Below are 61,617 nucleotides of genomic sequence, written 5' to 3'. Positions count from 1 at the left end.
TTTTATCTCAACCCCACTGTAAAAAGAAAAGAAAAAAATACTTTGTTTTAGACTTTACACAATCCTTCACTAACTTGTGTCTTAAATGTTTTAGATAAAGCACATAAATTGGTAGCTTGGATAAAAAAAATTAGTACGAGGAAGACTGCAAGGATACTAGTCCAGAAAACAAGCCCAAGAGGATTAATTAGCATTCTGTTTCCTGGACCTGCATTTCCAGGGGAGGTCATTTCATTTGAGAAGGTATGTCCCTCTGAAGGTTAGAGGGACATACCTCTAACCTTCTATAGAATAGAGTAGAGGAGATTAGATTATGAGATAAGGAGACAGAGCAGCTTCTCCCAGGACAGGGCTCTGGCTCATTCATTGTTGGCCCCAGGGACAAGGAGGACAAGCATAACAGTATCTCCCTTAGGCAGCTCTTTCAATATGTACTTCCTCCAGATTCCTGCTGCTTTCATATTTGCTCCCAGACCCTTTCAATAGTATATGAACATCTGAGCATGTAGACCCAAGAACTCAATCTGGCAACTGTTTCAGAGTTAGATGGGCTCTTTACCTGGGACAGAAGCAGTTTCTCCTAGTTCTCCACAGGTGAGAGAACAGGAAAGCCACCTTCTTGCTCCATGGATACTCCCCAAGGACTATATCAGCTTTCTATCTGTGTCTACTGCATCACAAGAGACCTGTAGAGGAATAGAAGGCACAGGAGGGCCCTGATACCTATCTTGCTCAGACTCCTCAGACACTTAACCCAGCTTAGCAAAAATTAAACCAATTGGATATTGCTAGAAAATTGTTATCTTCCTTCACCTTTTCTACAGGAACATTGCTGACCTTAAACCAATCCCAGGGAAGTCTGCATGGTCAGCCAGCTGGGCCTCTTGCTCGGCACCTGAGGTAAGAGCATTGATTCTTTCAGGGAAATGTGCAGCCTCCAGGAAGGCTGAGTTAAAAAACAAAGCCCAAGAACTAAGCTACTCCATCTTCCATCTTCTGTAGTGCTTTGGGCTCTATAGCACTTCCCCATCCTCTTCTATTCTTGTTTTTTTCTAAACATGAAGAGGAATCAATGAGGATGATGAATATATGCTACATGCCAGCCTTGGTTATCTATTTCCTGACAAAGCATCAGTACATGCCTTTAGACCCCATAGGCTTTGCTGGCCTCTGATAAGGCATTTTTGCACATATTGGATAAAACACATCTCCAAAGGTCCACCTAAGGGCAGCTGATATACTTGTCACATGCTCTTAATACCTTTACTATTAAATTCCTGTGGAATCAAAACCTTTCACCATTTTTTCAAACATAAACACTCTAATCCTCCTGGGAAGGACCTAATCTGTTATATTTCTGAGTCCTCCCAGGTCACATTTTGTCATAATCTGTTTTTGAAAAGCACCTATATCTGCATTGATCCTAAATTTTAACTCTAAAAGCAATAACAACTGAAATTCACCATCTCCTAGTCTCAGACAGTGAATTCTCTCTCAGACATGTGGAGAATGGGAGCTAGTCAAGAAAGGTGACTAAAGTGGACACATGTTAGCCCTGTCTGGGTGGCCCAGTTGATTGGAGCATCATTCACATGTATACCAAAAAGCTGCAAGATCAATTCCAGGTTAAGATGCATACCCAGTTTACTGGTTTGAACTCTAGTCAGGGTACATATGGGAGGCAACTGATCAATGTCTCTCTCTCTCACATCAATGTTTCTCCTCTGTCCCTCTCTCTCTCCCCTTTCCTCTCTCTAAATCCAATAAAAAACACATTCTCAGGTGAAGAATTGAAAATAAATAAATAAATAAATAAATAAATAAATAAATAAATAAATAGTGGGCACACATTAGCTCTTCCAGTGAGGCTTGAATCTACAGTCTTGAATGATGAAAACAAATGGACACAAATTGTAATGGAAAAATAAGTGGAAGTGCTTTATTGAAACCTATTTCTGTACCTGTTAGAATTTAATATTCATAGCAGGTCTAGGCATAACAGCAACTGGGTTTTTAAATCATTAGTCTAACATTATAAGATCAGTCTGAGAATAGACAAAGGCATAATTGCCAGAATATTGTTTCCTATTGAAAGAAAGATGATTTAATCTTTCTGGAAAGATACATGTTCACATTTGATGACTGAAAAATATTTTTATGTGGTGATCTCTTAATGTGTGACAATTGCTGTGACACCTGTTCTTTATTTATGTGGTGCTTTATCATGGTACAATTAAAGAGTCAGAAACTGAGATATCAAGAAGTAAAGTCAGTTACCAGTGGCAAAGGTATCATCTTGTTGCACTCATGTTGGATATTACAAAACTAAGGGACCATTTCAGCAAAATTTTACCAAGAATCTGTTTAGTCCTAGTCAATTGAAGAAACAGCACAGAATGGAGCACTGGAACTCCACCCTGGGAGGTGGCTTCATATTGATGGGGATTCTGAAGGACAGCGGGTCCCCTGAGCTGCTCTGGGCCACACTCGCAGTTCTCTACATGTTGGCTCTGACAAACAATGGCCTGCTGCTCCTGCTCATCACAGTGGATGCCCGGCTCCATGTGCCCATGTACCTCCTGCTTGGGCAGCTCTCACTCATGGACCTGCTCTTCACATCTGTTGTCACTCCCAAGGCCCTTGTGGATTTTTTTCACAGGGAAAACAGCATCTCCTTTGGAGGCTGTGCCCTTCAGATGTTTCTGGCACTGATGCTGGGTGGTGCAGAGGACCTCCTACTGGCCTTCATGGCCTATGACAGGTATGTGGCCATTTGTCATCCTCTGAACTACATGGTTCTCATGAGTACGAGGGTCTGCTGGCTCATGGTGGCCACATCCTGGATCCTGGCAGCCCTGAGTGCTCTAGGACATACCTTGTATACCATGCACTTCCCCTTCTGCATGTCCCGGAAAATAAGTCACCTGCTTTGTGAGATCCCACCTATGCTGAAGTTGGCCTGTGCAGATACCTCCAGATATGAGCTCATGGTGTATGTGATGGGTGTGACCTTCCTGATGCCCTCTCTTATTGCTATCCTTGCCTCCTATGCACTAATCCTATTTACTGTGCTCCACATGCCTTCAAATGAGGGGAGGCAGAAAGCCCTAGTCACCTGTTCTTCCCACCTGACTGTGGTTGGGATGTTCTATGGAGCTGCCACATTCATGTATGTCTTGCCTAGTACCCTCCACAGCCCCAAGCAAGACAACATCATCTCTGTTTTCTACACAATTGTCACTCCAGCCCTAAACCCTCTCATCTACAGTCTGAGGAATAAGGAGGTCACGGGGGCCTTGAGGAGAGTCCTGGGAAAATACATTCTATGGACACATTCTACCTTCTAGGGAGGGATCATGACTTAATTCCAAAATTTATTCCTTCTCAAACAGAAGATTTCTGCTGGAGCCAAATACTCATAATAGAAATGCAATATTGCAGAGTATATATGTTTTAATAGAAAAATGAAGAATGTAACTTGACTCATCAAATGCTCTTTTATATCTTCCTTCCATGAGCTAAATTATGAGGTACAAGTCACACTCTATTTAAAATTTATTCTGTTTTCCCAGTTAGCTACTGAGTTAGAAATAGCTAGGGGCTTCTGAAAACTTGGGATGTGACATCTAACCTTGGGAGTCCAAATAGACCAACATTATAGCGAAAGAAAAGAAAGTTCCAAGTGGAGGTAAGCAAGTCCCATATATCAGGTGAGGACACCTTGAGATTTGCACAAATTTTAGATCAAATGACCTTGTTAAAGATCATGAAGGCAGCCTAGTTTACTACCCAAATTAGTAGTAGTTTGCATATACTTGCTTTATTTTCACTCCTCCTTTTTCCAAACATCAGCCACTATGGAAACTTCCACACCTGGGCACTCCAACAGATATTTTTTTTTGTTTTTTTTTTTGTTCATTTTAGACATGGGGGATTCTTTATACTGCTTTAAATACAAATATTGCAGAAATGAATAAAATAGAAAGTTAAGGTAGCTCATCAGCAAGGTCCATGGTAAACAACTATGCTTATTCTTTGTCAATAAACAAATGCAAAACTGGCTTTCTGTTATCATACAGTGGTCTTGAAATTTCCCCACAATTGCCAAGGATTCATATGCTTGATATGTGTGGATGTGTGAGTCTGTGTATTTGTGCTAAAAGAGGAGGTTAAATATATTTCCTAGTAGCTTAAATACGTTGTGCAACTACCATTTGTTTATAAATCTGGAAATACTTAGACAAAAACTGTGAGTTGTTTTGAAGCTTCAAAATAACGTGGTTCATCTGAGTGACACTATTTTTGAGAATATTGCATGCTTTGTGAATTTGCTAACACTTCCTTTTTTTTTTTTTTCAAAAATAAAACGGTGTCCAGAGGGGAGAGTGGAGGAAATTTCAGGGGAATTTCAGGGAAAAAGGGGAAGGGCTTACAGGAACAAGTATAAAGGACACATGGACAAAAACTAGGGGGGGTGGAAATGGGGGGGATGTGGCGGGGGCTGGGTGGATGGGCTGGGCTGGGAGTAAAAGACAGAAAACTGTACTTGAACAACAATTAAAATAAAATTTTAAAAAATCATCGTATTATCTTTAACACTAAAAGAAGTTCTTTTTAAAAATTAATAACATTAAGAGTACTAAAATTAGGCAAAACCTGCTAAATCTTCTTACCTGTAGATAATCTCTACACATATTCAGATACACTTCCTTCCATTTTTAAGACAGGTGTGCCTTTTACTCAGTTGATTTTTGCATGTAGAATAGAGATTTTTTCATTTATTAATATATCGTGATTTCCCCCTACATTATATGGCAGCAATATAGAGCAATGACAAAGAACCTGCGGGTCAGTTGTCAGAGTACCAAAGTTTGAATTTAATACACCCCCTACCTACTTATACAGCAGACCCCACACCACCTATCTGCAGTTTTGCTTTCCATGGTTTTGGTTACCTGGTGTTAACTTGGCCTGAAAATATTAAACAAAAAAGTACAGGAATAATTCCAAAGTTTGAAATTGCACACTATTCTGAGGTACATGATGAAATCTCGCATTTACCCTACTCAGGACATGAACCATGCCTTTGCCCAGCATCTCCATGCTGTAGACACTCCCATCAGTAATTCACAGTAATTCACATAGAAGTCACCAGAAGTCATCAGTTATCAGATCAACTGTCTTGATGGCGGAGTGCTTGTGTTCAACTCACCCTTACTTTACTTCATAATAGCCCCAAGGCACAAGAGCAGTGATGCTGGCAATTTGGGTATGCCAAAGATAAGGTATAAAGTGCTTTCTTTAAGTGAAAAGGTAAAAGTTCTCAACAAGGTATTTTATTAATCTCACATCATCACAAGAAGAAGGGTGAGTACAGTACAATTAGATATTTTGAGACAGAGAGCCACATTCACATAACTCATATTACAATATATTATTCTATTTTATATTAGTTATTGTTGTTAATCTCTTACTGTGCCTAATTTACAAGGATTGGTATGATCCACAGTTTCAGACATGCACTGGGGGGGGGGGGGGGGTTGGTCATATTTCCCAAGAATAAGGGAGAACTACTGTATACAGTTTTAAGCAAGTTACTTAACTTCTCTATCTTAGTCTGCACCTTTATAAACTATAAATTGGCAGTAATAGTAAGACCTAGTTCATAGCCGTTGTGAGAACTAAGGTAGTAAATATAAATGCAGAACATTTAGAACAGCTCCTGGCATATAATGAGTATTTAATGAGTTAAATCTTAACTCCTACATAAACAGCCTTAAAAATATTTTTATGTGGTAACATAACATTATATCATATGGCCCCTTTGTAATAGAATTAGCTATTTCACCACTATTATAAATTTAATGGTAGTGATGGTGTGTGTGTATGTGTGTGTAAAAACAATAATGTTGATCTCTTAGGTGTGTGACTTTTTTCCCTTAGAATAAATTTTTATGAGTGCAATTACTAAAGCCAAGGCCAAAAATCTATTTTATATTTATTCTTCATGTAAAAAGATGGACTTTTTTTAAATGTTAAATATTTTGTATTTTTACCAGCAATATGCAAGTGTGCTTAACCAACCATATCTTTTCCATGTTAAATGTAACAATCTTTAATATTTTATTAGATTTAACATTTAAATCAATTAATTTTCATAATTAATTTATGTATATCTTTCTTATTCAGTTGTTAGAGTTCTTTACAGATTAGGGATACAAATACTTTGATTGTTATGTTTATGCTAATAACTTTTTTCCAAATCTGTTATTTGTTATTTGACTTTTTTGTATCTCTATGATAAGGATTTTTAGACAGAGAAGCATTAAAAATATTTGTGTTGTGAAATCTATCCCTCTTATCTTCCTTGTTTTCTTTCAGTAATTTTACTGTTAGGATGTAATTTTCTACCCAATCTTTTGATAACAATTTATATATTTTATTTTTCTTAATCATTTTACAACTTGCATTTAACTTTCATAATAAGTTTCTAATTTATATTGACATAGTGAGGTTTTAATTTTGTTTTCAAAGTTGCCACTTTCCTATTGATACTTTAAAATAAATCTTCCCTTTTCTGTTAATTTCCTCTATTTCTTTCCTCATGTATTATGTTCTCATAGAGTATTAAGCTTTATTTCTTGGCTCTTCAGTTCTAGCTTCTTTGTACTCTTTCTGAAGATATTTGACTCTATTATCTACTTCATTAAAGCTCACTGGTAATTTGATTGTAAATATCTTCAACTAATAATTTGTAATTTGGTCATTTTTTGCAATACTCAGCCATGCCTTCCAGAACACATTACTGCACTTCCTGAACCCAGTCTTGTTTCCTTTCTTAAAATGACTGCTTCATACCTTGAGTCTCAGCTGACAACCTTACTCCATACTTGGAAGAGAAAGTAAGCTATATGGGATGGGAAAGGGAAGCAAGGGAAGTAAGGAAGGGCAGCCCCTTACCTTGCCCTCTTCAAACCTCCCACTCCTCTCTATATATCTGCACTTCTATGTCTTGCTTTCTCCATTTACAACTGTCAATCAAAGTCTGACCACCTTCACTAGTACTCTGAATCCCAGGCTCACTCACCTACCAAAGAATTGCTCCCACACAATCCCTTTAATCTGAAACCATTTTCTTTGTTTCTTCTGGATAATTAACGTAAGGATACAAATATGCTCTTATTATCCCATCATAAAGAAACATTTCCATGATCCCACATCCCCTTTGGTTACTGACCCATTTTTTTGGCTTCTCTTCAAAAGAAAAAAATTCTCAAAAGCATTTCTATGCCTGCTTTCTCCTCTGCTGATTTTCTACTCACATATTAACCCACTCCCAATCAAACTCTGATCTTTTTCCATAGATCTGTTCTTTGTCAGTCATCACTGATGCTCCAAATGAAGTGGCCATTCCTATATTCTTTTCCTTTAAATTTTTAGCAATACTGACATGGTTGACACTTCCTTTCTCTTGAAACTTTTGTTCTTTTGGCTTCCAGACTCCACACACTTCTGGTTTTCCCTGTTACCTATCTTAACTCTCTTTGCTTTATTGGATCTCCTTTTCTTACAGAATTTGGAAGTTCCCGTAGTGCTAATAGGGACCTCTCTTTCTCCTCACTCAGTAATCACTTTCTGAGTAATTTCACCTAGTTGCATAGGTTTAAATACCATCTACATACTTTTAACTCTCAAAGACCTGCTTACTTCCACAAACCACAGACTCTTATATCAATGGCCTTCTTGTTATGTCTAGTTGGATTTTTAATTTAATCCAAAACATAATTCTTGATTCATTCTCCTGCTAATCTGTTCTTCTCTCATTTTTTCCAGCTAAATCAAAAATATCACTATCCACACGACTGATCAAACTAAAAATAAATATAAACATTGCTTTTTCTTTATGCCTTACTGCCCCAACAAGTAAATTTTGTTGGCTTCATCTACACAGTACATTTCAAATATGCACACTTCTCTTGATTTCCCCTTTAAGTATTAGCCCAAGTCACCATAATCTGTTGCCCATTGCTCTACAATAGCATCCTAGTAGGTCTTTCTCTTTTCACTCTTTCCCACTATAACATGTTTTCTCCCTAGTATACAGATTGACTTTTATAAATATAAATCAGATCATGTCATTTTTCAGCAAGTATGCACATAATCTTTCCCCTACCTACCTTTCAGTTTGTACTTGAGACTGTGGTCTTTCACATTCACTCTAATCTAACCCTATTGACCATCTTGCTGCCCATCACACAGTCCAAAATTGTTCCCACTAGCCCATGATGTTCTTCTGTCAAATCTGCTTGGCTTACTACTTCTCATCATTCAGATTCCAACTTAAAAATCTTTTCAAAGAGGACATACAGATGGCCAATAGACATATGATAAGATGCTCAATATCACTAATCATCAGAGAAATGCAAATAAAACCACAATGAGATATCATCTCACATCTGTCAGAATGGCTATCATCAATAAACAAACAAACAGCAAGTGCTGGCGAGGATATGGAAAAAAGGAAATCATTTTGCACTGTAGGAGGGAATGCAAATTTGTACAGCCATTGTGGAAAGCAGTTTGGAGATACCTCAAAAAATTAAAAATGGATCTGCCTTTTGACCCAGCAATCCCACTTCTGGCAGTATATCCAAAGGAACCCAAAACACTAATTCTTATGAACATAAGCACCCCTATGTTCATTGTAATGTTATTTACAATTGCCAAGATATGGAAGTAGCCCAAGTGTCCATCAGTAGATAAGTGAATAAATCAACTATGGGACATTTACACAATAGAATACTACTTGACTGTAAAAAAGATTAAAATTTTACCATTTGCAGCAGTATGGATGGACCTGTAGAACATTATGCTAAGTGAAATAAGCCAGTCAGAGAAAGACAAATATGATTTCACTCATATATGGAACCTAATGAACAAACCTAACTAACAAGGAAAATGGAGACAGACCTGTAGATGGAGAGTGGGGATGACTGTTGGGAGTGGGAAAGTTGGAGGGTGGAGGAACTAAGCAAAAAGGAAAAAGGACTCAAGGACATGGATAGCAGTGTGGTGATTGTTGTAGGGAGGGAGGTATAATGGGACTAAAAGGTAATAGAAAACATACAATAAAGATTAAATTTAAAAAATGTTTAACTTTTTATAGAGGTTACTGATTTAAGTGGCATGCATCCAAAACAAAAGGCATTGTCACACGTTGTGTTTTATTTTCTTCACTGCATTTACCATAGTGTGAAACTTTCTTACTTATGCCTTAATTTACTTGCTTCATCTCTGTTTCCACCTTCCAAAGTGAAAACTCCACGAGAGGATGGACTATGCTATGTATAAATATACCACAATCTCTACAATAACAAGGTGAAAAGTTATACACATGTTAATGCATGTGTATAACACTGAAGAAATAGAGAAATATGCTATGTTTCTAAATGAAAATATTTAATATTTGTATTTAAATACATTAATTTTTGTAAAATAACCTGTACTTTCAAAGTAATAACCATCAAAATTATAGTGGCATTTTAAAAAGTGAACTTGACAAGCTGAGAAGTAGATAGGACATGAACTATCAAGCAAATTATGAAATAGGGGGAAAATAAAAGTTATTTTCTACCAGCTAAAGCTACAGTCATCAAAATACAGCAGAACAAGTGTTATAATTAACAAATATTCCAATATGCATGTTGAAATTTAGTGTATATTAGAGAAACATTTGAAATTAATGGGGAAAAATGACTAACCATGATACTGGAAGACATAGCTAGATTCCCAGTTCCAGCCAGGCTGCTCTTTTCCTGCTGCCACCATGTTCAACTTCTTCACAATTTTCTCAAAGGGCAAGCTTGTGCTCTAGTGCTTCCAGGGTATGAGTGACTCCTGGACTGGGCCCATTAATGCATTGATTTGTTCTGTGCTGCTGCAGGAAAGGGGAGGCCACAACTCCTTCACTCATGATGCACTCACACTCAAGTATAAACTGGACAACCTGTTTGAGCTGGTGTTTGTGGTTGGTTTCAGAAGATCCTAACACTGACATGTATAGACAAATGGATAGAGGATGTGCACTGGCTGTTTCAGGACAGGTACTACACAGAGATTTAACAGCAAAGTGACTCTGTTGAGTGGCAATTTTGATTTCCAAAATGATTTTCTGTGGCTCCTTCATGAATGAAACAGAGGAGAGCAGTAAGGTTCAGGTTCTGACTACCATAAAGAAATAGGAAGATTCTGAAAAGGCCAAGAAACCTATAAGATCCATGATTGAGACATGGGGTAAAAAGCCCAAGGAAAAGGCAAAGAATAAAAATAAAAAATGAAAAAAAGTCAAGGAAACAAGAAGGAAAGTTTTGATGTCCTTTTGGATACCAGCAAAACAGTCCCTAAGGAGAAGTCAGTGGGAGCTAAGAATGGGGTAGAACTTTCCAAAGTTGAGCTGATATGGAGGAAGTGAGAGGAGTTCTTTCAGAAACATGGGAAAGGTATAGACAAGTCTGGCAAGTCCATGAAGTTGGATGCTCCAAAGGGAAGGGTAAAAAAGCATCTCGGGTATGAGCACTGGGTGGCTGTGCTAAAAAGGAAGACCCAGATTATAGCTCTCCTACCACCAATGGAGCCCCAGATGTTGCCCTACCTGAGGACATCAACTTGATTCTAGGAACTGGGCCTGAGGGCATCTTCAGGGTCTTGACTGCAGCAGCTCAGATGGTGAAGGGGCCACTTAAAACCCTATGAAACCTAATGCTACCAAGGGGACTCTGGGTGCCATGTTTGGGATGCTGAAGGGCCTTGTGGGCTCTAAGAGCTTGCATTGGAAGACATGGAATCTGTGTTGGACAAGCTGCATGATCACCTCATTGCTAAGAATGTAGCAGCAGACATTGCTATCCAACTCTGTGAATCCATGGCCAGCAAGTTGGAAGGGAAGGTGATGGGGACATTCAGCATGGTGATTTCCACAGTAAAACAGGCTCTACAAGAGTCTCTGGTACAGATTCTGCAGCCACAACATTGTATAGACATGACCCAGGATATCATGGATGCCCAGCATCATCTCAGTGCCCTTATGTTGTCACTTTCTGTGGGGTTAATGGAGTGGGGAAGTCTACTAACCTTGCCAAGATTTCTTTCTGGCTTTTATAGAATGGCTTCAGTGGCTTCATTGCCACCTCTGACCACCTGCGACACCTGTGACACATTTCATGCTGGGGCTGTGGAACATCTGCAGCTGTGGAGCAGCTGCACACACACTCCCAATGTTTGAGTGCCCTATATCACAACCCCCTCACCACCAAGAATCACAGTGATTGGACCAAGGTTTGAGAAGGGCTATGGCAAAGATGTTGCTATTGCCTTTGCATGTAATCAAGGCTTTGATGCAGTGCTGATGGACACATGGTCCATGCAACACAATACCTTTCTGATGACTGCCCTGGCCAAGCTCTTACAGCCAATACACCCAACTTGGTGCAGTTTGTGGGGGAGGCCTTAATAGGCAATGAGGTCGTTGATCAGCTGGTCAAGTTCAACAAAGCTTTTGCTGACCATTCTATGCTCAGCTCATTGATGACTCAATGGCATTGTCCTTACCAAATCTGATACCATTGATGGTGGTGGTGACAATGGTATGATGGTGGTGACAATGGTGGGAGCTACTATTTCTATGACCTACATTACAATAGGTTTGTGGGCACTAGCCAGACCTATGTTACCTATGTAGTCTCAAAGTCAAGGCTGTGGTAGCTGCCTGACTGCCCCATGAAGGCTTAACATGCTCTTGCCCAATACTGCTTCCCCCAAAGTCCCTGTTCCATTAAAAATGTGCAAGCAAATTGTTTTCAGCATAGTACAAAGGCAGAGTTAGGGGAGCTCCTGGGGCATGCAGCTCATCCTAACCCCACTCCTGTTCAGCCTCTACAAAGAAGGCCTAATTATGTTACAATCACTGTTCATGTACCCCCAACCGTGGTCCTACCCTTCCTACTCAGGTCCTACCCTCCTTTCTACTCAGGTCCTACCCTTCCTACTCAGGCATCCCTGTCAATCTGCCTCCAGATTACAGCTTTGACCAATACAACTTTGCTAGCACTTCACTAGTGTGGTAATAGGGATACCTAAGCATAGTATAGTAAGCACACTGTCTTATTAAAGATTTTATTTATTTACTTAAAAGAGAGGGGGGAAGGGAGGGAGAAAAAGGGAAAGAAACAACAGTGCATGGTTGCCTCTCACATATCCTACTGGGGACCTGTCCCACAATCCAGGCACATGCCCTAACTGGGAATCAAACTGGTGACCCTTTGCTTTGTAGCCCAGTGCTCAGTCCACTGAGCCACACCAACCAGAGCAATTGCTGTTAATTCTGATGATGACCTCATCCTCATTGTTTCCACAAAGCATCAGCTAGGCCAGAAGAATTTGTTAAAAATGAGAGAAAAATTAGTCCCCTCTTCCCTCAGAGAGAAGAGGAGCTGAGCTGAGGTGCTGGATTGGGCTTCTCAGCCCTCCTGTCCTTCCCCATACCCAGAACCCAGATATAAGCTTTGTATGTTTCCCTTCCTGGGAGAAAACCATCTATCAGAGGGGTATTAAGTTATCCCCTTCCAATTCTTCAACCTGAGGGACACTGATTTTTTCTGCCTCCTCCCTAAAATGCTTGATAGACAAGTACTCCATTGAAGAATATGTCTCTTGTTTGCATACAAACATCTATAGCTTGGTGTTACAGAGGTGCTATTAGTGCAATAACAGGAAGGTTGTCTGCCCAGAGGAAAGCATAATTTATTATAAGAAAATAAACTTCATAAATAAAAACAAAGAAATGGCTAAATATTTAGGGAGGAAAAGTATCATACTAACTCACATATATAAATTCTCCTAAAATAAATTTCAGATATTTTTAATTACCTTTTATTGATTATGCTATTATAGCTGTCCTGACTTTTCCCCCTTTGCCCCCTTCCACCGAGCACCCCCCCATTCTCTCAGGCAATCCCCCACCATTTGTTCATGTCCATGGGTCATGTGTGTAAGTTCTTTGGCTGCTCTATTTCATAGACTGTATTTTATACCCCATGTCTATTCTGTAACTACCTTTTTGTACTTCTTAATCGCCTCACCTCTACACCCATTCTCCCCCTCCCCCTCCTACCTGGCAACCTTCCAGGAACTAACTTTTTTTTCCTTTTAAGTATATTTTATTGATTATGCTATTACAGTTTTCCCCCCTTATCCCCCTACACCCCTCAACCCTCCAGCATCCCCCCCCACTTACTTCATGTCCATGGGTTGTACATGTAAGCTCTTTGTTCTCTGCTTCCTATACAATTCTTTACCTCTACCCATCTATTTTATGCCTACCAATTATGCTTCTTGTTCCTTGTGCCTTTCCCCCCAATTCTTCCCATCCCCCTCCCCACTGAAAACCCTTCATGTAATGTCCATTTCTCTGATTCTAGCTGTTTGCTTAGTTTTTGTTTTCATTTTTTTAGGTTCAGTTATTGATAGTTGTGAGTTTATTGTCGTTTTACTGTTCATAGTTTTTGATCTTCTATTTCTTAGGTAAGTCTCTTTATCATTTCATATAATAAGGGCTTGGTAATGATGAACTCCTTTAACTTGACCTTATCTGGGAAGCACTTTATCTGCCTTTCCATTCTAAAAGATAGCTTTGCTGGATAGGGGAATCTTGGATGTAGGTCCTTGCCTTTAATGACTTCAAATACTTCTTTCCAGCACCTTCTTGCCTGTAAGGTTTTTGAGAAATCAGATGATAGTCTTATGGGCACTCCTTTGTAGGTAACTCTCTCCTTTGCTTTTGCTGCTTTTAAGATTCTCTCTTTATCTTTAATCTTGGGTAACTTAATGATGATGTGTCTTGGCGTGTTCCTCTTTGGGTCCAATTTCTTTGGGACTCTCCAGGCTTTCTGGACTTCCTGGAAGTCTATTTCCTTCACCAGATTGGGAAAGTTTTCCTTCATTATTCATTCAAATAAGTTTTTGCCTGCTTGCTCTGGTTCTCCTTCTGGCACCCCTATAATTCTGATGTTGGAGTGTTTAAAGTTGTCCCAGAGTTTCCTAAGCCTCTCATTGTTTTGAATTCTTATTTCTTCATTCTGTTCAGGTTGGGTGTTTATTTCTTCTTTTTGCTCCAAATCATTGATTTGAGTCCCAGTTTCCTTCCCTTCACTGTTGGTTCCTGTATATTTTGCTTTACTTCTCTTTGGGTAGCCTTAAGTTGTTTCTTTTTGCAACCAAGCTCAATTAGTTCTGTGAGCATCCTGATTACCAGTGCTTTGAACTTTGCATCAGATAGGTTGGCTATCTCCTCATTGCTTAGCTCTTTTTCTGGAGTTTTGATTTGTTCTTTCATTTAGGCCATATTTTTTTTCTGGGTGCACCTATTATATAGTAATGGGCAGAGCCTTAGGTATTCACCAGGGTGGGGCAAACCACATTACTGTGTAGTGGCACTCTATGTGGGGGAGGGGTCAGAGAGGGAACAATGCAGCTCTCTTGCTCCACTCTAGCCCCACTTTCCAATGAACTCTCTCATCTGAGACTGGGAGTTTCCGCTGCAGTAGTTTACAGCTATCTTTGAGTCTTTAGTTTCCTGTTCAACCAGCCTAGCTTTGCCCCCACAGTCCGCCACCTTGTGTCAAGTCCTCTCAGCCAGCCCCTCCTTGCCCGTGTGGTCCACTGCATTGCTGGTCATCCTCTCCATTTGGCTGCCAGTCTCAGTCCCACCTACTAGTGTGAGTGAGTGTTTCTTTAACTCCTTAGTTGTCAGAATTCCATGCAATTTGATTTTCTGGCACTTCCAGTTATTTATTATTTTTAGATTGGTTGTTATCCTTCTTTTGGTTGTTCCAGAAAGTGAAGCATTCCTACCTACACCTCCATCTTGGCCGGAACTCAGTAACTAACCTCTTTTCCCTTGCTTTTAAGAGTCTCTCTTTATCTTTAACCTTTGGCCTTTTAATTATGATGTGTCTTGGAGTGGGCCTCTTTGCTTCCATCATGATTGGCACTCTCTGTGCTTCCTGGACTTGCATATCTACTTCCTTCACTAAATTAGGGAAGTTTTCTTTCACTATTTTTTATGATAGATTCCTAGTTTCTTGCTCTGTCTCTTTCCTTCTGACACCCCTATGATGCATATGTATATCTCCTGAAGTTGTCCCAGAGGCTGTTCATTCTATCCTTTCTTTGGATTTTTTTGTCTTCTTGTTCTGTGTCATTGTGTTTTGCTTTCTTATGTTGTAAATCATTGATTTGACTCTTGGCTTCATCCATTCTACTGCTATTTTCTGGAAAATTGTTCTTTATTTCAATTAGTGTATACTTCATTTCTGACTGGATTTTTTTTATGCTGCTGAGGTCCTCAGTAAGTTCTTTGAGCATACTTATAACCAGTGTTTTGAACTCTGCATCTGATAGATAGTTTATTTCTATTTCATTTAGCTCTTTATCTAGAGTTTTGATCTGTTCTTTAATTTGGGCCATGTTTCTTTGTCTCTTCTTTTTGGCAACCTCCCTGTGTTTGTTTCTATGTATTAGGTAGAGCTGTTTTGACTCCATGTCTTGGGAGTATGGCCTAATGTAGTAGGTGTCCTGTAGGGTCCAGTGGCACAGCTTCCCATATCACCCAAGCTGGGTACCTGAGGTGCACCCTTTGTGTTGGCTGAGTACACCCTCCTCTTGTAGTTGAGGCTTGATTGCTGTTGGCAGATCAATGGGAAGGATTTACTCAGGCCAGTCACCTGAAAGGACTGGCTGTGACCAGTGACCACCAACCTCCACTTTCCATGGAGGATCAGGTATGCAGGGTTAGAGTGGTGGTTCTTTGATATAGTCTATAGCTGTCCACTGGGTGTGTTGGCCCTGGGGTTTCCCAGATGGTGCAGGCCAAGGACAGGCCCCAACTGTTTTTTGTCCGGGGCATCCTGTCTGAGCTGTAAAGCAATCTGAGATAGCTACTACCTATGCTAAGCTGGGAGATTCCCAGGTGAAGCCCAGCTATGACTCAAATACATCTACCACTTTTGCTCACTAAAGCCAGCTATTGTTTGAAAGGATTAAGAGCCAAGACCAGCCATTCTTATGGAAAAGCAGCTTTGGTGGGCCCAAAAATTGGGGTGTGATATAGCATCTGTGGATCTCCAAGGTGGGCCACACAGTGTTAGCCAGGTTGATGGAGTCTTAGGCTGATGGCACCAGCCTATGGGCCCTGTGGGGGGAGGCTCAGCTAAGGGACAATGGCTTGTGCTTACCCTGATGCCAGACTCTTCAGTCTCTCACTGTATATCACTGGTACCCTTCAAGCTACCACCCTAGTGCTGGAGCTCAGAGGAAGGGAGTCTGAGTAGGTGAGTTCCCCAAGTGGAAATGCTTGGGACTCCAAAAGTTTCTTCCACTGACTCAATCCCCAGTCACTTTCCCAGCCAGAAGTTATGGGGACTTATCTTCCTGGCACTGAAATCCTGGGCTTGGGGACCTGGTATGGGGCTGGTACTCCTTACTTCTGAGATATCCCTCCTGAGGTTTTATCCACATGGATGTGGGACCAGCATGTTCTGCATCTGTCTAGATGAATGTGGTTTCTTCAATTCTGTTCTTGCCAGACTTCCATTCAACTTCATTTCTGACATTCCTGAGTGATGAGTGTTCTATATTTGTGTTGTAATTTTGAGGTAGTTGTGCAAAGAGGTGAGCCATGTCTGCCTACATCACCATTTTGACCAGAAGCCTAGTATTCCAGATATTTTAAAGATCTAATGGTTAAAAACAAAGTCCTAATGTCAGGCTGCCAACTCCAGATTCATGTCCCTCTTATTTCCCAGCATTTGAGGTAGGGGTGCAGGGCATAGGACTTAATTTCAATAAATAGAATGTGATCAGATATGATATGTGCTTTTCCTAAACCACAACCTTTTTATCTTCATCTTTCTGGATATTGGCATGCAGGATGACCCTGAAAGCTTTAAATAGCAGAGCTATTTGGATCCACAAACCTGCCACTCCATCTCTCAACTAGAATTTATGTAAGTGAAACATAAACTTCTATCTGTTAAGCCATTAGATTTGATATTTATCTGCTAGGGCAGGAGTTGGCAAACATGTCCCTGGGGCCATGGTGTTTTGTTTTGTTTTTTTTGACAAATGTGGTTTTATTGGAATACATTTATTTGTATTGTCTATCACTATTTTCCCACTACCAGGCCAGAGTTAAGTAGTTGTGATTGGGGATAGTATGGCCACAAAGCTTAAACTATTTATTATCTGGCCCTTTAAAAGAAGAAGTTTGCTGAGCGCCTGTTACAGCAATTAATATTACCTTATATAAAGGAAAACTAGAACTAGATCTAGAAGATAACATAGGAGAATATTTATTACATTAGGGATGTGGAAAACCTCCCTTAGAAAAAAGAAAACTCTATGTATCCCTTTCTGCTTATTCTCTGGCTTCCCATCTATTACCACCCCACACACCTTTGCTCAATTAGGTCTATCATCTTTTGATTTTCACCTTATAAGTCACCTCTGAATGCATTATGTGTGCTTCCTAAAAGTCTATAACTGCGATTCTGTTAATTCTGCTGTAATAATCTTTGCAAAGGTCAATAATGACTGAATTGACACCTTTAATTGCCTTTTTATCACTATGTAAAATTTTGAAACTTTTGAGAAATCTTTCCTGGAAGCCTTTTCCTTTCATCACTTCTGACACACCTTTATTCAATTCTCCTCTATTTCTCTGATTCTTGCTCCTCCAGGCTTGATTAGCTACTCTTCATCCACCATGGAAATATTGGTAACTCTGTTTCCGTCTTGGATTCCTTCCCACTGTCTTTCTCCAAAATCATGTCTTATCCAGTAATGCACTTCAGAATTAGCTTTGGATATTTTTACAAAACATATATATTGCCTCCCTCTTTGCCACACTTATGGTCTGAAATAGGACCAAGCACTTGCATTTTAGTAGAACTTCTTCAAGATTGTAATGCATGCACTTGCTTGCCTGGTTAAAAATTTTGGCACACATCCTTTGGTGTGTCAAAATTCACTTGCATTCATTTGTAGTAAACTTCTAAATCTATTTCTCCAGTCAATATCTCTCTCTAAACTCTAGTTTTATTCATTTATTGAAAATACTATTTCTTCTGGATTGGGAGTAAAAGGGAGAAAACTGTACTTGAACAATGTTTAAAATAAAATTTTAAAAAAGTGAAAAAAAAGAAAATACTATTTCTTGAGCTCCAACAGTGGCTGGCATTTTACTATGAGTGGTAATGCAGATACCAACAACACAGTCACAATCTTTACTGCCATAGAATTACAGTTTAAGGGAGGAGTCAGACATTAAACAACAAATTACATAATTTGTTTATACAAAAGCCATTTCATTGCCCAAAAAACAGTATAAAATTTTGTGCTTGAGAATCACCTGGGACTTATTACGAATGCAGGTTTCTAAGATCAACTGACCTATTTCATCTTTTATTGAGAAATATTTTCAACAAAGCAATCCAGGAATCATTTCAAGTCATGATGTGCAAAACTGTGGTCTACATCAAAAATGTTTTAGTACAGGATAAAAGTGTCCCACCCCTCCTTTTCTTAATTTTTTCCTCATTTTCCATCACTGTCCCATAAATTCCTCAATCTTCAGCACTTTCAGAATTACGTGCTGGGAAAATTCATTAGAACTGAATTCAAAGCATTTCTCAATCTAGACTCTTTAACATAATTTTCAAGGTTTTTAAAATTTTTTAATAATTTTTTACTTTTCAATTACAGTTGATGTACATTATACATTAAGACGTATAATCCAGTGATTAGCATTTATATGCCTTACAAACTGATCATCCCAATAAACCTAGTACCTATCTGACACCATATATAGTAATTACAATATTATTAACTATATTCCCTATGCCATACTTTACATGCCCATGACTATTGTGAAACTACCAATTTGTACTTCTTAATCCCTTCACCTTTTCCACCCATCTCTTTTACCCCCATTTGCATTTAGTAATTGTTAAAATGTCCTCTGCATTTTTCTGTTCTACTGGTTTATTTTTTAAATTCTATACATAAGTAAAATCATACAGTATTTGTCTTTATCTATCTGACTTATTTCATTCAGCACAATACTGTCTAGGTTTATCCATATGGTTGCAGATTTCAGGATTTCATTCTTTTTTATGGCTGAGTCACATTCCATTGTATATATGTACCACCTCTTCTTTATACATTCATATTGATGGGCACTTAGGTTGCTTCCATATTTTGGTCATAAATAATGCTGCAATGAACATATGGATGCATATGTGTTTTCAATTTAGCATTTTTGGTTTCTTCAGATAAATACCCAAAAGTGGAATCACTGGGTCCTTTTTTGGTCTTTGTTATATAACCTTTGTTTTAAAGTCTATTTTTTCTGGTTGTTTGTTTCCATTTGCATGAAATATCTTTTTCTGTTCCTTTACTTTCAGTCTGTGTGTCTCCTTCAAGCTGAATTGAGTCTCTTATAGACAGCATATATAAAGATCTTGTTTTGTTATCCATTCAGCCACTGTATGTCTTTTGATTGGAGCATTTAATCCATTTGCACTTAAACTAATTGTTAATAAATATGTATTTGTTACCATTTATTTGTATCTTTTTATTCTAATAATTAAAGAAAATCCTTTAAAATTTCTTATAATACTGCTTTGATGGTCATGAACTCCTTTAGCTTTTTCTTCTTTGGGAAGCTGTTTATCTATCCTTTTATTCTAAATAACTGTGTTAAGTAATCTTGTCTGCAGGTCCTTGCTCTTCATTACTTTGAATATTTTGTGCCAATCCTTTCTTACCTACAAAGTTTCTGTGAGAAATCACCTGTAAGTCTGATGGGAGCTTTGTTGTAACTAACCGTTTTTCTCTTGCTGCTTTTAAGATTCTCTCTTTGTCTTTAACCTTTGGCATTCTAAGTAATGATGTGCCTTGGTGTGGGACTCTTCAGTTCATCTTGTGTCTCTGCACTTCCCAGACTTGTATGTCTATTTCCTTCACCAGGTTAAGAAAGTTTTCCATCATTATTTTTTCAAATAGGTTTTCAATTCATTGCTCTCTCTTCCCCTTCTGGCACCCCTGTGATGTGAATTTTGTCTTAGAGGTCTCTTAAACTATCCTCATTTTTTGGATTGCTTTTTTTTTTCTTTCCTGATTGGGTGTTTTCTGCCTCCTTATCTTCCAAATAGCTGATTTGCTTAATCTACTCAATTGTCAATTCCCTGTAATGTAATCATTGCAGTTATTGTAGTCTTCGTTCCTTTCTTTTTTAATTTCTTTTTTAATTTGTTTGTTTGTTTCTTTTTTTTATAGTTTTCATTTCTGACTGGCTCTTTTCTTATGTTTTTCCATCTCCATTTTTATGTTTTCTAGCTCTCTGTTGAAGTTCTCACTAAGCTCATTTACTCTTCCACTAAGTTCACTGACTGTCCTTATAACCAGTGATTTGAACGCTGCCTTTAGTAGATTGTTTGTCTTCATTTTGTTTAGTTCTTCTTTCTGGGGTTTTGTACTGTTCTCTCATTTGGGACATATTTCTTTGTCTCCTTATTTTGGCAGCCTCCCTGTGTTTGTTTCTATGTATTGGGTAGAGCTGCTATGTCTCCCAGGCTTGGTAGAGTGGCTTAATGTAGTAGGTGTCTTGCAGGGCCCAATGGCACAACCTCCCCAGTCACTCAAGCTAGACACTCCAGGCACACCCCACCCTATGGGGCTATGTGCATCCTCCTAAGTAGTTGAATCTTGATTGTTGTTGACTCATCAATGGCAGGGATTTACCCTCAGGTTAATCAGCTGAGAGGACTGGCCAAGACCACTGTGAAGGATCTGCTGTGCAAGGGCTGACCCCACAGAACAGGATTCACTTTAGCATGGTTCTGATACACAGCATGCCCACCCCTGGAGTGTGTTGCTTATGGAAGCACTTTGATACTGTCTGAAGCTGTCCATTGGGTGCACTAGCTTTGGTCCCTTCTGGGAGGTGCAGGCCAAGGTCAGCTGCCACCTGCACTCCTCCCAAGGCCACCTGAGCATGAGGTACAGAGGAGCTGCTACCAATGCTGGGCTTAGAGGTGCCTGGAACAAGCCAAATTGTGACCCAAGGCCAGCTGCCACTAGTGCCAATCCTGGGGCCACTTAGCAAAAGGTACAGTGCATACCAAGGCCAGATGCTATTTATCTGAGGGATTTTAGGAAATTCTGAAGCATGCCCCTAGACAGACCATTTTTATGGAAAGCCACTGGAAACATCTTAAGTGGGCTCACAAACTGGATAGGTCAGAGTCTCAGTCACCAGGGCAAGGCAAATAGTGTTATCCAAGTTTATGAAGACTCAGAAATGGCACCCACCTGTGTCTGCAGGGGTGATCTCAGCAAAGGGACAATGGCTTCTGCCACCACTTCTGTCTGGGAGAAATCTACCCCTCCAGCCCTCATCCTGATGCCAGACAATTCAGTTCCTCCACGTATGTTCCCAGAATCTTTCAAGCTGCTGCTCCAGCTCTGAAACTTACAGAGAATGAGTCTGAGTAAGTCTGTGTGTGAGCTTTTGGAGGAATACCTGGTTCTTCAGTAGCTCTCTGTCTCAGCCGCAGTCTCTGCTGGTTTTCACTGCCAGAAGTTATGAAGACTTATTTTTCAGGTGCTGGAAGCCTTGGCTAGCGGACCTGGTGTGGGGCTAGGACCCCTTGTTCCTCAGGGGTTATCTCAATCACTGATGTATCCCTCCCAATATTTAACCACCACACATGGGTGTTTGACCAGCCTGGTCCGCAGCACCACCTCTCCTACCAGTCTCCATGTGGCTTCTTCTTTTTTCTTTAATTACAAGACTTCTGTTCAGCTAGATTTCAGACAGTTCTCAATGATATATATATATATATATATATATATATATATATATATATATATATATATATATATATATATATATATATATAGCTGTATGTCTACTCATTTTAATTCCCTTATTACCTTACATGGGCTTGGAGAGTAGCAACTTTTTACTTACCTGCCTTTCATTTCTTTCCTTCCTGCCTTTCTTCCTTCCTTCCTTCCTTCCTTCCTCCCTCCCTCCATTGCTTCCTTCTTTTTACACCTTTTCTTTGTTTTCTATATTTCTTTCCTGTGTCTATCAAGGTGCCTTTCTATGAACAAGCAATTTTCTGAACTTATCTGAGAAGAGCAATGGGATAATGGGGAAAGGGAGAAAAAAGTGGAGAGATAAGATGAACATGGGGAAAGTTGCAAGAAAATCACTTCTGTCCACATTCCTAAAATTGTTATTATAATCAGAGATCCCCACCTTCAAAAAGACTGTTTTGTAGTCATTCTCCTGAGAGCCCCTTTGACATCCTTGTTCCTCAGACTATAAATGATGGGATTCAGCATGGGTGTCACCGTTGAGTAGAACACGGAGATCATTTTATCTCTTTCATTCATTATCTTGGAGTTTGGCCTCATGTAGGCAAATATTGCTGAGCCATAAAAGAGGACAACGACAATGAGGTGGGAGCCACAGGTAGAAAAGGCCTTGAGTCGACCCTCCTCAGACTGCATCTGGATCACAGTGGAGATAATATTACAGTAGGAGACAAGGATCAAGGAGACCGGAGCTAAGAGGATGACCACACCCATGGCAAAGATGGCCATTTCAGTGCTATAGGTATCTGCTGAAGCCAGCTTCAGGAGTGCAGGAGGTTCACAAAAAAAATGGTTAATGATATTGTTCCCTTGGTAGGGCAGATGCAATGTGAATATGGTATCCACCAGAGACACAAATGCTCCACTAGCCCAGGACCCTGTAGCCAGCTGGACACATACCCAATGTGTCATGATGGTGGAATAGTGCAGGGGCTTGCAGACAGCCACATATCGGTCATAGGACATCACCGCCAGTAGTGCACACTCTGTACAGCCAACCAGAAGTAAAACAACTATCTGTGTTGAGCATCCAGCAAAGGAAATGGTTTTTTTCTTTACCAGGAAGTGGACTAGCATCTGAGGGACTGTAGTAGTAGAAAAACAGAGATCAGCAAAAGACAAGTTTCTAAGGAAAAAGTACATGGGTGTATGGAGTCTGGAGTCTATGTGAATGAGAATAATGATAAGCAGATTTCCCAGCACGGTCAGCAAGTAGATAATCAGAAAAAGGAAGAAGAGCAGGACTTCTGTCTGTGGATCCTGTGAAAGGCCCAGGAAGATAAATTCAGTCACACAGGTTTGGTTTTCTTCTCCCATGAATATTTATATTACTGTTCATAGGCAGCACCAAGAAAAGAAATATATGTCAGTCAGTTACTTTTAAAAATCTGAGTAACCTGGACATTTTATTAAACAGTATCCAAAACAGCTATTGATTTTCAATTTTAACAGCTTCCATATGTCAGAAAACAGTGTCTTCTTTTTGCTCAGTAGGTCTGGCAATTGAAACACATTTCTGATTTTCTCTCTTCTTGAATCTTTGATTAGCACCAGATAGGCATAAATCATCCTGAATATGCTACATGACCAAGCCTTGGTGAACCCCAGATAGTCCTCAGAAGACTATAGTGTTGCTCACAGGGCATCTTCTCTTTTATGCAGGTTTGAGCCAGTTAGATTTTTATGCTGTAAACTGCCTGATAACATTTATGAAGCCTGATTTTTTACCATATTTACAAATAATCCTAAAGAAACACTCTGAGCAAGGAATGGGAATTTAAAGGAAGATGTAGTAGTCTGTGATCTTGGTCCTTAAGCAAATTCCTCTGATATTTGTTTTCAGTGGGAAGTGGGTACTAAGAAATGTCAATAAAAATAGCTGCTTCATCAGATTTTGCATTTAGTAGCATCTTTTAAATATGCCCTCATCTATTTTTTCACACTTTTATCTCTTTGCACAAAGTCTTGGCAATGAAAGTACTCATTATCATGTGTTGGGCATTCTCATGGAGCCCATCATTATTAATAGTATTTTTTATATATTTTACTTTTTATTTTAAATCCTCTCTATGTTCATGAGGAAGTTATTATTATCCCCAGTCTACACATAGTGAAAGGAACACTCAAAGAAGTTTTCAAATGGGTTCCTCTAAGGCTTCCTCACTTGTTCTGTCTCCTGCAATTCTTTTTCTTTCTTAGTCAAAAACTGGTTGGAGATGAGGTTAAACTTTCACCCACTTCTCTCTGCCTATTCCCCACACACACTCCTTGAAGACAAGCCCACATCCACACACATTCTCTATTTTCATGATTTTAAAGCTAATCTACTCTAGCAGAGCTCTCTGTAGGCACAAAAATAACAGCCAGGCATATTTTAACAGATATTTTAAAACATTTTAGGGGTTCTCACCCACATGACAAGAGAAGGAATTAAAGGAACAAATACTAAGAAAAGTGATAAAGATTATTTGAAGATAATTTGATTATATATCTTTTGGAAATTAAAGAGCCAAGTCAACCCTATGATAACTGGTAAGAAAAGTAGTCTAGTACAAGATGAAGTAATTGAACATTCTTTTTTTTTGTCTAGAATTAGTTAAGCTTATTATTAATCAAAGACATTTTTCATGCATTCAGGTATTCCACAAGTGATTACAGACCTAACCTATGGTGGATTTTCAGCTCCATTTATCAGGAACTATAGCTAATTAGTTGTTATACATAACCCTATATGTGGTGACCAGTCTGTAATTACTCACTTTACATTAAGTTACATAAACTTTAACATCCTGTTTTATAATTCTTTATCAATGCTTCCTATAGTTGCTCCTGATAGTGCATCCATTGACAGTAAACATGGTCAGTCACATTATTCAACATTCCTTAGAAAGGTTAGATTACATTCAGCTTCCCACAGACTCTTTTAATGTATTATAGTCCACCACATTTATTTAATACTACTGACTTGATTATAGAACATTCTTGTATTACATTTACACACTAAAAATAACTAAGTAGAAATTTTAGTAAAAAAAATGTTTTGCAGAGATTAAGGTATATACTTAAAGCAGCATTTAAGATCTATTTGAAGAAAATGATGAAATATGGTGTCTGAATAAATGACTAGACAAACTGACTTTATGACTAGAACAACACAGTTTTATAAATATATTCATCTCATATGAATCAGTCCATAAGTTCACTGAAATCCCCAGTTCATAGAAGATTTTTTGAAGGGAATTTAATAAGCTTATTCTAAATTTCCCTAGAAGAGCAATTTTATGATAGAAAGTGATGAGGGAGTAAAGGAAATATATTTTAATTGATATAAAATATATAGTAAATTGCCCCTCCCTTGTTGTTATAATGTATACTGAGCAGGCATAAAACAGTTGGCCAATAACATATTACAGAACTGAAACAGATGCTAGTATGAATGAAACTTTAATATATGACAATGATGGCATCTTAAATAAGTATATTACTTTACAAAAAGTATGGGACAATTACACATTTTAAAACACGTATATCTATATATAATTATACATATAGTTATATTACATTTATATTTAAGAATACTTACATATACAGATAATATAAGATTAAGCAATAATTAATTCCAAATGAATTAATGATGTAATTTTTAAAAACATTTAAGTTTTCTGTGAAATTAGATAATCTATCTATCCATATATCTTTATCAACCTATCTATCCAATCTTTGGGTGATAAAAATTTTCTTAAACATACACATAAAAAATCATAAAGTAAAATGCTGACAAACTTGACAAATAAAAAAATCCAACTTCTATGTAGTGGATATCACTATAAACAAAATTTAAAAATAAAATAAATCTGAAGAAATATTTGCAAAAATCTTAACAGAAAAATTTTCATTATTCCTAAAATACAAAGAGCTCTTTAAATCAATAATAAAAGACATATAATCCATTCCAAAAACTGGGCCAAGGATTTAGATGTCAAATGCACAAGAAACATTAAGTAAAATGGAACAATAAACATGAAACAAAACATGCACATTAAAATAACAAATGAGATATACAGGGTCTAGCACAAATAATGCCCCCTTTTTATTACTAAATCTTTTACTAGAAATCATAAGCATATAATCCTGTGACATAACAATATCACACTCAAGTACACCATGTAACATTTTAGGTGAAATGTTCAAATTGCTGTTCATCTCATGCAAGACATTCCCGTACTCTGCCAACCACACTCAAGCAAGCTTTACTTCTGCCAGACCCTGTATTTCCCTTCTAGGTAAAAGTTAAAAGGCTATTATATCCACATTTAATGACTTAGCAAGGTGACTATGACAAGTTATTAAATGAAAAGCAAGCCATCAGACTCTATGTGTGATATGTCATTTTAATCTTTTTACAGGAGTGTGAATGGGTATGTGTGTTTATGAGTGCATATGTGTTTGCAGTGTCTGTGTGCATTTCCACAGACATTTCCCCTGCAGTGAGAGTCCACTGATCATGAACTGCCCTCATTTATAAAGGGAGAGCATAGCTCACTGATTGGCAGTTGGGACTCTGAAGCTAAATGGAAAGACTTGAATCTTAGCTTTTCTAGTTAATGGATGACCAACAGCAAATTACTTAGTTTTCTTTTGTGTGCCAGCTTTGCTCATCTGTAAAATGGTGACATAAGTAATATATATTTTATAGTGCTTATACAGAGAGTAAACAAAATGTAAACCATTAAAAAAATTTAGGCCCTGGCTGGCATTGCTCAGTGGATTGAGCACGGGCTGCAAACCAAAGCATCACAGGTTCAATTCCCAGTCAGGGCACATGCCTGGGTTGCAGGTCATGGCCCCCAGCAACTGCACATTGATGTTTTTCTCTCTCTCTCTTTCTCCCTCCCTTCCCTCTCTAAAAATAAATAAATAAAATCTTTTTAAAAAGGAGTAAGAAAACTTTAAAAAAATTTTAGGACAATAAAGTCTAGTTCATAATATATAGTATTTCAATATTATGGGATTGTGATCCAGAAATAACTGCAAGATAAGAAAATAGTTGTTAAGGACAAAGGACAGTAACACATGACTGCTGTGTTTCATTAAAGAAAATGCTTGTTCTATTTTTACCCCTTGCATTCTTTTGCTCTTTGTTCATTCTTTGGTACTAGCACTGTGTTGCTAGCAAAATCCAATATGAAGGCCAAATGTGATAGGTATTAGATTGTCTTTTAAATATATGATTAAATACTTTTCTCCCTGGACTGAGTTGCTCCTTCAAGGTAGCAAAATGTGTGTCACTCATCTCTGTTATGTGTATATCAATGTCACCTGGTACATAGTAGGGGTTTTAAAGTGAGTTGAATAAATAGACTCAGGCTGACACTTCACACCAATACATTCACTTTCTCAAGGGAAATGTTAAGTGACAAGAGGGTACTATGTTAGCTATTGAGATAAGAATTCTGGGGAGGGGTTGGAAGGATCTTGGCTTAGAAAGTCCCAAAATGGAACACCAGATTAAAGAGAGTGAATGAACTGTCAGCTGCATCCAAATGAAAAAGGGTGAGTGAGTTCAGTGTGACAGGGGACAAGACACCAGGACCTGTGTATGCCTACACACAGAGATTGGCATACCCACACAGCCTTGTCTGGCCGTCCAGGGATGTCTGACCATAAGAAGATCCTGCCTGTGTCCCCTGGGTCACAAAGGTCAGGTTTTATCCATTCCTGCCTACTTCCAGTGTCCAAACCCAAGTTGCTAACAGGAATGCAGAAGGCATCCATGAATAGAGAGCACTGAGACAGCAAGAGGCAAAAATTAATCTGGCAGATTAGCTTTAAGGGCAAAATTAGAAGCACTAGGCTTCACAGCCCTTGCAATCACTCATCCCTGATAAGTACCCTAACCCTCCTCAGAGGAGTTGCAGAGCCGGATTCATGAGTCTATTACTCAGGAGAAAGAGAAGAAAAGTAAAAAGATGATGAAGAAGAAGAGCACATATTCCTGTTAGAAGTCAAGTGGAAAAGAGAGGAGGAGGACAATGAAAGGCAAATCCCACCCCAGTGAACAGAATCAAGATCTCAGACTCTCTAAAAGGGTTACATTCCCCTAACAATCCTACCCACTCTCACCTGGAGGACAGGAGTGGGGTCAGTGATGAAGAGGTAAGGTAGTAGATGAAAAAAGGTGTGGTTTTGCAGTCTGCTAATTCATATCCTATTGAGCAAACTCTACTGCAGTTTACCAAATCTTCTTAGTAAAGGTTAGGTCATGATCTGGGCTGAGTCTTACTCTATGCCAAGCCAAGGAGCACCATTTTATTAAAATCCCAAATTCACCTAGGAACCAGGATGGTGAATTTTCCTGGAAAGAAGTCTTTAAGCCTGAGATCCTAAGAGCCATTGTAGTAAACAGTGCATTCCCTGGAGCAACAATCAGTGCTGCAAACTTTTTAAAACCTTTCTGCAATGAGAGATACCCTGGGGATTCTTTAAAAAATTGTAATCACAAGCTAATATACCTGAACTTTATCTGATGTCAGATACTACACTACTTTTTCTCAAACTAGTCTAAGGACCTCTAGAGTCTCTAGGTATCCTGTCAGAATTTTAATGTTTTCAGTAATGATAGGAACACAAAACGTAGCTGACATCACCATACTCTACGTTGATTGGATTAGAGCCAGGGGATTCCAGAATGCTTGTCTGCAATAATATTCAAAATGCTTTCACTACTAATGGGGAAAGTCAAACAAAAAAATAACAGTTATGCAGTGCTGTTCAAGATGCCCTGACTGTTTAAATGTGAGCTTCATTGTAGTATTGAAATACGGAAGTTTTCTTAGAACTAAGTAGATATGTAACACAGGGACACATGAACACGTCCAAAAGAGAATTCTTGATCCGCCCCCCAAATCTTACTGAGAAGAAGAGGAGAAGACACAGAGAAAAAGAAAAGAAGACATTGTGAAGAAAAAGGCTGACATTGGAGTTATGCTGCCAGAAGCCAAGGAACACCCAGAGCACAAAAGCTGAAGGTGCAAGGAAGTCTCCTGTCCTAGAGCCTCCTGAGGGAGGGTAGTCTGCAGATACCTAGATTTTAGACATTTGACCTGTAGAAATATGAATTTCTGTTGTTCTAGGCCACAGAGTTTGTGATAATTTGTTATGGCAGCCCTCAGGAACTAACACAAGTTCCTACTGTTATGGGAGAACCTCGTTCCTTCTTGCCAACAAAGTAAAGAATTACAGATCAGCAAGTCTATTAGCATGCAAGCAAAGTTTACTAGTGCTAAGTCCTAATGGGAGAGCAAAAACAAAGGTGGCAAAACCAGGGGTGGCAAGAGAAGGGTGGCCAGAGGCCAGGTGGCCAAAAAAGGGAGAGGGGAGGCCAGGGCCCCACCATGTGGCAAAAGAGCCAATAGCCAAGAGAGTGGCTAGGGTCAGGTGGCCAGAGGACCCCTGGCTAGGGACCCCTTGTGTGGTAAAAGGACCAAGAATCCTTTCTTATGAGGACTTATATAGTTGGTAAGATGGAGGTGAAGGAGTTACATATCAATTGACAGGTAAAAGTGGTGCCAGCTCTCCTCCGGGGAGATGTGACTACCCAAATGTAGGTATGTGTGGGGGTCTGTTAGCCCAACTCCTTATCTTGCTCCAGATTCCATTTGTTCATTTTGCATATGTGACAGGAGGCAGGCACTTACACCAAAGTTGTTTTAAGGGCTTTTTCTTTGGGCACTGTGGACTTCTTCCCATTCCCCTTCTGGGCCTTGGGAGGAATACATAGTCTCAAGGTTTTCCTTTTCCTAGCTAGTGGAGATGATGCACTCAGACTTTCAAGGGCTCCCCCTCTCCTGCACTATCATAGTTTTCCTTGTTGTTTGAAATGCCTTGTAGCCTTATCAAACAGCCTCAGGACTACTGGGTCAATGGGTGAGATATGTCTTCCTTTGCTTTGAACCTCCTGTATTAGTTCTTTGTTAGATTGCAGTGGTGAGGGCCCTGCCTTTATTTCCCTTCTGGTCACTCATTCCTAGCTGCCATGTAACATTCCACCCTCAAATAATAAGAACCCAAATCTTGGAGACTTTGGGCTCAGGACTGCTGGGTCAATGGGTGAGACAAGTCTCCCTCCTCCTCCCTGCCTTGGTTTGCTGTCTATCCTATCTAACACTACCACATTGGTCTCTGCCTGTTTCTATGATCTCATTTCTTGCCACTCTCCCTGTCTCTCATCAGCCTCCAAACACTCTGACCTTGTTCTGTCCTGATCCTCAGAAAACTCATTCCCTATCCAAACCATATAGATTCTGTTCCTTCTGTCTGAACTCCCTTTCCCCAAATCTCTCCCTGGTTGGTTCTTTCTTTTCAACTTTCTTGTCACAGGATAAACATTGATTTCTCTAAGATGTAAGATGTCTTCTTAAACCGAAATGTCACCTTCCTAGAAATGCCTTTTCTGACCACGTGCTTAAAAGTGCAACCCACCCTCCCTTGCTTTTGTTTTCTCATAGCACTTATTACCATCAGACATTATTATATGTTTGTTTACTCATTTATATCACCTTCCTCTGAAATATAAGTCTATGGGGATAGGAATTTTGAATTTCATTCACTGTCATATACATTCAGCATCTACCAGAGTTCTCAGTAAGTATTTAGTTAATAAAGTAGATATTCATTCAATAGGTGAACTCAAATTATGCTACTGAAATCAATGTCATATGAGTAGATGTAATACAAACAGTCATACAACTTGTGGCATAAGTAAAGTTTATTTTCTTCAAAAATTGAACAACTCTTTGCCTTAGAAAACATGGGTAGTTTGCAGAATGTGGTGACTTTATTAGCTTATTAGTTTCTTATTTGATGTTACTTAAGTGCTGCACAGTCATTAATATAGCCTGACATCCAGTCAGAGGCTGGTGTTTTCATTCAAAAATTATGTCAGTATCTGTGATTTCTCACTCTGTTTAGTAAGAAAAGTTCAGTTGTATTGTTTTTATATAAATCAAAGATCATTCCAATTATGTGAAATGACTTCCTTGTTACTTAATGGCAAGCAAAGAAGACATGGAAGGTGAACTTTTGGATGGTCATGATGAGGCAGCATAGGTAGATGTCAGGAGAAGTTTTGACAAGTGGGAAGAGGGGAAACTGTCACAGATGGTTAGACAAATGGGGCCAAAAAATTCAAGCTATTGACACCTATCTAGTGACTCAGAAGACCTTGTCTTCCCTAACCAAGGACACTAGAGAGCAAATGGTTTACACCTCTCCTCCCTAACCAGAGAATAAATAGCTTACATCAACCTAGTCAGAGAGATAGATAACAGAGACTCAGTGCAATTAGTGTCAGCCAAACCCAAGGACAAATGAAGTCAGGGAAAAATACAACAAAACATGCAAGAACCAAACAGATCCAAGATACAGGTAAAGCTGACCAAGAAATGACCCTGATCCCCCATGTGCTTGCTCCTTTTGGTACATCAACATATTAAAGGTCACACTTGGAAAGCTGATGAACATTCTGCTGAAAGCCTCCCCTGAAACATTTTCTGGGGTTCCCACCCACAAAAGAGAGTTTAAAAAGTCTCGAGACAAAGGAACCAGCAGGCTCTCTCAGGAGCATGCCCATGTCTCTTCTTTCTCAGGTGTAAACTTTCCCTTGAAATCCAAGGCTTCTCATGAAATTTGCAACCAGGGAAGAGTTGTAGACAAAGTTGTCACTTACACTCTCTTCTATGCTTTCTGCATTTTTAAAATATTCAAGAGTAAAATATTTGCAACATTAAGATAAAGACATATAGAAACAAAACCTATAACAATAAAAGGAGAAAGGGTAGTGTTACAGAAACAATAAAATAGCTCTCTCAGAAATCCAGTTGATCAAGTAAAATAGAAGATTGGTAGGGACAGAGAAGATTTGTGTAACAAGTGATCTAATAGCTATATAGGAAACTTTAAAAATCAGATGGTTTAGACCAGAAAAATAATGTCAGGTTATAATACAGATGATAGTTGAATTATAATTATAATGACCCCAGGACAGCTTAACTAACCTTCAAAAGCATTTCTTTTTTATTTTTTAAAGTGATTATTGTATTTTTCCCACTACCATTTATCCCCTCATACACTCTTCCACCTCCATCCACCCACCACTTGCAATCACCACACTGTTTTCTGTGTCCATCTTTTTTTCCTTTCTTGCTCTAATTAAAAAGCATCTTAAGACTAAAACTTATCTTGTAACATTTCAGAATAGCAATAACTGTCCATTAATGATTAATTAAGTATTTAAACATATATATGTATACTGCATAACACTATTTTTTACAGAAAGACTAGGGAATTCTAGCATTGGGATAAGACATTATATGATTCAAGGTATACCATGTCTATTATTTCTAGTGTCTGTGTGAGTCATGATCCATAGCAGTACCTTTTGACTAAAGAAAAATGCTACATATCATTAGGAACATACAATGCTTAGGCTAAAAGTAGTGAAGGCCAGGAGAATATACAATGGGTTCAGATAAGTTGGAAACTACCAGTTTGTAAATCATCTTAATCTATACAAAACCAAATTAAGGCCACCTTATCTGGCTTACATAAAAACTTAATACAAAGTGAAAAGACATGTACTCATAAGGTAAATTAAATCAAAACAAAGGAAATATGGTATATAAATGAATAACCCAATTAAACCTTATGAAATGTGTTTTCCAAAGTGTTGGGGTAAATTAATATGTCTGTTATCTTTAAGCTCTTGGCAGGCCATATTTCTTTAATTGACTCATCCAGAGTTGTTGCTGAGCCAGATAGGATCCATCACTCATCTATCATTTTATAATGCCTAACGGAAAGCATTCTACTTCTTAGGATATTGCATCACCTTTCCAAACTAAAATAAAAACAAATGAGAAGGAGGATTTTCTGGGAAACCTGGGAAAAATCCTACACATTCAAGCTAAGTAGCATCCAAGAACAAGCATTTGGCACTTTACATAAAAAAAAAAAAACGGGCTTTAATGAATTGCCACTAGCTTTACTTAAGGTCCAGCCTCTGACTGTCATATCCAAAAAAAGAAATTGTGTATATAGGAATCTCAACAAAGGAAAAGAATGAAAGCATAACATTTTATATATATTGTTATATGTATAAACACACATGCTTTCATGATTTATCTTCCTTCTTCTGTTGGAAATTTTAAATTCTATGTATATATTATATTATATATAATTATATAGATAGACATATATATACAAATATACATAATGTTTTTTTCCTTTCTATCATGACAAGTTATGCATAAACAAGACTGCAAAGAAGTTTATCTCTCATATTTTCCTATGCTTCCAAAAGATAATTAAAATGAGATATCAACAAAGTGAATTGATTAGAAAAGGAGCCAGTCCTCTAACCCCCATGGAAGCAATAAACAGGCCATAGGCATGAAGTCAACTACAGTGGAAACTCTCTGTGTTCTCTTGGACAGAGAGGACTTTAAAAACAAAGCAAAGTCAAAATGGAAAATTCTCCCAAATAGAACTCTTAAAAGCTAGTTGGATAATAAGTGATAATTGCTCTAATAAAATCTTCATTAAGGAATAAAAATTATATTTCAACTCTTACCAATATACAAGGAGGAACCAAAACAAACCTGGAATTTATTTGTAAAAAATTGTGAATTTACGTTAACAGGTTTTAACTTCAGAGACCTTCGAAGTATTCTCCATTTTCTGCAATACACCTATTAAGATGTTTTTCCCACTACTCAAAACAGTTTTTGAAGTCATTGATTTCAAGGCCTTTTAGTACTTTTGACATTTTTTGTTTCACCACTTCCACATCCAGGGAAACAAAAGAAGTTGTTGAAGTGACATCAGGAGAATAGGGAGGAGGGACACAAGGGTCATGCCATTTTTTAGTCAAAAACTGAATACTCAGCATGGTGGAGGCAGGTGCGCTCACAACTCACCCATCATGAAATGAGCAAATGCGTTGAAAGAGTCTTCAAAAAAAAATTCATGCAGCCTCTCACAACAATGCCACCTGGTACACTGATACAGATTGGTTCCTAGAACACTCACCTAATGGGAGAAATATGTATAACAAGGGGCCCTACCTCTAGAGATAATTTACATTTTCAGTGGTGTTTTTTTTTGGTCTCTCCTCATATGTCTCTTAGAGTTCTGATTATTCCACTTACTGTGTTATAAAAAGAAACACAAAATAAGGCCTAACAGAAAAGAGGATTGTTTTGGTATCTGGCTACTTTTCCTTAAATTATTGTACTATGTCAGTATTTTTATAACGGCAGATTTTCACCAAATGAAGGTGTTTTTTGATGTTCAGTCAAATGATGAAAAAGAGAAGAAATGTATAAGTTTCTTCAGGAAAGAGAATCTCTCAAGAAAAGGGCTCTACCACTTGCCATGGTTTTCCTGATGGCATCTTTGACCTCCTTGTTCCTCAAGCAGTAGATGATAGGGTTGAGCATGGGAGTGAAGACTGCATATATGACTGAGATCAATTTATTATAATCAAATGAAGCAATGGCCCGAGGTCGAACATATATGAAGATAGCAGCTGAGTAGAAGATGACCACCACTGTAAGGTGTGAGGCACAGGTGGAGAAGGCCTTCTGCTGCCCAGTGGCTGAGGGAATGTGCAGGATGGTAGATACAATGAAGCCATAAGAAATGACAGTGGCTGAGAGAGGAAAGAGAAGGATGACGATGGCTAGTGCAAAGTCTACCGTCTCAGCCAGAGCAAAGTCCATGCAGGCCAGTTTGAGGATGGGAGACACATCACAGAAAAAGTGGTTCATGATATTATTGCCACAGAAGGAAACTTGGGAGATGAAGTATACTTTTGCCATGGAAATGGTGAAGCCACTTACCCAAGAACTGATGGTCAGCTGAATGCAAAATTCAGTGGTCATCATGAGTGGATATTGGAGAGGCCAACATATAGCCACATAGCGGTCATAGGCCATGGCAGCCAACAGCACACATTCAGTACAGGCAAGTGAGAGGAAGAAATAGAGTTGGATCATGCACCCCAGGAAGGAGATTGTATTGGGGCGAAGTAGGAACCCAGCCAACATCTTGGGGACTGTGACAGATATATACCAGGCCTCCAGAAAGGACATGGTGCCCAGAAAATAGTACATGGGCTTGTGCAGGGGTCCAGTGACCCATACAGTGAGAATGATGACTAAATTCTCCAACAGCACAAACAAGTAGGTGATGAGGAAGAAGAAGAAGAGCAGAACTTGAAGCCAAGGGGAAGTGGGGAAACCCACCAGGATGAACTCACTAATGTGAGTGATATTTTTCTTCCACATGGTTAGAACACCAAAATGCAAAGTGTTTAATAATGGTAGCACCAAATTGAAGAGTGAGATCAACATTAGCTACAAGGAGCCATTAGGCAACAGGAATTTTATCATTAAATTAAACCTTAGTGCCATACTGTGGTCCTATAATATGACTTTGGAGTCACAAGAGGCCATAAGATCCTCTCTGGAAAATCAAGTGTCAGAACAGGAACTGAAAAACAAAATCCACCACAGACACAAAGTTAAGAATGACTATGTTGTATACCTGAAACCAATGTGCAGAGTGGGACAAAAGTGGTTTACAGTTGTGAATACATAAAACAGAATTTATTCCTATATTAATATTTCTTAATTATTACATTAATTTCCATAGGAATGCCTGTAAACCTCCTTCTCCCCACCCCTGGATTATATGTCAACTGTAATTGATTTTTAAAAGAATCTTAATACAGGGTCATGAGGTAGGGTTCAGGATTGAGGCCTCTGGATCTGGGTCAGAAAGAGGTCTTCAGTAGTACTAGGAGGAAATACTTGCCTTACTGGCACATACCCAGATATCGGGGGCACCTATATGGACAGGAGGTCATGATGACTGGGATAAGTGCCAAGGATGGTCCAGGAAGCAATGCAGGGAAGTAGGAAAGTTGAAGATCTGGAAAGATAAAAGCAGAACATTAACCGGAAAGACCCTTCTGGCCAGGAGAATTGCCGACTCTAGCCTAATTTTCAGCTATGTTGTCTCTTGAAAAATATGGCAAAGTTGGTTAATAATTCTCTGCCTATTTTTAGGACAATGGCTTAAAAAATTGAATAAAGGAATGTTTACACTCTTAGAATCATTAAATACATTTTAAGTTTTTCAATGGCTCTTGATGATAATAATAATAATGTTATATATATATATCTATTACTATTCTATAAATTACTAATAATTACATAAATAACTATTATATATTGCTCCTCCTGTATGCATAATGTATATGTACACAAAAGTTCATATTTGGTCCCAAATTAATTTATGCAATCATCTGCATCTTCTTTAGGGATATTTCACTGCAAGAAGAAGTGTTACCTGATTAGTGCCATCTATTCCTTGAATTTGAAATTCTTCCTTATTATGGACATTGCTTAAAGACAATGAACTGCCTTGGAAGTGGGGAGTATGGACACTTGGCAACTCATAAGGATGCTGGGCTTCCTAGGGCTCAATATGATCTGAGGAGAGGATTGAAATTTTGAAACAAAATTTCTTCATAAGTGAGTATAGAAGAAAGAAAAAAGTAGAGATAAAAGTTAGCTTGTTAGTATAAATAAAATTAATCTACAATTAATCTACTTTTCAAGGAGTCCAAGAGATGATCTGGAAAGGGAAAAGCAGAATTAAGGAATGGGAGGGAAGAATAAGATGTGGAATGTCCTCAATGTTTAGTTATTATTTCTGATTTACATGCACTTCATGGCCTAAACTCCCAGATCTACAACTAAACAGTTGGTCATATGAGTTGGAATAATGGCCACAGTAAAATAGAACTCAAGTTGACTTCTTTCTCCAACTCAACAGAATTATCACTTCATTAATTTTCACACATCTCTTTAGCCAAGTCATTTGTGACCGACAAGTGTGAGGCAGTGTGGAAGCATATAGCCTAAACCCGAACAATTACATAGCAAGTTTATGAAGGAATCTTTACATGTGAACATACACTCATTCATGTCTGAGTTTTCAGGAATCATAGAAAACCAAAGAGTAACATAATAAGAGACTCAACATGGGCAAAAGGAATCATAATATTCAAAATGTCCTTAAACATTAAAAAAAAATTCAGACCACAGGGAAAAATGATTGAAAGACCTAAGTGCTAGTGCCTCATTTATCTCTTACTGACTTTACAATATGAAGCAAACCTCAACTTATCTAAACCTCAATTCCCTTAAGTTAAAAAAAAAAGAAATTTCCAACAAATTATGAATGCAGATATAGCACCATTTGTTGTTAAGATAAAAATCTCTTGAATATGTCTGGGGGACCAGGTGTCACACTGCCAATTGAAAATATAAAGATCAAAGTCAGATGTCCACATTCATAGTAGTGAGGAAGTAAAACAAGTAAACAAGTCATTATAGTCCTATGAGGTAGAGCCATAAGAAAGATGCATTTTAGGAAGGTCCTAGAACTTCCTTCTGAGGTGGCTTTTAAAAGCCACACCTAGTTAGCTGAGCCCAGATTTTGTTGGAGGAAAAATCACAAAAGAGACAGGTGATATCACCATAAATTTTGGTCAAATGGGTCACAAACAATGTCTAGCTACCCCACATAAAAACAGTTCGCTCTCCACTTTTCCCAAAGATTCATGCCTCTGCTCTCCAATTCACCATCCTACTCCTTCCTCCAAATCTCAGCAATTTCACCCCTTTATTACAAAGGCAAAGCAGACTCAGATGTGTATTCATTCAGCTTCCCACAACCAAATCATTATGTGTACCTGCTCACATATCTTCTCATTTCCTCCTTACTTCTTATCTAAGACCATTCCCTCTATCTGTTTTACATCTTATTTCTCCTGAAACTCAAATCCCCAAAACCTCATCTCTTTCTGTACATTGATTTCATTTTTCATAAATATTCACTGAGCACCTACTGTGGGACAGGCGTTATTCTAGATGCTTGAATAGTTCACTTAACAAAACAGACAAAAACAGATCAAAGGTCCTGATCTTAAGAAGTTACAACCCAGTAGAGGGATAGAAGCTGTAAATACAACCCTTGTCAAGACTTCGAATAAATAATAGAGATATAAATGTAGAAATTGATAAGTTCAATGGAGAAAATAGAGTCAGTCAAGGAAAATCAGCAGAGCATGCAGTAGTGGCAAGTTCATATTTTAAATAGCTGATTGAGATAAACTTCGTCAAGGAGAATAATGAAGAAGGCATTAGCCATCTGGATTTTGCATGGAAAAGCTTTCCACACAAAGGGAATAGGTAATGCAAAGACCCTAAGGTGAGGTACAGTGTGAGGAACAGCAAGGAGTCCAGTGTGGTTGGAGCAGGGTAAATGGAAGGAAGAAATGAAGTGGGAGAAGGAAGGGGTGGGGGAGCTGATGATGAGCATATTACCATGTCCTTTAAAGCAGCTGTAATCATGTTGGCTTTTACTCTAAGTGGATTGGAAGGTTTTGAGCTGTTGAGAAACCTGATCTTATTACCGTTTTAAGAATTCTTCTAGCAGATTGTTCTTATTCCAGCAGATTCTTCAGAGTCATTTTCTATAACTTTTAAAGATGGTCAATCAATTTATCTCTCTTCCTAAAAATGATTTTTCTTTACTGGTCACGGTTTTTGTATCTGCTTTAGAACACGGTACAGTCCATTGATCCCTTCCTTTTCTTACGATTGACTGCTCACTTTCCACTGCTGCTACCCTTCTGGTAATATACAGACCTTTCTCATTTTTAAAATGTTAGTTTTAGTTTCCCACTCCCTCAGCCCTCCCCTCACAACAGCCCCCACACCTTGACCCCTACCAGGAAAACATCACAACAAGTAGACATTGGAACTATCTAGTAAAGGAGGCAGAGAAGGGAACACAGAATTAGTATATAATGTAATAAGCATCACAATAGAATATTGAGTACTAGGAGCCCAGGGTAGAGAATAATTCTTTCTGCCCAAGGGGCCCAGATTGCTTTCACCAAGGCAGGGCCATTTAAACTGAAGTGAAGCATTGCATTTTTTGGAGGGAGGAGAAATATCACGAACGGAAAATAGCAAAGGCAAAAGCACAGAGTAAAGACATAAAAAGTTAATAATGGAATGACTGGCATTTTGATTAGGAAGAATTGATAGTGTGAATGGAGCAAGACAGGGTTGAAGGATGAAGTTATATAATCAGCCCTCTTCACACTTTTTTCCTGTAACTCTTTACTAATTCTCTCGATCTCCAGCACAATGAGTCCTGCAACATCTGACAATATCTCTTGTCACACTGACCACCTGCAGGAAAGAAGATGAGTCTCACATACAGCTTATCTAATATTACCAGAGCTTCCTTGGTTTTTAAGATTCATGTTATATTCTTGAATACTTGAGTAAGTTGTTAGTACTTCATTAGTTCAGGCATGACCTAGATCTGTGCACACACCCCACCATTGGTGGTACATAATTGAGAGCCACATAGGAGCTAGTGTCCCACACTTTTCCCCTCTCAAACACTCACCCAGTTTTCCTACCTGGCTTTCATCATCTTTCACTCTTCACCTCTGCCTCTACCTATATAATCTGTCTAATAATAAACATATTTTTCATCATTTATTGGGAACCTGTATTATGGCACAATTTGTACAGGTTCTTTTCATACTTTATCTCATTTAATTCTCACAATAATCAAATAAAGCCGATATTAATCCCACATTACAGATAATGAGGTAAATAATTTTGTTCTATTTATATCAGTAAAAACTGGCAGAATGATACTATAACCTAAGACTGTCACTCTCCAAAGTCTACATATACTGTCTACTATGCTATACTCCTCATTTAAGCATTGCTTCCCACCTCTTTGTGCTCATTGCCACCATGAATTCACATCTGCTCTTTCCCTATTTCTTTACCATCTTGCCCACTATCCTGATCCCTGGCTCTGATCCCCATACTGAAATTAGTTTCCTCTTACTTCCAGTCTTTTATGTCCAAACTTACTTCTGAATTTCACCTTTACACCAAATCTGAGCCTTTGTGAATAACTGAATATTCCAAAACTTGATTTTTCTAGTTGTTTTCCTTAAGCAAACTTGCTCCCCAAGTCTACACAAGATTCAAGACCCTCTAATATTTGTGATTTTTTACCTGAACCCCCACATATGTCTAAATCAGAATCTACATGCCCTCCTCCAAGATACATTGACCTCTGATTCAAACACTGACCTGTATTCCACCCAGTTGCTGCCTACTTTCTTACTCTGAAGGTCTTCATTATGATGAACGTGTTGATTCAGTCAAAGGAGGGGCTCAGTCAGAGAAGGGACAGAATTGATGTGTATTATTTGGAAGATATTACAGGAGGGAAATAGGTTTTCTGCAGAAGAAAGAGTTGGTTGCAAGAGAACAAGGAGAGTACTGCTAACAATGGGAAAGGTTTTCTAAAATTACAGTGGAATGTAAAATGGAAAAGAAACTCAAAAGTCCAAGTTTCAGTGAAGATAAAGTAGGCATGGACTGCACAGGGCTGGGACCTGATAGAGAGTGACAAAAGGTCTACTGTCCATGAAGATAATAGAGATAGATACTAAATAGTATTCTTCTCTCCAGACTGAGTGATCTTGCTAAAATATAAAGATAAACATTGACTCCCAGTGCAAGTCCTTTAGAGGCAACTGTTCATCAAAACTCCTTACTTACATTGCATAGCTGGTGCCTCATGATCTGAACAACACCTTCCTTATACCCTAATAGTCTTCTCTTGCCAGATACTCAGCCCAAGCACAAGTCACACTAAAGAACCTGAAGTTCTTCAATACAACATTCTCCCTCAAGACTCTATGTGTGCAGTTGAACATACTCCGTCTTCTGCCTGAAATTTTTTCCAACTCTTGCAACCTGGAAAATGCCTACTCATACTCATCTTCACTATTAACCCATCCCTAATGATCTCCACTATCAACCACTTCCTGCCCATCACACCAGCTATCTGGTTTTGCTATATTTTAGACATCAGAGCATCATTTCATGGTAACATGTATCATATACTTCCTGTCACCACTACTAGATTTGTGGATTTCTTAAAAAATACCAATTGTATTCTATTTTCTGCATGTCTATCTTATCTATAGTATCTAACACAATTAATAATGAGTGATTGGCACATATCAAGCAAATTATTTGTGACATTAAACACCAAATGACTCACCATAGTGCTTTCTATTTATTTTTCTTTAGCAACCTAGGTGAAGTAGGACATCTTGTCTGAATCTTGTCTTAGAGGTCTTGTTTGAGTTGTCCAGCGGTCAGATCTGTGGGGAGATGTTGCAGAGAATATGGCCATGAGTCCTTGCTTCCGAACCTAAAAGGAGTTGCAAATAAATGGCATGAAACAAAAGCAAAAAGAAAAAAAAATAGAGACATTAACATAGCCTACTCTAAATCTTGGAAAATTTCTTTTCTGTCAAACTCAAGAATTGCATGATTTTGCTATTCTCATCACCTAGGAAGGACTCTGGGGTCCAGATGGCTTAGAGGGAAATGAAAAATTATTCTGCTATTGATTAAAGGAAAATACAACATCACCTCAAATCAAATCTATGGTTAGACTTTTAAACTGAGATTTCAAAGTTTACTTTTTGGCTTGTTTGGTCCCCTGCAAGATGATAAGAGCCCAAAATGGGAAATTTTTTGTTTTATATAGTTTTTCCCCTCTGTATTAATTCAATGTTATCCTTTCCCAGTCCCCTCTCTCTCTCTCTCTCTCTCTCTCTCTCCCTCCCCCTCTCCCTCTCCCTCTCCCTCTCCGTCTCCCTCTCCCTCTCCCTCTCTCTCTCTCTCTCTCTCTCTCTCTCTCTCTCTCTCCCCCCACTCTCTCTTTCTCTTTCCTGTCATTCCCTATTTCCCTGCCACTGAACATAGGTTGGTATTGTATGTTGACTCCTCCCACAGTCCTCATCCAGGCACAACCTACAGCTGAAGAGATCCAGAGGCAATGAGCCCACTGCTCAGTAGAGACAAATACTATTTTTTAAAACACATATATCCTTGGGGATCTGATTCACAAATGCTCTAGGATTTTGAAGAGCAACAATGGCAAAGAAGTTAGAGAAATTTCCCTAGTGATCCCCAATGCTCAACAGAGATAATACTAAATCATTATTATATAGGGAAACAGAACAGAAACAGTTTTACAGCAAATCACCTTTGTTAGGTTAGGTTAGTATTAGGATCAAATAGGTTATTGATCCTAATACTAGTCTCAAATCTTGATTTTCCTTCTTCTTTCTGATTGTCTGGGAAGCAATTACCACTCATCACCTATGACTTTAAACCATTACTGTTATGAGAAGGAATTTCTGGTGAGAGGATTAAATACAAAAGACATGAGTTGACAGTGTCGATGGTACAAACAAAGCTCTAAGGAGGAGCACAAGTTTCTCTCCACTCCCTCCACTCAAGAGAACAGTACTCCTAAGCAGCAAAAATATACAGCTGCCCATAGGGCTAGGAAATCACAATTTGGTGGATAAAGAAAGTTTAACAATAGTCAATCTGAGCGATTTTATCTTTTAAGGAAACTTGTCTTGGCTCTTTCCTGTGGGTCATTTTGCACTGCTCTTCTCTTTTGTGTCTTGTGTGAATGGAAGTGGTTTAGAAGGAGGAATGCCCACTCTTAGCAATCCAAGAAGAAACCAAGTGAGGATTCAAAGCCCAGGTGGGCAGAAGACTGTTGCGTGGGTCTCTGGCCAGCAGTGACTACGGAACGCTGCAGATGGCTCGCCGAAAAACACGCGAGAAAAAACACATGCACAGAGACAGACCAGTTTCTGTGGGGAAGTAGGGACGAAATGGCCACCCCCCTAGTGGGGAGCACACCGATTTACAGTCCATACCTGCTTTTATTGGTCTCATTTTGCATAATAATTCAGGTTAAGTGTAGTACTCATTAGGGGGAAATAAGGAACCATAGAAAACAAGGAACCCTGCCGGTCTGTTGAGTCAGGGTCAAATTGCTGTAAGACTTTGAGGAACAAACTGACTTCCTCCTAAGACTCTTCTCATTCAACTGAGAGCATTCTAAACAAAGGTTTCACAGTAATTTACATGTTCTTTCTTAGGCCTGATCACCCGGGGAATCCGCCTTTTTCAGCACAGAGCTGCACCACCCTGTCATTGTTTCAGGCTAGCATGGGAACTAAGGCAACCAGGAGACAAGGAGGTTTTCTCCCAGATGCTGAGAACTCAGGCTATGTCAAAGCCGAGGAGCGAGGGTCCATCACCCCCTTTTGCTGCAGCCCCCCAAGTCCTTCTTCTGGGGGGCCTCCCAAAGTGATCGTGCCTGTCTTAGGTCATTCCCCCGTGGGGAATCTTACCTGTCTTTGGCTAACCGACCAAGCTTTTTGGGGTTCAGTTATGAATAAAGCAGCAGAAGCAGCATTCCTGCCAGGGAGATAAGCTTTTGTCTCCTTGCTGGCTTACGATTCCAAGGGTATTCCCCTAGCCTTAGCCTAGGCAGGGGTTTCAGCTTCTGATACCAGTCAGGGCGGTTCCCAACAGAAGACAAGGCACAGGACACATGGAGCAGATGGCTAATGGCATCTTTACACTAAGCATGAGATTGAAACCTTCTCTTTCCTCTAATTTTATCTTTCCAGGTCTCCTGTCAAGAGTTTTATTATCAGAGTGGTGAGACTTTGAAGGCCATGTTTAAGGGGAAAGTATAGAGAGATTGCTCAAACTTTACAAAGCCTAAGAGTTTGGCTAGTGGAACAAGAAATGACCTGTTTCTTAGATTAGGTCCAGGCTACTCACCCATTAGGAGACTGAGGACACAGATCTAATGTGTGATGGAATGCATCTTTGCCTATAACATCCCCTTTGCATATCTCTCTCTCTGAAAAGAGCTGGTATGGTGACAGTAAAGTTATTGTCCCATATATGGAGATTTTCTTAGTTCCTTCTTAAATACCTTTCTGTTAGAGATAAGACAGCAAACATTAGTATGTTTACAGGCATAGTGCTTTAAAGCATTTATGTGAACTTCTTTTCTGGACTAAAATTAATAAACAAGAAAAAAGATAATTTTTTATTTCTGAATTTATTTTTATAAAACAACAGAGCTATAAACAGTATATCAATTTACTCACTCAATTAGTATGTTATTAAAATGAAATTAGATGAAATAATTATAAAATTCAACAGGAAAATAGTTATTATTATATTTACCTGGTTATTTTCATCATCCATCTAACATAGGAGTTTATATGGTATTTTCCATGTACACTAATAAAGAACTCTGTTTCTCAGTAATCATAAAATTTACTGATTTGATTAATTTTATTATCAGGAGCTGAAACATGGGAATTCTAGGTCAATTCCAGATGCTTTAGGGACTAGTTAAATTATACATTCTGTCTCTTATGCCTGAAACCTTTTCAGACAGCCACATACCAGTCACAGGACATCACTGCCAATAGTACACACTCTGTACAGCCAACCAGAAGTAAAACAACTGTCCGTGTTGAGCATCCAGCAAAGGAAATGTTTTTTTTTCTTTACCAGGAAGTGGACTAGCATCTGAGGGACTGTAGTAGCAGAAAAACAGAGATCAGCAAAAGACAAGTTTCTAAGGAAAAAGTACATGGGTGTATGGGGTCTGGAGTCTATCTGAATGAGAATAATGATAAGCAGATTTCCCACCCAGAACAGTCAGCAGGTGGATGATCAGAAAAAGGAAGAAGAGCAGGACTTGTGTCTATGGATCCTGTGAAAGGCCCAGGAAGATAAATTCAGTCACACAGGTTTGGTTTTCTTCTCCCATGAATATTTATATTACTGTTCATAGGCAGCACCAAGAAAAGAAATATATGTCAGTCAGTTACTTTTAAAAATCTGAGTAACCTGGACATTTTATTAAACAGTATCCAAAACAGCTATTGATTTTCAATTTTAACAGCTTCCATATGTCAGAAAACAGTGTCTTCTTTTTGCTCAGTAGGTCTGGCAATTGAAACACATTTCTGATTTTCTCTCTTCTTGAATCTTTGATTAGCACCAGATAGGCATAAATCATCCTGAATATGCTACATGACCAAGCCTTGGTGAACCCCAGATAGTCCTCAGAAGACTATAGTGTTGCTCACAGGGCATCTTCTCTTTTATGCAGGTTTGAGCCAGTTAGATTTTTATGCTGTAAACTGCCTGATAACATTTATGAAGCCTGATTTTTTACCATATTTACAAATAATCCTAAAGAAACACTCTGAGCAAGGAATGGGAATTTAAAGGAAGATGTAGTAGTCTGTGATCTTGGTTCTTAAACAAATTCTTCTGACATTTCAGTGGGAAGTGGGTACTGAGAAATGTCAATAAAAATAGCTGCTTCATCGGATTTTGCATTTAGTAGCATCTTTTAAATATGCCCTCATCTATTTTTTCACACTTTTATCTCTTTGCACAAGGTCTTGGCAATAATGATATTCATCATGTATTGGGCATTCTCATGGAGCCCATCATTATTAATGTTTTTTTATATATTCTACTTTTTATTTTAAATCTTCTCTAAGTTCATGAAGAAGTTATTATTATCCCCAGTCTACACATGGTGAAACAAAGACTCAAAGAAGTTTTCAAGTGGGTTCCTCTAGCCCTTCTTCACTTCTGTCTCCTGCAATTCTTTTTCTTTCTTAGTCAAAAACTGGTTGGAGATGAGGTTAAACTTTCACCCACTTCTCTCTGCATATTCCCCACACACACTCCTTGAAGACAAGCCCACATCCACACACATTCTCTATTTTCATGGTTTTAAAGCTAATCTGCTCTAGCAGAGCTCTCTGTAGGCACAAAAATAACAGTCAGGCATATTTTAACAGATATTTTAAAACATTTTAGGGGTTCTTGCCCACATGACAAGAGAAGGAATTAAAGGAACAAATGCTAAGAAAAGTGATAAAGATTATTTGAAGATAATTTGATTATATATCTTTTGGAAATTAAAGAGCCAAGTCAACCCTATGATAACTGGTAAGAAAAGTAGTCTAGTACAAGATGAAGTAATTGAACATTCTTTTTTGTCTAGAATTAGCTAAGCTTATTACTAATCAAAGAAATTTTTCATGCATTCAGGTATTCCACAAGTGATTACAGACCTAACCTATGGTGGATTTTCAGCTCCATTTATCAGGAACTATAGCTAATTAGTTGTTATACATCATCCTATGAGGGGTGACCAGTATGTAGTTACTTTACGTTAAGTTACATGAACTTTATTTTAATGTCCTGTTTTATAATCCTTTTTTTAAAATATAGTTTATTGATTATGCTATTAGTTATCCCATTTCCCCCCTTTATTTCCCTACACCCTGCACACCCTCTCCCATCCACATTCACCCCCCTTTAGTTCATGTCCATGTGTCATACATTCTTTAGCTTCTACATTTCCCATACTATCTTGCCTTCCCCTATTTTTCACCTATCACCTATGCTACTTATTTTCTGTACCTTTTCCCCTTCTCTCCTCCTCCCACTCCCCTGTTGCTAAGCCTCCATGTGATCTCTATTTCTGTGGTTCTGTTCCTGTTCTAGTTGTTTGCTTAGTTTGTTTTTAGTTTTGTTTTAGGTATGGTTGTTAATAATTGTGAGTTTGCTGTCATTTTATTGTTCATATTTTTTTGTCTTCTTTTTCTTAGATCAGTCCTCTTAACATTTCAGATAATAAGGGCTTGGTGATGCTGAATTCCTTTAACTTGACCTTATCTGAGAAGCACTTTATCTGCCCTTCCATTCTAAATGAAAGCTTTGTTGGACAGAGCAATCTTGGATATTGGTCCTTGCCTTTCATGACTTGGAATATTTCTTTCCAGCCCTTTCTTGCCTGTAAGGTCTCTTTAGAGAAATCAGCTAACAGTCTAATGAGAACTCCTCTGTAAGTTACTGTCTCCTTATCTCTTGCTGCTTCTAGGATTCTCTCCTTCAATTTTATCTTGGGTAATGTAATTATGATGTACCTTGGTGTGTTCCTCCTGGGGTCTAACTTCTTTGGGACTCTCTGAGCTTCCTGGACTTCCTGGAAATCTATTTCCTTTGCCAGATTGGGGAAGTTCTCCTTTATTATTTGTTCAAATAACTTTTCCACTTGTTGCTCTTCCTCTTTCCTTCTGGAACCCCTATAATTCGGATGTTGGAACATTTAGATATGTCCTAGAGGTTCCTAAGCCTCTCCTTATTTTTTTGAATTCTTGTTTCTTCATTCTTTTCTGTTTGATTATTTCTTTCTTCCTTCTGTTCCACTCCATTGATTTGAGTCCCAGTTTTCTTCCCATCACTATTGATTCCCTATGCATTTTCCTTCATTTCACTTAGCATAGCCTTAATTTTTTCATCTAATTTGTTACCAAATTCAACCAATTCTGTAAGCACCTGATCACCAGTGCTTTGAACTGTGCATCTGATAGGTTGGCTATCTCTTTGTTGCTTAGTTGTATTTGCTGTGGAACTTTGATCTGTTCTTCCATTTGGGCCATTTTTTTTTTGGTCTGTCATGCCTGTTACATATGAGGGATAGAGTCTTGGGTGTTCACCAGGGCTGGGCAACCCAGTTGCTGAGTTGTGACTCTATATGTGGGGGTGGGGTCCAAGAGGAACAATGGCACTTCCTCCACTCTCTGTCTGATATCAGTCCCTTCTGCCACTTCCCCCAAGCAAACTGGGCCTTTCTGGTGCTGATTCCCATGTGGGTGGGCTTGTGTACTCCTAGGACCCTGTGGACCTCTCCAAGGAACTCTCCTGTGAGGCTGGGAGTCTCTCCCTGAGCCTCAACCCCCACACATGTTTCAATCAGTGTTTGAGGCTTTATTTCCTGGTGCTGGCACCCTGGGTTGCTTGGTGTGTCTCACTTCCCAGCTTCTCCTGGCTTATCTGTGTGTGAATGTGGGACTTCCTGGTCAGCCAGCCACCTTACACACTGTGCCTCGCTCCACAATTGCCACCTTGCTGGGTCTGCCCACTGCCACCTTGTGCACCTGGTGCCACTGCTTTTTGTGCCTTGACCCCTCTCCACCCAGCCGCCCGACTCTTCATACCGATCTAGATGGATGTGTCCATTTTAACTTCTTGGTTGTCTGACTTCCATACAGTTCAATTTTCTTTCAGTTCTGGTTATTATTTTGTTTCTAAATTGTTTTTGTCCTTATTTAGGTTGTGCAAGGAGACACAGTGTGTCTACCTATGCCTTCATCTTGGCCAGAAGTCCCTGTTTTATCATTCTTCATCACTGCTTCCTATAGTTGTTCCTGATAGTGCATTCATTGACAGTAAACATGGTCAGTCACATTGTTCAACATTCCTTACAAAGGTTAGGATACATTCAGCTTCCCACAGACTCCTTTAATGTATTATAGTCCACCACATTTATTTAATACTACTGACTTGATTACAGAACATTCTTATATTATATATACATACCAAAAATAACTAAGTAGAAATTTTAGTAAAAAAATGTTTTGTAAAAATTAAAGTATATACTTAAAGAAGCATTCAAGATCTATTTGAAGAAAATGATGAAATATGGTGTCTGAATAAATGACTAGACAAACTGATTTTATGACTAGAACAACACAGTTCTTTAAAGATGTTCATTTCATATGAATCAGTCCATAAGTTCACTGAAATCCCAAGTTCATAGAAGATTTTTTGAAGGGAATTTAATAAGCTTATTCTAAATTTACCTAGAAGAGTAAAGGAAATATACCTTACCAGATATAAAATATATAGTAAATTGCCCCTCCCTTGTTGCTATAGTGTATACTGAGGTGGCATAAAACAGTTAGCCAATAAATATATTATAGAACTGAAACAGATGCTAGTATGAATGAAACTTTAATATATAACAATGATGGCATCTTAAATAAGTATATTACATTACAAAAAGTATAGGACAATTACTTACACATTTTAGAACTTATGTATATCTATATATTGTGGGGGAGCTTTGCCCAGAGGGGCCCCCCCCGGATGACCACAGATGAGAATAAGTCTATCAAGACATGATCTGTTTGGGGAGGAAAGGTGGCCGATCTCTCACAGGGGAAGGATCAAGAGCCTTTTCCTCAATGGCTTTTATTGGGTTGTTTACACAGGAATTCAGGTAAAGCTCATTACTCATTGCCGGGAAGTAAGGATCAAATAACAAGGAACTCTGTAGGCCTATTTTGGGTCAGGGTCAGATAGCTAAAGAGCTGTAAAAAACTTTAAGGAACAAATTTACTTCTTGTTTGGACCCTTATTATTTAATTGAGAGCATTCTAAACAAAGCACGTTTCACAGAATTTTACATATTCTATCTTAGGCCTGATCACCTGGGGAACCCGCGCTTTCCAGCACAGGGCTGCACCACCCTCCATCATTGTTTCAGGCTTAGGTGGAGCAAGAGAAGTAAGGCAGCCAAGAGATTAGGAGATTTCCCCACAGACAAGGAGGAATCAGGCTATGTCAAAGCCGAGGAGCGAGGGTTCATCAACCCCTTTTGCTGTAGCCCCAAAAGTCCTTCCTTGGGGGGCCTCCCACATGATCATGTCTGTCTTAAGTTATTCTCACCTTGAGGAATCTTACCCGTCATTGGCTAACCGACCAAGCATTTGGGGCCAGGCAGGGTGAGGTAAAAAGAGCAGAAGGAGCACTCCTGCCAGGGATATAAGCTTTTGTCTCCTTGCTGGCTTACAGTCCAAGGTCATTCCCTCAGCCTTAGCCTTGATGGGGGTTACAGCTTCTGATACCAGGCAGGGCAGGTCCCAACAATATATAATTATACACATAATTATATTACTTTTATATTTAAGGATATTTACACATACATGTAATATAAGTATAAGCAATAATTAATTCCACATGAATTAGCGATCTAATTTTTAGAAACATTTAAGTTTTCTATGAAATTAGATAGTCTATCCATATATCTCTATCAACCTATCTATCCAATCTTTGGGTAATAAAAGTTTTCTTTTTTAAAATTTTTATTTTAATTGTTGTTCAAGTACAGTTTTCTGTCTTTTACTCCCATCCCAGCCCACCGCCCCAAGGCCTCCCCACCTCCCTCCCACTTCCGCTCCCTGCTAAATTTTCTCCATGTGTCTTTTATACTTGTTCCTGTAAACCCTTCCTCTTTTCCCCTGAAATTACCTCCCCTCTTCCCTCTGGTCACTGTCAGCCTGTTCTCTATTTCAGTGTCTTTGGTTGTATTTTGCTTGTGTCTTTGTTTTGTTGTTTAGGTTCTTGTTAAAAGTGAGATCATATGGTATTTGTCCTTCACTGCCTGGCTTATTTTGCTTAGCATAATGCTTTTCCAGTTCCATCCATGCTGTTGAAAAGGGTAAGAGCTCCTTCTCTCTTTTGGCTGCATAGAATTTCATTCTGTAAATATACCATAGTTTTTTGATCCATTCATTTCCTGATGGGCATCTAGGTTGCTTCCAACACTTGGCTATTATAAATTATGCTGCTATGAACATTCGGGTGCATAGGTTCTTTTGCATTGGTGTTTCAGGGTTCATAGATTATAATACTAGCAGTGGAATTGCTGGGTCAAAAGGCAGATCCATTTTTAGTTTTCTTAGAAAATTCCATACTGTTTTCCATAGTGGTTGTACCAATCTGCAATCCCACCAACAGTGCACTAGGGTCCCCTTTTCTCCACAACCTCTCCAACACTTGTTGTTTGTTGCTTTGTTTATCATGGCCATTCTGACTGGTGTGAAGTGGTATCTCATTGTGGTTTTAATTTGCATCTCTCTGATAGCTAGTGATACTGAGCATCTTTTCATGTGTCTCTGGATCCTCTGTATGTCCTCCTTGGAGAAGTGTCTGTTCAAGTCCTTTGCCCATTTTTTAATTGGGTTGCTTATCTTCTTAGAGTGGAGCAATGTAGGTTCTTTATATATTTTGGAGATTAAACCCTTGTCTGAGGTATCATTGGCAAATATGTTTTCCCATGTAGTTGGTTCTCTTTTTATTTTAATGCTGTTTTATTTAGCTGTACAGAGGCTTTTTATTTGGATGAGATCCCATTTGTTTATTCTTTCCTTTATGTCCCTTGCTCTAGGGGACATGTCAGTAAAAAAGTTTCTGCGTGAAATATCTGAGATTTTCCTGCCTATGTTCTCCTCTAGGACTTTAATGGTGTCATGACTTATATTTAAATCTCTTATCTACCTTGAATTGATTCTTGTGTATAGTCTAAGTTGGTGCTCGAGTTCAATTTCTTGCACATAGCTTTCCAGTTCTCCCAACACCATTTGTTGTAGAGGCTATTTTTACTCCACTTTATGTTGCTGCCCCTTTTGCTGATCAATTGACCATAGAGATGTAGGTTAATTTCTGGGCTGTCTACTCTGTTCCATTGATCCATTTGACTTTTTTTTTATGCCAGTACCAGGCTGTTTTCATTACAGTGGCCTTGTAATACAGTTTGGTATCAGGTCTGGTGACCCCTCCTACTTTGCTCTTCTTTCTCAAAATTGCAGCAGCTATTTAGGGTTGTTTATGGTTCCATATAAATTTTTGAAACGTTTGTTCTATATCTTTGAAACATGCCATTGATACTTTAGTAGGCATTGCATTGAATCTGTACATTGCTTTGGGTAGTACTGACATTTTGATGATGTTAATTCTTCCGATCCATGAATGCGGTGTATGTTTCCATTTGTTTGTTCCTTCCTTAATTGCTTTCTTCAGTGTTGTGTAGTTTTCTGCATACAGGTCTTTTACCTCCTTGATTAGATTTATTCCTAGGTATTTTATTTGTCTTTTTGCTATATTGAATGGGATTTTTTTCTTGATTTCTGCTTCTGCTGTTTCACTATTGGTATACAAAAATGCCTTTGATTTCTGGATATTGACTTTGTATCTCACTTTTTTGCCAAATTCATTTATTAGGTCACTCAGTTTTTTGGCCGGATCTATAGGATTTTGTATATACACTATCATATCATCTGCAAACAATGACAGTTTTATTTCCTCCATTCTGATTTGGATGCCTTTTATTTCCTTTTCTTGTCTGATCACTGTGGCTAAAACTTCCAATAATATATTGAATAGAAGTGGTGAAAGTGGACAACCTTGTCTTAGTGGAAAAGATTTTAGTTTTTGCCCATTGAGTATGATGTTGGCTGTAGGTCTCTCATATATGGCACTTATTCTGTTGAGGAATGACCCTTCTATTCCCACTTTGCTAAGTGTTTTTATCAGAAATGGGTGCTGTACCTTATCAGAAAAAGCAGAAAAATGTTTTTTCTGCATCTATTGATATGACCATGTGGTTTTTGTCTTTGCTTTGTTTATGTGATGTATTACCTTTATTGATTTGCAAATATTGAACCATCCTTGCCTTCCTGGGATGAATCCTACTTGGTCACACTGTATGATCTTTTTAATGTATTGTTGGATGTGGTTTGCCAATATTTTGTTGAGGATTTTAGCGTCTATGTTCATGAGTGATATTGGCCTGAAGTTTTCTTTCTTTATTGTGTTTTTATCTGGTTTAGGGATTAGGATGATACTGGCTTCATAAAAAAAGTTTGGGAGTCTTCCATCATTTTGGAATTTTGAAATAGTCTATGAAGGACAGGGGTTAGCTATCCTTTAAATGCCTTGTAGAATTCTCCTGTGAAACCATTATGTCCAGGCTTTTGTGTGTTGGGAGATTTTTTATTACTGCTTCAATTTCATCTGCTGTTATTGCTCTGTTCAGGTTTCTGCTTCTTCTTCACTGAGTTTTGGAAGATTATGTTTTTCTAGAAATTTGTCCATTTCACCTACGTTTACAAATTTCTTGGCATACAATTCTTCAGAGTAATTTCTTACAATCCTTTGTATTTCTGTGGTGTCAGTTATAATCCCTCCTCTTTCATTTCTGATTGTGTTTATTTGGGTCCTCTCTTTTTTTCTTGATGAGCCTGTTTAAAGGCTTGTTGATTTTGTTTATCTTTTCAAACAACCAACTCCTGGATTCATTGATCCTTAGAATTGTGCTTTTAGTCTCCATGTCATTTAATTCTATTCTGATCTTGGTTATTTCCTTCCTTGTACTTGCTCTAGGCTGTCTTTGTTCTTGTTCCTTGAATTCTTATAAATGTAAGGTTAGGTTATTTGTTTGAAATGTTTCTATATTTTTAGGTATGCCTGTATCGCTATGAACTTCCCTCTCAGGACTGCCTTTGCTGTGTCCCATAAGTTTTGGGTTATTGTGAGTTCATTTTCATTTGTTTCCAGAAACTTTTTTATTTCTTCCCTAATTTCATTCTTGACCTATTCATTGATTAATAGCATGCTATTCAATCTCCATGATTTTGAGTGTTTTGTTTTTTTTCCCTTGGGGTTCATTTCTAGGTTCAGACCCTTGTGGTCAGAGAAAATGTTTGGTATGATTTCAATGTTCTTGAATTTGTTGAGGCTTGTTTTGTGTCCTATCATGTGATCTATCTTTGAAAATGTTCCATGTGTATTTGAAAAGAATGTGCATTTTGCTTCTTTGGGATGAAGGGCCCTATATGTATCAGTTAAGTCCATTTCCTCTAGTGCGTTGTTCAATACCACAACATCTTTGTTGATATTTTGTTTGAAAGATTTCTCCATTTTTGACAGTGAGGTGTTAAAATCCCCTACTATAATTGTGTTGCTGTCAATATTTTTCTTGAAATCCTCCAAGATTTTCTTCATGTATTTGGGTGCTCCTATGTTGGGTGCATATACATTTAGAATGTTTATTTCTTCTTGGTGGATTCTTCCTTTGAGTATTATGAAGTGACCTTCTGGGTCTCTCTTTATGTCCCTTTTTTGGAAGTCTATTTTGTCTGATATGAGTATTCCTACCCCTGATATGAGTATTTTTCCTGTTTGCTTGGAATATTTGTTTCCTGCACTTCATTTTCAGTCTGTGTAGGTCTTTTGTTCTGAGGTGGGTCTCTTGTAGGCAACATATGCGTGGGTCATGCTTTCTTATCCATTCAGCTATTCTATGTCTTTTGATAGAAGTATTTAATCCACTTACGTTTAAGGTTATTATTGATAGGTACTTATTCATTGTCATTTTTGTACCCGTGCCTCTCTCTCTCTCTCTCTCTCTCTCTCTCTCTCTCTCTCTCTCTCTCTCTCTCTCTCTCTCTTCCTTCCTTTCCTTAAAGCAGTCCCTTTAGCATTTCTTGCAGAACTGGTTTGGTGGAGATGTATTCTTTTAGACTTCTTTTGTCTGAGAAGCTCCTTATTTGGTCTTCTTTCTTGATTGAGAGCCTTGCTGGGTAAAGTAGCCTTGGTTGCAAGCCTCTGGATCTCATTACTTGGAATATTTCTTGCCATTCTCTTCTGGCTTGGAATGTTTCCATTGAGAAGTCAGCTGGTAACCTTATTGGGGTGCCCTTGTATGTTACTTCTTTTTTTTCCCTTGCTGCCTTTAAGATTCTCTCTTTGTCTTGGTATTTTGCCATTTTAATTATGCTATGTCTTGAAGCAGGCCTCTTTGGGTTCCTCTTGATTGGGACTCTCTGTGTTAACTGTATTTGTGTGACTTTTTCTCTCATCAAATTAGGGAAGCTTTCCATCAATACTTTTTCAGATAGGTTTCCTATCACCTGTTCTTCTCCTTCTCCTTCTGGTATCCCTATTATATGGATATTATTAGGTTTTATAGTATCTTGCATTTCTCTTAATCCCTCTCCATTCTTTCTAAGCCTCTTTTCCTTTTCTTGCTCTTTCTGGGTATTTTTCTTCTACTTTGTCCTCTAGCTCACTGATCCGATCTTCTGCTTAATTGATCCTGCTTTTGATTCTTTTTACTGTGTTCTTCAGTTCAGAAATTGCATTCTTCATTTCTTCCTGGCCCTTGTTGATAGTTTCTATTTCCTTTATCATGTTGATATAGTTTTCAGTGAGTTCATTGTAGCTTCCCTGTAGTTTCTGGTAGCTCATTGTGAGGTCATTGAGCTTCCTGACGATCATTGCCTTGAACTCAATATCTGATAGTTGAATTGCCTCTATTTCATTTAGCATTCTTTCTGAGGCTTCCTCCTTTTCCTTCATTTGGGGATTGTTTCTTTGTCTTCCCATTGTTTGTGAGACTCTTCTTGTTAGCCTCAGCTTCTTAAATTGATCTGTTCTGGCTCCCTGGGTTTATGGTGTGAACTTCTGTGGTAGAATACCTGTGAGATTCAGTGGTGCCGTTTCCTTGATCTCCCGAGCTCACTGGTCTTGGGCTGTTATTTAAGTTGGCTCTGCATTTGTCTTTGGGTTTTGATTGTTGTTGGGTCTTTCTTTGGTGGTTCCTTCCCAACAGCTGGTTAACTGAAGGTCACTCTGTCCACTACTTCTAGTATTTTGCTGTGCTGGTGATGGAAGGTTGTGTTTAAGCTAATTCTTCTGTATGTACAAGGTTTTGAGGATTCTCTCTTGCTCTTGTTCAGTTGTTTTTACTGGGTAGTTTCTCCACTATTTAGCTGTATTTCCAGATAGGTCCTGGATTGAGGTTTGTGTGGTTTCTACTCCCTCCTCCTCCTTCTGCTATCTGTTGGTGGTTTCTTTGTTGTTGGGTTTCCTCTTCCAGTGGGTATCCTGGTGTTCACTGCTTCCACCTACTCTCTTTTGCAATCAGTTGGAGAGGGCAGGCAAAATGGTTTAAAACAGCAAGAAAATATTCTATGATATTTATAGTAGCAGCCAGTAGAGAAGAGATAGGAGATCCTTTGGCTATGTATAGTGTTAACCGTGATCTTCTACCCAACTAGCCAATTTTTAGAAAGGATTGAAAGTAGATAAGACTCTTGTTGGGGAGGGAAGGATTGTGAGTTGGATCACTGCTGGAAAGCAGTGAGGTTGTGGGGGGTGAGATTCTAAGGTAAGGTGAGAATAAAGTATAGTAAATAGGTATAGTGTGTGTGAGAGAATACAATTAACCACCACAGTAATAGAGTTCAGGAAACTGTGAAGTGGGCTAAGATCTGGGAGGGGTGTTGTGTAGTATTTACAATCTTATGGAACAGCTATTATTTAAAATAATAATGAAGCAACAATCATATGACAGAATCTATATGATCTGGATAACAAGAATAGGGAATATGGGACCTTGAGTAGTGTGCTAATGGGACACAAGTGAAGTATAGGATAGTAAATTAGCAATATACTATGGAAGAGAGATCAGGGGAAACCTGTCAAATGATACATTATAACCAGCCAAGCAAAGCAGCATATACTGAAAGAAGAGGAACACAAAAATACTATTAAAATATAAGCTGTAAGAATAATGCAAAAAATACTAATAATACAAATATGCAATAACTTGCAGATTCTCTGTAATAGCAAAGTGAAATTTGTCTCATTGTCTCAATTGTTGTGATGCCCCTTCTTTGGGTTCAACTCTGGTCTTTTCACAGTTCCAGGTTTTTTTATTTTTTTGTCTCACTTGTAGGTGTTAAAAAATAAAATAAAAAAGGCAGAACAAGGAAGAAAGAAAGAAGAGATATAACTGGAAAGAAAATAAGAAGGAATAAAACAAGAAAAAAGGAAAGAGAGAGAAAAGGAATTGAAAGATAAAAATAATAAAAATTAAAAAAATTAAAAAATTAATAAAAAAATAAAAATAGAAAAAAAATTTAAAAAGCCTCTTGGTTTCAAAGTGGCCAAACCGGTTTTTCTGGTCTTGCTGGCTGCAGCAGGCTGAGCAGGGGTGTCTGGTACGGCCTTTCTTCCTTCCTGATTTGCACTCAGCCTTGAGCACTTTCCCTGGAGCTATCCTGGTGCCTCTCCCTGGCATCTTGGGTGTGGGATCCAGGCCTTTCCCTGTGGTTACCACTGTGGGCTGCGGTGCGGGAAAGTGTGTGCTGGGCCAGGATGCCTCAGACCCGCAGGTGTACACCCTTCCCAGTGTTATGGGGGTTCACAGGGTCTTCTGCACAGCCTTCCATGCAACCTCAGGATTGCTGCCTGGCTGGGTGGTGGAGAGGCTGGAATGATTGCTGCAGGAGAATTCCCCAAAAAGTGTCTGTCTTTTCACTTTTTCTTTTTGAAAAATTCCTTCTACTCAAGCCTGCTGCTCCATACAATGGCCTGGCCTCTTCCACAGCCCAGTTCTCCAGCAAGACTGGTGACTACCAAGGTCAGGGCCCACCACTGCATGACTCTCAACTCTGCTGGCATCCACAGACTTGGCTGGTGCTCACAGCCCCTGTGTGTTTGCCACTTAGACCTTATTCCCCTCTCTGCAACTTCAAACAACCACATCTCTCGTGGTGCTGCTCAGACCTTGTTTGGCCAGGGAGGGAGCAGTTGCCCTGGCTCTCTCCCAAGGATTCTATGGCAGACCCAGCTTGCGCCGGGGGTGGGGCTTCAGCCACCCTGATCCCCACACTGGCCCCTGGAACCTTATTGTCCTGAAGCACTATCCTTACAATCTGGTTTTTTGATGTCCGCTACGGTTTTTTGGTGCTTTATTTTCATATATGCTGAGGTATTGTTGGTTGTTTGCTCTTTTACTCCATAGATTGGCTAGGATTTTCTCCCATGTGTAGGGAGAAGTGGAATCTGCTCCCTCCTATCCCGATGCCATCTTCCAAAGTTTTCTTAACATGCATATAAAAAACCATAAAGGAAAATGCTGACAAGGTTAACAAATAAAAAAAAAATCAGACTTCTATGTAGTGGATATCACTATAAACAAAATTTAAAAATAAAATACATCTGAAGAAATATTTGCAAAAATCTTAGCATCCAGCAAACGTGAGAACAAATATCGGAGACTTTCAGGGTATCAAAGATGTTACTTTATTGGCCAAGTTTAACCTGCTCAGGGGCGAACTCTCAAAGTGTCCAGCGACACAGTGCCCACAAGGAGCTGCAAATGAGAGCTGCGCCAAGCACTTACAACTACATTCTTATATTTGGGTGGGCAAGCAAGCGTTATACAGAAGCAGACGTGGCAGTTAGTAATTCGCTTACAAAGACCGCACGGGGATTTCAAACCAAGCATTCTTTCATAAGGCAGGAAGGCAGGATGTTTGTTCATTAACCTAGTAATCTCCTGGCTCTAGCTAGCTAGGTTCTTATTTTCTGATTAAAACTACAAAGCATTGCTTATCTAGCCTACCCAGGGGAGAGCATCTGCTAGACACAGGATGTTTGCTTAACTGTACTCTGGCTCTTTTATCATTTCTTTTTAGCTACAATGTGGTTCTTGTCTATTAAGGTTAAATTTAGTTCTTAATTTCCTTGTTCCCAACAGGCTTCACTGTAGTATTGAAATACTGAAGTTGCCTTAGAACTAAATAGACATATAACACAGGGACACATGAACATGTCCAAAAGAGAATTCTTTTTTTTATTTTAATCAATGTTCAAGTACAGTTTTCTACCTTTCACTACCATTCCAGCCCGCCCACCCATCCCTCCCGACTTCCCTCCCATTACCACCCTCCCCCTAGTTTTTGTCCATGTGTCCTTTAAATTTGTTCCTGTAAACCTTTCCTATTCTCCCTCGAAATTCCCTCCCTTCTTCCCTCTTGTCACTGTCAGCCTGTCCTCTATTTCAGTGTCTTTGACTATATTTTGCGTGTTTGTTTGTTTTGTTGTTTAGGTTCCTGTTAAATGTGAGATCATATGGTATTTGTCTTTCACCACCTGGCTTATTTCACTTACCATAATGCTTTCAGGCTCCATCCATGCTGTGGCAAAGTGTAGGAACTCCTTCTTTCTTTCTGCTGCATAGAATTACATTCTGTGAATGTACCATAGTTTTCTGATCCATTCATTTCCTGATGGGCATCTAGGTTGCTTCCAGCACTTAGCTACTGTAAATTGTGCTGCTATGAACATTGGGCTGCAAAAGTTCTTTTGTATTGGTGTTTCAGTAGGATATAATACTAGCAGTGAAATTGCTGGGTCAAATGGCAGATCCATTTTTAGTTTTCTTAGAAAATTCCATACTGTTTTCCATAGTGGTTGTACCAATCTGCAATCCCACCAACAGTGCACTAGGGTCCCCTTTTCTCCACAACCTCTCCAACACTTGTTGTTTGTTGCTTTGTTTATCATGGCCATTCTGACTGGTGTGAAGTGGTATCTCATTGTGGTTTTAATTTGCATCTCTCTGATAGCTAGTGATACTGAGCATCTTTTCATGTGTCTCTGGATCCTCTGTATGTCCTCCTTGGAGAAGTGTCTGTTCAAGTCCTTTGCCCATTTTTTAATTGGGTTGCTTATCTTCTTAGAGTGGAGCAATGTAGGTTCTTTATATATTTTGGAGATTAAACCCTTGTCTGAGGTATCATTGGCAAATATGTTTTCCCATGTAGTTGGTTCTCTTTTTTATTTTAATGCTGTTTTTATTTAGCTGTACAGAGGCTTTTTATTTGGATGAGATCCCATTTGTTTATTCTTTCCTTTATGTCCCTTGCTCTAGGGGACATGTCAGTAAAAAAGTTTCTGCGTGAAATATCTGAGATTTTCCTGCCTATGTTCTCCTCTAGGACTTTCATGGTGTCACAGTTTATATTTAAGTCTTTTATCCACCTTGAATTGATTTTTGTGTGTAGTGTAAGTTGGTGCTCTAGTTTCATTTTTTTTTTCACGTACCTGTCCAGTTCTCCCAACACCATTGTTTGAAGAGCCTATTTTTACTTCATTTTATGTTGCTGCCTCCTTTGTCAAATATTCATTGACCGTACAGACTTGGGTTTATTTCTGGGCTCATTGTTCTGTTCCATTGGTCCTTGTGCCTGTTTTTATGCTAGTACCCAGCTGTTTTGATTAGAGTGGCCTTGTAATATAGTTTAGTGTCAAAAGAGAATTCTTGATCCACCCCCCAAATCTTCCCCTTTTTGAGCCTTTCCCATTATCCACAGAATATCTCAGATCAAACACTTAGCAGGAATATTTCATTTTTCTCTCTTTTCATCTTGTACACCCTATCTACCCAGATGTCTTGCCATCATCTCACTTCTCCAGTTCCATAACCTAGTAAAGACCATAATCTCTCGCCTGAGCTATGGCAATAGAGCTCAGTTTTTGAGATTGCTTTTCTTGCTTCCATGCTTTTGTACCTATATTCCATTCTCCACACAAAACTCAAAGTGACCTTTTAAAAGCATAATATCAGGATGGCTTTCAGTTGAACATAAAATAAAACCAATCATCTTTTCAGGATTTTCAAGGCTGTCGTGGGTTGTATGGTATCATCCAAAAAGATGTGTTCACTTGGAGTCTCAGAAAGTGACCTTTTTTGGCATAAAGCTCAGTGAAACTGTAATTAAGGGAAATCTCAAGATAAGATCATCCTGCATGAGGGTGGACCTTAAAACCAATGACAGGTGTCCTTTTAGGAAGAGGATAGGACACAGAGACAAAGAAAAGAAGACATTGTGAAGAAAAAGGCTGACATTGGAGTTATGCTGCCAGAAGCCAAGGAACACCCAGAGCACAAAAGCTGAAGGTGCAAGGAAGTCTCCTGTCCTAGAGCCTCCTGAGGGAGGGTAGTCTGCAGATACCTAGATTTTAGACATTTGACCTGTAGAAATATGAATTTCTGTTGTTCTAGGCCACAGAGTTTGTGATAATTTGTTATGGCAGCCCTCAGGAACTAACACAAGTTCCTACTGTTATGGGAGAACCTCGTTCCTTCTTGCCAACAAAGTAAAGAATTACAGATCAGCAAGTCTATTAGCATGCAAGCAAAGTTTACTAGTGCTAAGTCCTAATGGGAGAGCAAAAACAAAGGTGGCAAAACCAGGGGTGGCAAGAGAAGGGTGGCCAGAGGCCAGGTGGCCAAAAAAGGGAGAGGGGAGGCCAGGGCCCCACCATGTGGCAAAAGAGCCAATAGCCAAGAGAGTGGCTAGGGTCAGGTGGCCAGAGGACCCCTGGCTAGGGACCCCTTGTGTGGTAAAAGGACCAAGAATCCTTTCTTATGAGGACTTATATAGTTGGCAAGATGGAGGTGAAGGAGTTACATATCAATTGACAGGTAAAAGTGGTGCCAGCTCTCCTCCGGGGAGATGTGACTACCCAAATGTAGGTATGTGTGGGGGTCTGTTAGCCCAACTCCTTATCTTGCTCCAGATTCCATTTGTTCATTTTGCATATGTGACAGGAGGCAGGCACTTACACCAAAGTTGTTTTAAGGGCTTTTTCTTTGGGCACTGTGGACTTCTTCCCATTCCCCCTTCTGGGCCTTGGGAGGAATACATAGTCTCAAGGTTTTCCTTTTCCTAGCTAGTGGAGATGATGCACTCAGACTTTCAAGGGCTCCCCCTCTCCTGCACTATCATAGTTTTCCTTGTTGTTTGAAATGCCTTGTAGCCTTATCAAACAGCCTCAGGACTACTGGGTCAATGGGTGAGATATGTCTTCCTTTGCTTTGAACCTCCTGTATTAGTTCTTTGTTAGATTGCAGTGGTGAGGGCCCTGCCTTTATTTCCCTTCTGGTCACTCATTCCTAGCTGCCATGTAACATTCCACCCTCAAATAATAAGAACCCAAATCTTGGAGACTTTGGGCTCAGGACTGCTGGGTCAATGGGTGAGACAAGTCTCCCTCCTCCTCCCTGCCTTGGTTT

At 38.8% G+C, this 61,617-nt stretch overlaps 3 protein-coding genes and 1 pseudogene across 3 annotated transcripts; 2 read left to right on the top strand and 2 right to left on the bottom strand.

Moving 5' to 3' along the window:
• The first annotated feature begins 2,390 nt into the window (after window positions 1-2,390).
• On the top strand, window positions 2,391-3,347 carry LOC123816925 (olfactory receptor 2AG2-like). Its single transcript, XM_045836169.1, has one exon. The coding sequence runs from the start codon at window positions 2,397-2,399 to the stop codon at window positions 3,345-3,347; it is 951 nt and encodes a 316-aa protein (XP_045692125.1). The 5' UTR covers window positions 2,391-2,396.
• Window positions 3,348-9,826: 6,479 nt separating this feature from the next.
• On the top strand, window positions 9,827-11,737 carry LOC123816896 (annotated as a pseudogene).
• A 10,646-nt stretch (window positions 11,738-22,383) lies between these two features.
• On the bottom strand, window positions 22,384-23,316 carry LOC123816973 (olfactory receptor 2D3-like). Its single transcript, XM_045836257.1, has one exon. It carries the CDS (start codon window positions 23,314-23,316, stop codon window positions 22,384-22,386), a length of 933 nt encoding a protein of 310 aa, XP_045692213.1.
• An 11,072-nt stretch (window positions 23,317-34,388) lies between these two features.
• LOC123816929 (olfactory receptor 6) lies at window positions 34,389-35,345 on the bottom strand. Its single transcript, XM_045836183.1, has one exon. The coding sequence runs from the start codon at window positions 35,343-35,345 to the stop codon at window positions 34,389-34,391; it is 957 nt and encodes a 318-aa protein (XP_045692139.1).
• Between the last annotated feature and the right edge of the window lie 26,272 nt (window positions 35,346-61,617).

This window comes from Phyllostomus hastatus, unplaced genomic scaffold, assembly GCF_019186645.2.
Source record: "Phyllostomus hastatus isolate PE091 unplaced genomic scaffold, TTU_PhHast_1.1 phas_contig_1106, whole genome shotgun sequence".
Taxonomy (NCBI): domain Eukaryota; kingdom Metazoa; phylum Chordata; class Mammalia; order Chiroptera; family Phyllostomidae; genus Phyllostomus; species Phyllostomus hastatus.
This window is presented reverse-complemented; position numbering and strand designations above follow the sequence as displayed.

Coding starts and splice junctions, on each gene's coding strand:
- LOC123816925 (XM_045836169.1), top strand. CDS start 2,397: ATGGAGCACTGGAACTCCACCCTGGGAGGTGGCTTCATATTGATGGGG.
- LOC123816973 (XM_045836257.1), bottom strand. CDS start 23,316: ATGGGAGAAGAAAACCAAACCTGTGTGACTGAATTTATCTTCCTGGGC.
- LOC123816929 (XM_045836183.1), bottom strand. CDS start 35,345: ATGTGGAAGAAAAATATCACTCACATTAGTGAGTTCATCCTGGTGGGT.